This window comes from Macrobrachium rosenbergii, chromosome 14 (genome assembly GCF_040412425.1).
Source record: "Macrobrachium rosenbergii isolate ZJJX-2024 chromosome 14, ASM4041242v1, whole genome shotgun sequence".
In the NCBI taxonomy this organism is placed as follows: domain Eukaryota; kingdom Metazoa; phylum Arthropoda; class Malacostraca; order Decapoda; family Palaemonidae; genus Macrobrachium; species Macrobrachium rosenbergii.
In genome coordinates, this window is record NC_089754.1 from 41,296,344 (window position 1) to 41,368,432 (window position 72,089).

General features: G+C 36.4%; 2 protein-coding genes across 7 annotated transcripts in view; both read right to left on the reverse strand.

Annotated features, from left to right (window-relative positions):
• Positions 1 to 5,451: 5,451 nt before the first annotated feature.
• LOC136846019 (solute carrier family 35 member C2) lies at positions 5,452 to 41,975 on the reverse strand. Of its 5 annotated transcripts, none has more exons than XM_067116639.1 (10): positions 41,460 to 41,975; positions 29,105 to 29,176; positions 18,637 to 18,800; positions 16,024 to 16,238; positions 15,822 to 15,894; positions 13,408 to 13,526; positions 13,161 to 13,294; positions 12,840 to 12,949; positions 10,242 to 10,370; positions 5,452 to 8,936 (listed from the first exon to the last, which is right to left on the reverse strand). In XM_067116639.1, the coding sequence occupies exons 1-10, from the start codon at positions 41,593 to 41,595 to the stop codon at positions 8,757 to 8,759; spliced, it is 1,332 nt and encodes a 443-aa protein (XP_066972740.1). In that variant the 5' UTR covers positions 41,596 to 41,975; the 3' UTR covers positions 5,452 to 8,756. The 5 variants fall into 5 exon arrangements, with proteins under 5 accessions (XP_066972740.1, XP_066972743.1, XP_066972741.1 ...); XM_067116642.1 differs by lacking the exon at positions 41,460 to 41,975 and adding an exon at positions 32,761 to 32,932; XM_067116640.1 differs by lacking the exon at positions 29,105 to 29,176 and having other exon boundaries at positions 41,460 to 41,712.
• Positions 41,976 to 59,323: 17,348 nt separating this feature from the next.
• The window catches only part of LOC136846021 (nitric oxide synthase, salivary gland-like), a 133,940-nt gene continuing 121,174 nt past the window's right edge, over positions 59,324 to 72,089 (reverse strand). For both annotated transcript variants that reach the window (XM_067116647.1, XM_067116645.1), the window contains 20 exons: positions 71,368 to 71,507; positions 70,893 to 71,067; positions 70,215 to 70,316; positions 68,523 to 68,818; positions 68,078 to 68,222; positions 67,829 to 67,933; positions 67,274 to 67,338; positions 66,873 to 66,908; positions 66,334 to 66,597; positions 65,812 to 65,986; positions 65,229 to 65,349; positions 64,579 to 64,657; positions 64,164 to 64,342; positions 63,593 to 63,756; positions 63,136 to 63,346; positions 62,704 to 62,791; positions 62,270 to 62,397; positions 61,602 to 61,744; positions 61,142 to 61,333; positions 59,324 to 60,525 (listed from right to left, as the gene is read on the reverse strand). In XM_067116647.1, coding sequence (XP_066972748.1) covers positions 60,475 to 60,525; positions 61,142 to 61,333; positions 61,602 to 61,744; positions 62,270 to 62,397; positions 62,704 to 62,791; positions 63,136 to 63,346; positions 63,593 to 63,756; positions 64,164 to 64,342; positions 64,579 to 64,657; positions 65,229 to 65,349; positions 65,812 to 65,986; positions 66,334 to 66,597; positions 66,873 to 66,908; positions 67,274 to 67,338; positions 67,829 to 67,933; positions 68,078 to 68,222; positions 68,523 to 68,818; positions 70,215 to 70,316; positions 70,893 to 71,067; positions 71,368 to 71,507 — 2,859 coding nt within the window. In that variant the 3' untranslated portion in view covers positions 59,324 to 60,474. The remainder of the gene's footprint in view (positions 60,526 to 61,141; positions 61,334 to 61,601; positions 61,745 to 62,269; positions 62,398 to 62,703; positions 62,792 to 63,135; positions 63,347 to 63,592; positions 63,757 to 64,163; positions 64,343 to 64,578; positions 64,658 to 65,228; positions 65,350 to 65,811; positions 65,987 to 66,333; positions 66,598 to 66,872; positions 66,909 to 67,273; positions 67,339 to 67,828; positions 67,934 to 68,077; positions 68,223 to 68,522; positions 68,819 to 70,214; positions 70,317 to 70,892; positions 71,068 to 71,367; positions 71,508 to 72,089) is intronic.

A 72,089-nucleotide genomic window follows, 5' to 3' on the forward strand; every position in this document is an offset into this window, starting at 1 on the left:
CATATTCTCCTAATATCATAACCCTCTTAGATCTGTACTAATTCAGATTAAGGTGGCTCAAATTGTAGAAAAATCAGATGATGGGCAAAAAACTTAGCCTAGTCAAGCCTAACATCACATTCTACCTTTTGTAAGATTGTTTAACTACTTTCAATTTTTTTACTGCAGTATTCTTTGAAGTTGTAATTTAAAAAAAGTAACTGAAATCACTTTGCTTTTAATAGGCAACTTTGTCATATCAAAACTATAAAGTATGAATTGCATTTAAGGTTTGATACAAACAAGTCAAGGAAGAAAAATGCTAAAAAATCTGCTAAGAAATTTTTCTGCAATACCTTTTCTTGACTAGTCTTGAAAAAATAGTACATGCAGTATTTATACATGCATTCAGAAATATAACATTGCATTATGTACATATGGTGCAGGTACTTTAAAATACTTCTGTTAGTGACTAACTTCAGTATGTGGACTGTGATGACAGCCACATAATTATGAAACTTGAATAGCAATACAGAGATGCGGTTCATTTGTCATGAAATGTGATTGGAAAAACAATCATGTGTCTGCAATCTAACAAATAAAAGAAAATAACACAGGTAAATATAAACTTTTAGATATTCCTTGCTTTTGCTAGGTAAGTGAAAAATCACTTTGAAAAATGAATGCAAAAATGGAAGAATAAAAAGAATAAAAAAAGTGAATAAAAAGAGGAGATAACAGATTTGAACAGACAAAACACTAAAGATAAGTACACAAGCAAACAATAAAAGACCCATGTACAGTATGTCAGAAAACCATGCGAGAGGGGATAAATCACTTGTATTGCAAGATTGCGAATGTCAAAATGTTAAAATTATGAATGATAATAAATAGTTTACCCAGGGCATTGAGTTGAAATAAGCATGTTTCTCAGAATTAACACTGTTTTGTCAGTCTTTATATTTAACATACTTTTTTAAAAATTAATTATTAATGAATATATCGGTAGTGGCTCTAATCAAATTCTACATTTATTTTTCAATGTCCAGCTGTTCACCCATTTCTAATGGTGTCATTATAGTTACTTGCATATTGTTACCCATCGTGGGAGATGGGCTCTTTATTGACTACCATGAGCAGCACAAATGGGAAACAAAGGTTCTTTGTTTCCTGTCTTACTCTTTTCATCCACTACCCTCCCTCTTAGCTGCCTTACTTTTTCTACTTTACGTTATTTTATTTCCAATTCTCATTCAAGGAAAAACCTTTATGCTATGACTCAAGAGAGTCTAATAATGTAATGTAATTATGTGGTTTCATTTTGTTCCATGAAACAATAATAATAATAGTACTGTACATGTTACTTTCAGATTTGTCTTTAGACTTGAACTCCTAAGAAGGTATACTTTTCTCAAGCTTTACAGTAATCTCCTACATTAGTTTGTCTTCCTGGGGATATGAAACATACATTATCCACTTGAAATTCTCACATCCACCCTTGAGACAGAAAGATGTGTATCTCTCTCCACAAGTCTGCCCTAGGGATATTACTATACTATGTATATCTATAAATTTCCCATAGTAATCAACTGAGAATTCTTACCTTAAATATTGCGAATCTTGACATTTCAAGTCTGCTCCGAATTCTGTCCTTAATCATGCCATCTCACTAACTACTATCCAATGATGATGATGTGCAAAACCTTACCATTTCAGTCAAATAATAATAAAAACCAAATACAAAGCCATCTACTCACTACAAGATATTCACTCTTGCTGTTTGACACACCAACCACTTATATCAAAATATAGGGAGACAACATATCCAAGACCTGTTATAGATTTTACAACAGCCTGTTAAAGGAATGTCATTTAACTAAAACACCATCTGCATTACAGTTGTTCAACTTTGCAAAAATTCATGAACACAAGCACCCACAAATTATATAAAAAACTGAGAACAGTTTATAACTTGGAAAAATAAAAGTAAATCATCAGAAGTACACAAAAGTGACCTTCATTCTGACAGGTTCAGGATCATCTGAATAACCACTCCGACAATACTCAAGTATATATACAGGGGATGCAGTCCATGGTCCCCCTATAACTGAGATAAGTAACAAAACATGGTTCTAAAGAGAAGCTGTTCTACAGAGTTAAAATTTGTCACTTCATTGCTGTTCCAATTCAGATGCTAATTTACTCTTCAGGGCACAATTAACCATTTGAACAAAAGCTGCAAGCATTATAACTAAAGCACACAAAATTTCTGTCCTTTTTGGGACTTGAACATCTCCAAACTAAATTCTACAAAGAAACGTCAAGCCCAGTCACATTTAGTTAAAAAAACCTCTTCAGTGAACATGGTAAATCCTTGCCATACTCAATGTATTTTATCCTGTGAGTAATTATGGAAGATTTGAGCAAATGTTACTACTATGTATTCAAATAACCAAGTTTTTAACATATGTACTGTACTACCAAACACTTTCTATGGCATATTTAATTTTCCCTCACTAAAATAGAATGGCATATATAACATGAAAATATACATACAACTTAAGTATTTCACTCAAACAACTCACAACTCAACAAATTACAAGATTTTTTTCTAGCAAATCTGAATAAAATCTACAGCCTCATTTACTACTTTCACTCATAAAAGTTTTACACTTAATTCTTAAGAATATATTTTGTGCATACAATTTTCTATCACAATTTGTCCACAAGCATTATTATACTTTAATATGTTACACATTACAATTCTTGAGCACAAAACTTCAGCTTTTTGATTTTAGTGTTTTTCTCACTCCTATTGTTTGTGTTTCTAGATAGTTATTATTCCATGTACTATAGTCAATTACATGACAAGAGATAAAAGATCACTGAAATGTTCTGGGTAAAAATTACTCCCCAGTACTGTATATTATGTTATTTTTTACATTTAGAAACTTCAAGTGAAAACTTAAAACCCATAATACAAAATAAAAGTATCAATTAGGACTGAAATGACCATTATAGCCTAACCTTATTCTATTTACTTACATCCAATTAACATAGCCTGTATGAGTGTGTCAGTGTTCACTTCTAAACAATATAAATATGTCAGTCAGAAGCTACAAATCATTACAGTATTTTTTTTTTGAGGGAGGTAGATTACATGCAACACTCCTAAACCATACAAAGGTTTAACTATAATCACAGCTTCATTGCAACAGCTTAATTAATGGTCTTTAATGGTACACAATAATATCAATAAAAAAATCTTATGAAGCATTAATCATAAACATATGTACTTAATTAAGCATTACAATAATTTTAAAAATCATAGTGTTATGGAATAATAAACAATTTTATGCTTTATAAAGGAAAAATTACCATCTCAACCAACCGGTGTACAATCAAATGCAGTATAACATATATAAAGATTTATGCTACTTCTGTCAAAAACGAATCAACCAATACTTATACAACAATGAAAAAAATTCTCACTTATACAACTATTGTATATTTTTACAACTCCAAAGTCTTTCAAACCCATTAATATCATATAAACATACCTATGCCTGTACCACAGTCCCATGATGTTCATCTGACAGGCAGAAAAGGAAGTTCTCTACGAATGTACCGACATGTAGGTTCCAGTTAATAACCTTACTTTCTGGGTAGATTGTGTGTGAGGCAGTGAGACTCATGGGACAGTAATAGCTTTATATGAAAAACTTATTGTGTTTTAAAAACACAACCTCATTAATCATTTATATGCCTGAAACATGATGCTGAATACCCCAGAGACTACTTTGGGATTGCATAAGTAACAAGCCTTAAAGCAAAAAGTTTTTAGGTTGTATGGGTTTAAAAACCTATGCTGCATTAAGCAAGATTTTGTAAGAAATTATAGTCGTTCAGATTAGGAAAGGCAGTAAACTTACCATCAACCCCTCTCTAATTGTCTAATTTGACATTAAAATTAACATGAGACATAGAGGCCACTAACTCAAAAAGTCTATGTCTAGTGACAGTGTCAGGAACAAAGGATGAGGATATGATGAATCTCCAACTTCCTACACCACATGGCCGAGCAACTACTGGTCCTGACAAACGTGTATCTAACCATTTCATTGTACGTCTCTTTAATGTATATGTTTGATGATAGTAGACAACTGATCAAGAACATATAGTTTTGGTAGGCTAGGCTACTGTGAAAAGGCTCTTGAATGATGCATTTTGCTTGTTACAGTGTTGTATTTTTTAAGGTTTTGTATTTAACATGCACTTACTATAAAAAGACAACAAATAATTCTTATCTCTTTGGATTCTATATAAACTTGTTTAAGTTGCATGTTTTCATTACACTAGCCACAGTTATGGTGGGATTTTCAGGTAGCCTAGAGACATCAAAGCCTAAGCTAGCCTCATCCTTATTCCATTTTCTACACTTTAGATGTTTTTGCAATCCCCTCAGATGTATGGTACAAATAGTATGGTGGTTACCGTACTTATGGAGTTTGTCACAATGGATTCTCAAATAGGTGTTAAGTTTTACAACAGGTGGTGTTGATACAGCAAAAGGGCTTGGACCTCAGCCATAGCTTAATTAGCTTTGAAAAATACTCAGTAAAATTATTAAACTTTAAGTAATACCCAGTAAAATAGTCTTTACTTTAGTCACTTCGATGTTGTGTAAATTACCAAAAAAGTTTCTTGTAAGCTCTCATCTAATTCAGTGATCAATTTAGTGAACAAACCCTTGGTTGAATTACTTAACTAATTGAAGATTTGCTGAACTTACTAATACAAATAGTTGCGCCAATGAAGCCAGTGATCCAGTAAATGACTATAATGACTTCAAGGATCTACTAGTTGCACAGTTCCCTTTTTGAGCCCTTACCGAAATCACTACAGTGAAAAGAAAGCCAAAAGAAAACACTGGAATATGTAATGATCTCCATCACAGCAAACACTCAAGAGAATGAATAAAAAAGCTGCTAACAGAACCACAAGCTCATGAAAAGTGAGGTTACTAGACATAACACCACCTGATGTTTTACTTGATACATGTGTAGTGAGAACACCTTCTGTCTGTCAGACAAATGACTGGTGTACCTGGGAACATGGCATGATTGCAATATTGGATGCACAGAATTAATACGGTACTTGAAAATAATTAGTATTTTCTATTCAAGAACAACAAAAGAAAATGTAAACCAGCTTGAATTTGTGAAAGAATGCTCTCTTTCAAAATTTGAGGACCTACAACCTAGAATTGTTAAAGATGATCAATTATATGCAATGTATGCATAAAATCCAATATTAAACTTATTGCTATAAAAATTCAAGAAAAATACAACTTCAAAACATGATGATCATACTTCCACAAAAAAATAAATCTTTCATGACTATAATGACAAACCATATTACAACAAAGAAAAAAATTTACCAAAAAATAATCAGCCTACTTAATTCTTTTGATTTTTATACTTATTGTATGTGCACTGATGACCACATTATATAACCTGTGTTCTGGTATAAATTATGCACTCAAAAATTAGTATTCAATTTAACATTTACTGACAACCAATGACCAGTTACAGTAGTTATATGTAACTTGTGCTCAAAATGGCTACATTAACTTCAAAGCACAGGATAATTTTATAATTTGATAACTACTAGCAAGCATTTCCAGGAAAAATGGAATTCTAACCTATTAAATATCAAAGAAATTCTAAAAACTGAATTATATCAATAATGATTGAGATCCCCATTTTTTAAAAATCTAGTTCAAGCAATCATACAAAAATATAATTGAAACAACACATGCAACCTATACTTTAGATAAAATTAATTTCTTTGACTTCTGTACTGGCAGATAAACTTATATGCTACTGAAGCTTCCATGTACAGTTATTTTACTAATGAAATACTACAAAGGATTACAGTAGGTGGTATAACTGGCAGCTTTCTAAAAAAAGGAATACAGTTAACCTATATTCAACATATCAAAGTAAAAAATATTCTAGATCGAGGAGCAAGCTTTTCCTTCATTATAAATTCTACAACTGAAAAATACTCTTAAGTACAGTAGTAATAAATACAACAATAATACTGAATTAAATATTGATCCAATATTTACTTTAGAGCCATTTTACAGTTGTAACCTAAATTTGCACTTGTTACCAGCCATGTCGTCATGGGAGGAAGCACTTACATAACCATATTATAATTGGATGATAGTTAATAGATCAGACAACTGTCCACAGGAACAGCCAGTCAGCTACAAGTTTGCACATACCCTGAATGGGGCCCCAGTAAGTAATACAATTTCATAAATGGATCTTAACCCTGATATTTGTGTCAAGACCCTACTTGCTACTTAGAACAATATTTTTAATTCTTCAACAAGCACATATTCAAGCTCATTACTTCATGTGACCTTACTATTGGTTCTTGTTCAGAGTTACTGTGGAGTATTTTTTTTATTCTATGTAAAATACTGAAATTCATCTTAAAAGACACAGGGAGTCCCAGCATGCCCTTTGAAGTAGGTTTGTCATCTGCACTGGTTGTGAGAAATATTAAGAACTGTTGATCAGTCTTATGTTCTTATTCCTGACGGCCAAACCAATAGCTTAAGGTAGCCAGGCATCTGTGGGTGAACTGTTGTGACTGATGCTCAACAACCCTGGCTGCCTGTAAGCAAAGCCCTGGGCAACCAAGTCATGACGACTACGGTAACTTGGCGGTCATACATTTGAGGATGGATGTGAAGCAATTGTTGCATGTGCCAGATGGATGTTTGAAGTTAAATAGTACCACAAAAGCTAAGGAGCAAGTTCAGCACTCTACTGTGGATGACAGTGCATGTGGATGAATTCTTTATAGTTGAGGTTGAACCATCGTTGAAGACCAAGGATCAATGGAAAAACTGATGTAGTAACCTAAATGCTCTAAGGGTACAACATTTTGTTAATGACCAAGGTGGGATTCATTGCCTAAACTAATGAATATCTGGTTGTGAGCATGACTGAACATTAGTGGCTTTACTCAATTAACGTGTCCTCTCAATAAATCAAGAAAATAGAGCAAGCCACATAATGGCCACAGCTATGATGAGTTTCCAAGTTTCCTTCTGCATCACTCAATTACCCTTTTAATTTGGATAATATCCCATTCAGTAATTGCATATGGCACTACATCTTCAGCTGGGTGATTTACGGTATGAAATCACCCATGGCTTTAAACCTTATGAGGGTGCTTGGCAACAAACAACCTATCAAACAAAGATTCAAGTGTGCTAAACTTATCTCCGGCAAAGCCATAGAGGGTTTTCTTGGAATGCTAATTCTCATGTCTACATTAAACAAAAATAAGTTTTCATAAATGCTTATGATCCCAATGTATTGCGATGCTTTCTCCATGGATGATGGCCAATTTTCTTCTAAAAAATATTTCTCTTATTGTACTTGAAAAACTTTATGATAGAAAACTTTTCGTAATTATCTATACATTAGTCTATCTTTAACATGATTCTATAACTATGGAATAAATAAAAGCTCTGTTTGTATTGAACAATTCTAAATACCTACCTAACAAGAAAGTCTTTGCTACAATTCTAAATACCTATCTAACAAGAAAGTCTCTGCTAACAGCGAACATTTCTGTGAACTCGCTTTCATTTGTATCCCTCTTTGCAAAACCCAGCAGTTTAATAAAATACTACTGAACTCTGAATTGGCTTCACAGGTAATAAAGAAAATTACCAGAAAAATAAATAAGGTGATTTCTCTGTTGAATGTTCCAAAACATTTTATGGACTTGTTTATAGAGTAATATTTAGATCATAGATCTCCACCTTCACTTGACTACCTAAAATTGACATCTTATACATTAACAAATAATTCCAGTATGATCTGAAACCACCTTGGCTTCTTGAAGAAAATATAAAACACGTGAGGGGGTACTACTTTTCCCAAATGAGGGAATACTACTTTTCATACCTGAACTATGCAGGTTAATTTTTGGTGAAATTCAATCTTATAACTTCTGCAGAAAGTTGGTTTCTACATATCGTAAGTTATAAGCGATGAAGTATTTTTTGAAAACAATTTGCATGCACCAAGTTATCATTTTAAACCAATAAACTGGTAAGAACACTACAAGTAAAAACTGTATGCTTAAATATATCCCATCAACATTTGCTAATTTTTTTTCTAAAAAAATAGACTTCAAGAAATTTCATACAGAATAACACAATGTAAACTGTTTTTAAGAAACAGTATCTAACATAGTAAGTTCCTCTGAAAAATACTGTGCTTGGGGAAAATATTCTAATAGTAAAAGCCTTTTGAAACTACTTTTGGAGAATACAGGTAATTTAATACAGGTATTTAGAATTTCTAAGAACCCTAACCTTTCCTTTACATGTGTCAACTGAAATAATTTCCTTAACTCCTGACAAACTGTGGTAACGAAAGATGAAGAAGCTTCTGCAAGGAAATCTGCCAGAGATGGCAAAGCATACATGAGGAAATATAACGAAATGATTGAAATTGCTCGGAACATAGTAAACCTACAATGCAAAGAAACTTTTTCTGCATCTGTTACAACTGACTACATAATTAATTATGTAGGTAATTTAACCAGCTCACCATAATTGCAAACTGAAACTCCAATGACAAAAGACTGCAGAGGGTAGCAAAACACATCATACCACACATACAGCACAGCTACAACTGGCCAAATAAACTCACACAATATTTTCCTTTTCACACATTCGACTACCTTGAGTACACCTCCGTTTCCTCCTCCTCATCTTCTGAATCTGATAACAGTGGTACTTTGGAATAGTTTTCATTATGATGAGAGGTCATGCTCTGCTGAGGCACAGGTTTTGTTGGGTAAACTGCCTTTAAGACAACATGTAAAGTAATGCCTATGATGCATAACACCAACCCAGCCTGAAAAGATGGAAACACATATTTGTTATTACACTGAGATATAAAGGCCTTCATAACTAGACCAGTTACAGTACTAGCTAGAATAACACCATCTGCTACACTATCACCACCAGCTACACTAATATTTAAAGTTATTATTCAACTCCGATGAAAATAGAACAAAAACTCAAGAATAAGTCTCCAATGAGTAAATCATGTAAACATGGGGCAAACATAAAAATGAGACAGTCCAAAATGAACATGATAAGACTAGAGTGGAGACTTATTTTCAAATTTGCCAACCAAATTTCATTTGGCAATTCCTTTTTCAAAGCACTCTTATTAGTGTTTCTTCTCAAATAGGTTATAATTCTGGCTAATAGCCAATTATGATTTTCAGTCTCCTGTTTTCATAAAATCTCTATTAAGGAACATTTTCAATTACTCTCATATACACAATAAACTGTATTTTTTATATAACAGAATTACCTAAATACTGTACTTGTAATGTACTATGTAGAAACACCAAGTCATAAACCTTTCATACACACATGGTAAAGTACCTAAAAGCAAAGGGCAAAGTCTGTAACAAATAAATATTTACGATATTTACAAAACTGTATGTTAACACTTTGTCATAATTAAGGGGATAATCAAATTTACTAAAAATTAAGCTTTCTCATTAATCATGACTAGTATTTTCATACTTTTATAAAAATTTCAATAATTCATTTATTAAATATATGTTTATTTAATAAATCCTTGAGTATGTGTATATTAAGGATTTATAACCAAAAAGTGGTCCCATACTGTATTACATAATCTCAATAAGGTTGTATACAATTATTATTCCTACGTAAATGAGCTATGATACTGTAATGTGCACTTCCACTTATATCATGTTTACATAATTTTTATTTTCAGATGATTATATTGTCTTTATACATATGCCTGCACAAGCCTTGTTGGGTTTATTATGATCTTAATCTTATTTTGGCTATTAATCGTGAAAATAGGTACAACAGTGGATGTGTAAATGAGCCATTGTGTAACCTATCAAATAATTTTTATTTATGATACTGTACTGCTCTCTTCTACTCAAAAAATATTCTCTCATCCTCATAACTCTTTTTATATTATTCTTTGCTTTCCCATGTCTTATATCATGCACTGTACTTCATAATTTTATATTTCCTTCATAATTTACTCATATCTCTGACAGTCTATTGTTATAATTCACAGCTCTGATGTCCAAGTTACTCCATTCATTCCTCTTTTCCCTACTTTCATGTTTTTCCCTCCTGATATATTCATTATCATCCTTACCATATTAACACTAGAAAGATGCTCATCGTCTATGTAGACTGCCAACGAAAGAGTAATGATTTCTTTTGCTACGCCAGATATTGAAAACGTTAGTGATGATGTGTAACAGACTACCAAATACTCAGAAACCTGAAATATAAAAATGATACACATAAACCAAAGTTACTTCATTCCATCATACCCAAAAATAATTAGACATACAATTTCAAGGTTTATATTTACACATTTTTATGGATACCTGGTGTACCTCTGACATACTTTTAAGAACATGTTAACTATTCAAAAACCAAAAATCTTATACCCAAAACCCATGGAGACAGACACCAAGGGGGAGGATATTAACTTTGCTGTTTTGTCCACTCCCTATTACAGACTCAAAATACAACTCTCAAGGTGAGTCCTGACAATACCAGTTGCCTTGTGGTAAGAACAAGCCCTTTACAATAAAATAAATACATGAATTAAAACCCCCTTCTTAACAGACTGTTGAAAAAAAGGTTGGATAGAAGAATATCACCTTTATGTGTGATTTTTTATGCAATGGCCATACTGTACTTTATTTTCACTTTACAAGTATGTCATTGGAAGACTACTTGCTAATTGGAAAAATATTAAATGGAATATTCATAAAAAGAAAGCAGTTAGTGTTTTTAAAATTAGGCTCGGTATAATGCCATGTTATCTAGTCGCAAGAGAACTATGCTTTAGCATGATTCTTTGCTGGTTATCAAACAGAATAGTTCAGCCACAATCTCTAAGCCTTTGAGGGAAGTGATTTTTTTTATTAGTATTCAATCTCTTTGAAAACTGATTGTTTGAATACTAATGCATCATTTGAAATAACCTAATTCACAGTCTTCTTGAATTCTAGACACTCCATCCTTGAATACCAATTAGAAAATTGCACGCCTGAAGACCTTGGGTCTCAATTATGTTAAAACCTCATTTTTCTTGTAGTCCAGATTAGAGATGCAAAAAAAGGAGCAGGGTTGGGAGGTAGGACATAATTGTAAAAGAACCTCAAATAAGCCTATTGGAATGAAGAGGCTGTTTAAGAGCTCATGGACTTGAGATCAACAAAGAACACAATGCTTTAAAGGTCAGGATTAGTATATGTAGGCTCAAAACCAAGTACATTTGTAGGTCACAGAGACAGTAACTAGGAAAGCAGAGGGCTGTACTCAACAGAACCAGAGATTGCTAAATCTCAGCAGCTTGCAACTAAAAGGGAGAGAGCATGATCAAATGAATGAGTCTACTTATCTGAAGCTGCAGTGAGACATCCTTATTTCCATGCTCAAAGGATTTAAAATCAAATGTACAACACCACGAACTCCATAAGCAAAGGATGAACGTGTCGGGGAGAACTGATTGTGTGATGCTGCGAATCACTACCACTTAACATCTTCCCTGAAACTGAAGAGGATAAAGAAGAAAAACAATTTTCGAACTTCAGGGGGAAACCTTTAGAAAGGGTAAATTGTGCCTGCAACTTCAGCCACCTCTGTTGGCTCTCTGAAAGGGTTTCCTGATGGTGAGATCTGCAACTGTGGGACCCCTAATTCCAAAGAAGTGAGGAAGTGATCTTAACAGGGCTGCCAACAACATAGCTGCAAGGTTTACATGTCATATGCAAGCTGGATCACCTTCAATTGAAGAAGCAAACCTCTCTGGGCATCATGAAATCACTTAAGTCAAATATGGTGCAGAAACATCTCCTATGGAACAGTTTGTCGGTGGCTTTGCACCTATAAGCTACATGTCTGGCTTTGTCTTAGAGCAAAACAGATGGAAGCACTAGCACCATGGTTTGATTTATCAGCCAAACACACCAGTACTTTCCCTTTGAAGAATAGGATAGATCAACTAAGATGATGTGTCCCACGGTGGTGAGATATCTGAAGGCCACAGTCCTTCCTGTTTATTTATATGAAGATATGTTTGGAAGGTAGCCAGAACTTTTTAAGTTCCTATTCCAGAGGATACTTCTTGACTGGATAACCTCCTGTCCTGAACATTGACTATCTCAGCTATGAGGAAGGTTGAAGATATGCAGCTCTCATTTCATTCCTACACCCATTACTTATAATCAATAGCAGTCACGAAAAATGTACATAAAACATGCCTATGGTAGAATTATAATACAATATGTTCTTAATCAAATGATCAGACACCTAAAATTGATCAGAGATATGCAAAATTATAAATCCTAAGAAAGCTAATGCTTTGAGCTTTCTAATACAGTTTGAAACACTATTTTAAATGCAAATGGTCAATATGAGAAAGTGACAAAATCTTCCTAATTTAAGAGATAGCATCAAAGATCATGGGTGTTTACTGCCCATCTATACAAATAAATCAGTCAAATAAAAAAGAATAAATTTGTCAGGCAAAACCTTGTTTCCCTAATCACTTCAATCAGCAGTCTGCTAGCCACAAACTTACTCTGTTGACAATGTTTATTCTCACTACCTTGTATACAGTATAGCTATTTTCAATCAATGGTGTTATTTGTCAAGCGAGTAACTTGTTTCACATGATCTGGAAATAGACTTAATTGGCAAAAACACGAAATAACTACTTTAAAACAATAATTACCTCCATACAAAATGCCAAAACAGCTCCAAACATTACCCTGCCCCACATATACATTGCCTCTGAAGAAACTTTAAATCGGAATCCATATTCACTTGCTGCTATTGAAGTACCTGGAAGTTCAAGACAAATTATATTATATAATACTGTAGTCGCTTGCACAATAACACTGCAGCATTGAATTTTGGAAATACAATAACAGTATTCATAAGAAGCACTTGTGAACATTACTAAACGATAACTGGGTAACACTGATAATTTCTTGTAGGATTTTAAATCAATTAGAAAGGAGCTTATCTATTCAAAGTTCACCAGAATACTTACCTTCCATTATAATAGCTAAAGGGAGAAGAGAGACTGTCATCCATGGCTGAATATGATAAACCATGTCAATTGGATTACTCAGCCCCAGCTCAGACTTTTGCATAACAAGCTGTGATAACGTCCAACGAAGACCACTGCAAATTTATGAAAAAAGTTATGGCAATGAATGACTTTAGGTATCCAGTAATGCACATGTGCTTACAATATCAAGATACCATTTTCCCCAAAATATTTCAATCCAACTTACCTCAGTGAAGATGCTATAAGTACTAAGATGAATCCAAATAAATTGAATTGTGTATATTTATAGGTGAAAAGGAAGAGCCCACCAGCAATGAGTACAACCAATACAACAACACTCCATCTCTGAAAAAAAAAAATTTAATATTCATTAACTTCAATAAAATTCCTGCTTAAAAATCTCAGTAATATTAAAAATGTTAAAATCTGCAATACATAATGCTGTAAAAACAACTGCCTTCTGGAAGGATATAAAATGGTACTCTACAAAAGAGGCAATGGTCTGCATTACCAAAATACTGAAATGGACTTAAAATCAGGAGCCAAACATCTAGACATTGTTGACTCTCAATCCTGAAATGCCAGCTACTTTCTAAACACTAAAGATTTCAGCAGTTCATATCACTGCATAACAAACAACAGGATAAAACCAGCCAACCAGAATATTAGCTTGGTCAGCACCATGTGGCACACCCAAAAACAAGTGATGTATCATCTAATAGGACATTTTCACTCCTAACTTTACATAACCATCTTCTTTCAAGTCAAGACATGAGTTCATAAGCAAAAGATTTTGCAAGGTAGTCTCTCCACTCAGGATACATGTTCAAAGGCAGATACTTCATGAGGAAGAAGCAAAAACAATGTTTTATGTTAACTTCTTGTTTTTGGAATGAAGCACATTTTTTTACTACTTATTTTGTGTTTAGTGTGCTTTTGACCATTACTGCTGGTGCAGCCAACTTGTTTTTTTTGACTTCTCCTACCCCTATGACATTAAGGATGCAGTGTCCTACTCCAGATGGTGCCTCCTGGCTAATAAATTCTAACATAAGCTGCCCAATCTCAACTACAAAGCAATGTCCTGGCCTGGCCAAGGATAGGCCCTATCTCTGACTTAATTTTCTAATGTACCTGTACACGAAAATATTTCTTCTTTTGGCTCTACAGTACTTCACAACTGCACATCTTTAGTGTTAACTTTTTTACCAGTTTTAAACTGTAACAGTTTTCTTCATTCTCTACAAACTTATCTACATTCTTATTTCTTTTGGCTACTTAGTTTTTGGACAATATTACCACAAGAATTAAACATTCTGAATTAAACATGGTGATATTTTTTTTTATTCTTTTCCAGGTTTCACCAGTTAGTAAGTTGAAAGTTTAATCCAATATTATAACTGCTGCCCATTCAAGTTAGTAATACCTGTATTATTAAATTTTTCTAGAGGTAGTCAGAATACATCAGTAAACATACAGCCTAAAACTTTGATTTTTTTAGGATATCTGGTCATTAGAATTTATACTATTAAGGTTCTGCTGTTCTTCCACAATGGCAGAAAGTATAAATACAGTATCAGTCATACTGGATTTTACAAGTCACACCATCATATACCTTCAATTAAGAATTTTTAAAAGAAGATTGAAGGGAATCAGTGAATACAAGTAGTTCCACATACTAAATTCTGCCTTTTGTTACATATACTACACCTAAAACAAAAAATCATCATAAGTGTTTGGAATCAACTCTTCTTTATACAATCTGTTGATTATTAATAAAATCTTTTAGCATTATGCAAAATTACCACATTGTAGAACAAAAGTTTACTTTTCATAAAATTACCTATACAGTATGTTATTGTGTTAAACAATCCTCAACAGACTTATAAACGATCAGGAACTCAAATATCCATAATCTTCTTTATCAATATAGTAACCACCCTACTTATGAACATTCAAGTGCCAAACATTCACAGATATGAACAGACAATGTCACAAGTTCAAATTTTGCTCTGCGCAACTATTCTGCTGGTAAGAATTTTTCCAAACAACAGAACACGAGGAAAAAGAAGAACCCGTTACTTTAACTCCTTCCCTCTTTATCCAGAGTATTCTCATGATTAACTACCATGTATTCTTCTTACAATCACAAAATTACTCGTTCATGCTTGTAAAATATTCCTACTTATTTCTATCTTCCCAATTTAACTCGTTCTGCGATGAATTCCAAATTTCTATATTGCCTCTCCCGATAGGAAACTTTTAGTACGTATTTTTTTCAACAGATGGCAGTGCGAATTGTTTATTTATGAACTTCCAATGCCAGACACTGCTCCTGCAAAATTCTCTCCAAGTTCATAACCATCAAAGTGTAGAAAAAATACTAAATTTTGAATGTTGCATGAATCTAAATTTTACTTTTTTCTACCTTTGTAGCATCCAAAGTAATTCTTTATAATACTCCATGATTGAAAATGCAGTAACCATCTACAAAACTTATGCACTACATATTAAAAATCAACTTACAAACAATTCACGATATGAATGGCCATAGGGAACATAACTTGTTCAAAATTAGGGTGGTGACTGTACTATCTAAGATATTAAAATTAAACTTTATAGAAGAGAAAGCAACCTTACCATTTCTTCTAATTTGAAGGCAATAGCAAAAATAAGAATGAATAACAAAGCTGTCGACTTAGACATAGTGTACCTGTAGAGAAAAAAAAATTGTAAACAATAAAAAATTATCTTATGTTTGTTACAACAATTATTCTCAGGACCATTCACTCATATTACACAAATGCAGTATGTACCAGTAGTAATTGCTATTCATACTCACAGCGCTACTGTAACAAATTCTAGTGACCACTGAGAAAGACCAATATCAATTCCTGCTGCAGCCCCTGGGGGCAATACCCTTTTCCAGTATACATCCCAAGTGAGGGAAACTCTTGGAATACCAGTTATATAAGTATAGGTTAACCGACATAGTCCAGCTAATACAAATTTCATAAAAAGGTGTACTATCACAACAGTTAACGGGAACTTGAAAACCTGGAAAAAAAAGAACAATAAGTTTTATGCTTCATGATTAAGCTGAAAAATCTAAGATTTATAAAATCATTTTACAGGTTCAGGTCATTTGAAAAATGTTTTACATAAGCCCGAGCTGCTATCTAGCATAATTTGTAAGTCACTTTGATTATCAATTACAGTACTAAAGGGGTGAGTCCCACAACAAGGTATATGGAGATGAGCAAAAGATGAGAGAGGAAATTTAAAAAATGACTGAAGTTATTACACAGAGTAAGATGTTACTTATAGTAAATGAAACACTCTACAGGCACTGTAAAATAGCTGTCTTTTGAGTCCACAAGAGATCAAGAAGAGCCATTAAATAACCTAGTCATATTCAAGGCCATACAGAAGATCAACTGTAAGCAATTAACAGACATCACTTGCCTTGACTTTGGTGGAATACTAGAGATGGCTAGAACTTATCCTTAGATGTCTAAACACATCTAATTAAAGAATGTCCAATGAGGCAAATTAACTGATACTTGATTTAAAATTATAAATACATCAGACTTCTAAGCTTATTCAATTCTCTACAACAATGGAAACCATGATCAGTTATCAAATGTCTCATTATCTACAAACTCCAATGTCCTAATGATCACCTTGCTTTTGATAATTAATATTACAAATTAATTCAACGAGGCTACTGAGTTACTTTTCTATACCCATAGGGCTTGTCTAAAGGATTTGATCTTAGGTACAATAAAAAAGTTAGACAGTTGAGAAAGAAGAGACAAAAGAAAAAAAATGGATGACAAGTAAGACATACACTATAAAACTTGGACTTAAAGAAATCTCTCGTCTGGGACTTACGAGCTTTCTGTTGAGGCCACAACTTTAAGAATACAGGATAAGCAAAGATCTCCTTTCTCCAATAAGCTATACTAAGGAAAAGAGGTTGTGAAGCTTGCATACTATGTTGATGTTAAAGTTAGCAGGAAGATGGCCTTGAGTGTGCCACTCCTGTCTGAAGCGTCCCTCAGGGGCTCATATGGTACCAGAACGAGGCTACTACAGAGCACAAGGGTCACTTCTCTCTCATTGGACATGCTATATGATCTTCAGCTGTGAAGTGCAAGTGACGCCAGAGACTGGGGGTACCTCAACATATGGGGCTGTGGAAGCAGTGTGGCCCATAAGGGTATCTCTAACAGTCCCTCAACAAGAAGATTCAACAAATTAAGATACTGCTCAGCTTGTGACAATTGAGGAGCCACCAGGAACATCATGCAACAGGGCATGACCAATTTATGGTTGACTATTGGGGAATGGAATGGAATATAAAATTTAGGCCAAGGGCCAAGTGCTGGGACCTATGGTTGACTACTCAACAAATTAGACTGAATGGGAATGGAATGGAATATAAAATTTAGGCCAAAGGCCAAGTGCTGGGACCTATTAGGTCACCCAGCACTGAAAGTGAAATTGAGAGTAAAAAAGTTTTAAAGGTGTAACAGGAAGAAAACCTCACAGTTGCACTGTGAAACAATTGTTAGGTAAGGGTGGAAAGCAAGATAGAAGAAAGAGAATATGAACAAAGGTACAGTAAAAGGAATGAAAAGGGTTGCAGGTAGGGGTCAAAGGGATACTGCAAAGAACTTTAAGTAATGCCAACAGTGCACGGCACGAGGTGCACTGATAGCACTAACCCCCCTATCAGACAGACTGAATGAGGAAAGGTGTACCCATGGGAGCAGAAAGGCATACTCCATCACAGTTCATGGGTCCAGCATGAGAAAGAACAGCACCAGGAACTTTCTATTAAGCAATGTTGCATGCAGGGATCAGAGATGAAGGGGATCTTTGGAAGTGGGTCACAAAGAATGGGGGGATATTACCCTCAAAAGATACTGAAGCCAATTTCTTAAATTGCTTCCACTTCAACCCATACTTCTTCCATCGAAAAGATGAAAAAATAAAAAACTCAATGAAATGTGGAGGTGGCTTCCATTCCTGACCTTTGCAAAACAGATAAAAAGAATGAGAATCTATGTTCATGGGTGGCATAAACGGTCCATACAGTCACACCCTAAACACCTTGGCTAATCATACTTCCTACAATGAGAATCAGCCATTATCATGCACACAATTACAAACATGGTCAAGATGAAAATCACACTTGTCCAAAAAAAAAGTCAGAAAATGGAAGCAATACAATCTCTTCCACAGAAGCCATTACAGAGTCCAGCAGCAGCAGAGGCTTTACAGCAGTGCAACCCAAGAAAAAGCAAGTACCAACAACCTACTGAGTGGGTGATATCCCCACCACCTCGCTTGCTTCCTGTTAGTTAACTTCTGGTTTGTATTTCATAAGAAAAAACAAAGGTTTGTAAATAATTATGAGCATAATATACTATTCTTACAGATATCTTACCTTAAATAATTGTTTCTGGTAAAATGTGAGTTCTATAGAACATGTGTAGTAAACAAGAATAAGAACCAAAGTTCTGCAAAGATTAAGTAGAACTTGGCATAGTCTTTTGCCACCACGACGGCGACCCAATCGTCCCTCCGACACCTCCAGCCCACTCATAACACCTGAAATGAAAAGAATATACATATAATTAAGCTTTCTTAAGATGAATTTTAAAAATGCTGTTTTTCATGACATGAAATGTGGAAATTATTTAAAAGTTTGCAAACTTATGGAAATGCACCCAATGGACAACTTCAGTCCTATGGCAAGCCATTTTCTTGGAACCAGGTAATGCTACTTGGCTATAATCATATTCTACCTCCACTAAGGCTAAGTTGTAGTCAATTCATTATTTTTTATACCCATATGACAGGTTAGGTTATGGCATCCCAGTAAATAGTTAAGCTACACTACAGTGAATATAAGCCTACAGTATTAACTTTAGGCTATATTAGGTGAGTTATAGGCTATATTAGGTGAGTTATGAGCAGTACCCAACACATCATGCCCAGCTAACTAAGCTAACAGCTTAAACTATAGAACAACTCCGCATGGCTTATTACCTTGGATACTGAGACTTCCTATACTTTTAGTGTTGCTGACAAAGGTGGTGGTGTTTATTGGAGGTCAATTATTATTAGCTTCACTTCTTTACTGGGGACCCTTTGGGAACAGGGGGTTTTGGGTGGGGTAAAACACAGGTCGAGGGAATGGACAATGCCATTGTCATCATGGCCACCCTGGAATGGTTCTGTGCACATGCAAGGCATATGGGAGCCACATGTTCTAGAAGGGATTGGCTAAGGAAGCTTATTATAAAAGGTCCTTACTAACCTAACCGTGTTACTTAGCTGGGGGGCTTCTGGTGAAGGAAACATCACTTTTTACCAAAAGTTCCCCTATAACACTGAGCATGGGCGATAGTGCTCCAGGATGGCCAGCATACAATAACATATCAGTTCTGAGGTTAATTACAGTCGACCACCAAAAAATAACAGTAAATTCTTGATAAGCAACCAAAATACTATAGAGAAACTCAATTTTCAAGGTAATAAGCCCTGCAGAATTATACTATAGTTATACCGGTTAAAAATCTAATAAAGCAAAGAACTAAAGTAAAATCAATAACATGAAGCTAGTCTATAAAATTTAGAATCAATAATCTTCTCTCATCTATAGTCTACTAGGCTAAGTCAAGACTTCATGGAAATAAGCACAGGGTATAAAAGGCTTGCCTAGAGCATGCCATTATTATTCTAGCAACTTTCCCAGTTTAAGCTGGCCTGTACCAGCCTAATGAGAGTTAATATTCACAGAAGCAATATCCGAGTCGTTAAGAAACCGAGGTTGGTTAGGCTAAATGAGGCATTAGCCTACCTGTAAAAGTGCAGAAGAGGTTTGCAAGTTATTTTCATTTGCCATAGCCACCTTAAATGCAGACTGAATACATTTCAACACGGGTACATCCTATCCTAACTTTCCCTTAACCTAACATTAGAGTGCTAGCCTATGCCTTGACTGGCACAGGGGGCTTGGACGCCACAGAAACCCCAACGTGACATCGAGTATAGCAGAATGATGGGTCCGTAACTATTTCGCAATATTATAAGGCACAGTCTTGAGATAGGATAGTTAGCCAACCGTAGACTTGGCTACATCCTGTCAACCGTAGGACACCGACAGCCTGCATGTGATTTTGCTCTCCTTCCTGATAGGAAAGTTATACTTCATGCTTTCCCCTTTTTACAGAAAGCGACAGTATTCATGAAATTCCCTAACGGCCTTAATAAATGTCATTTGCGAACCCAGACCTTACCGTCAATGATGTTCGATTTGAATGACAACCTACAGATGGGGAAAATTGAAGATGTTGACACTTGTCTTGTTTACATTGACTGAACAGCGGGAGCGTTCTCTATGATCTCGGTTACCAGGATTTCCCTGCGTAGAGGCTGTCCTACTCATCAGTGTACGCCATTAAATTTTCGAGGATTTTTTAAAAAACAATACTAAAACTGACAGATATATATATTTAGTACTGCAATATTCTGTTACAGAGTAATTAAAACTGATCGACATGAGTTGTACCCAAATATATCTATGCATAAGAAAACAGCTACAATAAATGTCACCATTTCCTGTTACACTTCTTGGGATAGGAACATTTGACTGACAATTCTCTATCATCACAGCGTTTTGTCATTGTATTGTCTGTCTGTATTTTCTACTGGGTGTAGTGCTTTGTGTATTGTCATGTGACTAGTTCCTAAAAATAAGTAAGACAACAGAGAACTAAATTGTTAAATCGTTATAATTATGACAAAAATGTTTAAAATCTTGAAAAAGCCCCAACAGGCAACGAGTAGCTTACGTGGTGCACAGGTGTGAAGTTCATTACACATCTGGTTAACTTGGGTTTTGTTGCCCTCTCATGATCACATGCAGCTTTTTATTTTGTAGTCAGAAAGTTTATTCTAGAGATAGAACGATAATATACTTCTCATACTTCATCCCCTTTCTACAACTAATACTAATACTGTACTAATATCCGTTTCCACTGCATTAAAATAATGAATAAAGGAATAGCCTCTCCGTTGGTTTTTAGAATATGCTGAAACTATTAAACGCATTTTGTGCTTAAATGATAACAGGGCAATACCTGGCATTATTCTTTTATACTGTACAGTATCAGAATTCTGCTCTTGAGCTCGCGTGTACAGACATGCGCGCACACAAACATACACACAAACATACACACACACATATATACAGTATATATATATATATATATATATATATATATATATATATATATATATATATATATATATATATATATATATATATATATATATATATATATATATATATATATATATATATATATATATATATATATTTTTACAGGTGTCCATGAAGTCTCTTTACAAATTAAAAATATTTTACAAAAGCCATTGATGAGATATCTTGATCAGATGTGTTCTATGTACTCAGCAGTTATCAAAGTTTTTAATCATATTGCACTTGTGTATTTCAGGTACCCCTTTGATGAAAGAGGTACTGTTAAATGAACCCCTAAAATTTGGCTACTCCTCAAGAAAACGTACAAGGTGTGTCCTGGTTTACTGAAACAAAATCGGATACGCAGACTCGGCAAAATTACAGAACTAAGTATGGAAGAGATCCACCGTCGCGTCCGTCAGTTCGTGCATGGCACAAGAAATTTATGAAGACAGGGACAGTATCGGATAAAGGGAGGAGTGGACGACCAAGAACATCTGAGGAAAACATCGATTGTGTAAGACAAGCCTTTGATCATTCTCCTACAAAGTCCATTTGTACTGCTGCCAAGTTCAACAGTGCACAAAGTCCTACACAAGAACTTGTACGCTTACAAAGTGCAACTCATACAGACACCCGAACCAAATTATAAATTAAGACAAAAGGAGTTTGCAGTTAACATGCAAAAAGGAATTTCTGGGGATGAAACATTCCTCAACCGAGTTTGTTTTAGTGTTGAGGCAACCTTTTATGTTTCAGGGAAACTGAACACACATAATGTGAGAATCTGGGGATCAGATCAACACCATGTGACTAGGGAACTTTACTGAGACAGTCCAAAGGTGAATGTGTGGTGTGGGATCATGTGCAATCGAATCACTAGTCGATTCTTCTTCAACAAGACATCAACTACTGCAGATGTTTATCTTGACCTTTTGGCTGAATATGTGGCACCACAACTAGAGGACCTTCAACCAACTATCATTTTCCCGCAAGATGGTGCACCAAAAAATTGGGGACTGCATGTTCGTGGGTTCAAACATTTCCAGACCGGTGGATTGGAAGGGATGGCCCAATTCCAGGGCCAACTCGTTCACCAGATATCACTCCCCTTTCTATGGGGTTATGTTAAAGGAATCGTGTATCGAACAAAGATACATGACATCACTGATCTCAAGCAAAAGATCACTGATGCCATTGCCACCACTGATGAGGCTATGCTACAGAGAACATGGCAAGAAATTGAGTACCATCTTGATGTTCTTCATATGTGTCCATATAAAGGTGTATTAAACGAGGCATAAAAACTTCAATATCTACTCCTCATTTTGTAATAATTTCCACATATTTGTCTGTTCAATTGCTTTTGTAATATTTTTTTAAATTTTAAAGAGACTTTATGGAGACCCTGTATATATATATATATATATATATATATATATATATATATATATATATATATATATATATATATATATATGTGTGTGTGTGTGTGTGTGTGTGTGTGAATTTATGTCACTTATACACGAGTGACATTTTTCATATTCACAAATATTACGCCACAAATATCGCTGACATCCAGTTTGTTACACCTTGGGTATAACTTAAACCCAAGGGGAATTATAAATGATAATTGATTCGTCCCTGGCAGGATTTCAACCGACGCCTGACTTAGAAACAACATAGACAGTGACTTAGACCACCTAGTTAGCCTCTCGTGATGGCTGGGTGGTGTAAGTCAGTGTCTATCGTTGTTTCTGAACTATAGGCATCGGTTAGAATCCTAACGTCGGGTGGGGGGAGCATTTATCAACTGTAATTCCTCTTGGTTGTAAGTTATTCTAAGGTTTAGCGAACTGGATATTAAACGATGCTTGGGGCGTGATATTTTATATTTATATATATTATATATATATATATATATATATATATATATATATATATATATATATATATATATATATATATATATAAATATAATAAGGAAATATTGCTCTGACTTCTGTTTATTACAATAGCTGTGATTTATTTTCTTGGCTGTACTAATGAGTTCTTATTTTCATATATTTCACAGATATAACCACTCGAAATTCAATCACGCAAGGCCGTTTCTATGATCTCCTCATGAATATCACACGTATCTGAATGTTTTCCATTGTAATCTGACAGTGATCTATGAAGTGCTCTTCATGGGCCTTTTAAACTTTTAAAGTGTGTTTGTTTCAGTGTTCTGAATTTAGATTTCGCATTAATCATTAAACATAACACATCAGACACTTGATGACTAGACTCACTGACCTTTATTCCTTCACATATCTTTAATGAGTGGCTGTAATTTAGTTAGAACTTTCCTCATTTTTAGGGGCATGAGATTAACAAGCATTAAATACTCTACCATTTGTAATACTTTTGATTATGATTTCGTCAACACGCTTATGGCTTTCGCTTGTTCTACTCACACACACACACACACACACACAGAAACATGAGAATATCAAAAGAGCACTGTTCTTTACAAGAGCAAATTATGGAATGAGCAACCTAATCACGTAGCTGATTAGCTGGAACTTCGAAATTTCAAACTTGGTGCAAATATTTTTTTTTTTTTTTTGTTAAGCAGGCAAACATGAGTTTCACTTCATGGTTTACGTATTATTTGATTTATTTCCCTCTTTATTTTCCTCAATTATTTTAATTTGTTATATTTCTTTTATAGTTTACTCTTTACTTTTCAAATTCATTTCCAGTTTAGTAGGCCATTAGGCTTAAAGCATTCTGCTTTTCCACCTTGTGTTACAGCCCAGCAGAGTATCTGTAACAGTTTTAAACGCTCAGCTAGCTCCCTTTTTAATACCCCATTTCAGTCTCGCCCAGAGCAATCAATTAGGACATTTATCTGATCACTCAGGTAGCAGTTGACTTTCAATCTCTTATATGCCTTTCACAAAGAGTTGCCAAAGCTTGCAAGATCCACGTCTGACGGTATCTTAGCTAACTCATTTATCCAGCGGGTGACTCACTCTTGGAGAATCTGGACGATAACTCCATGTAGCCTCGACTGCCAGGTTGGCAGGATGGCTGGACAGGCAAGACGTACGTCGCAACAATTCGAGTTCCGCAGAGGTGCAGTTTACTTCTCCTTGGAATCAAAAGATAAATAGCAGGTCACTGCTACCTCACAGGTCACCGGTGAAATTAATGACTGGCATCCCAGCTAAGCTCGTTAGTTACGTTATAAAAATTAACATGCCCCAAAATCTAACTAAGAAAAATACTTAAAAAGGCAACAGGTCTGGAACAAATGATAATTTTTGTTATATTCTGACTGTATCAAATTCTTTTTGAATAACAGAGACGAAAAAGATTTATACGTGGTATTTCATGAGTTTGAACTTGGCACCTTAATCTCTGGGGAAAGCCGAGGTCATTCTTTCCTGGGTCGAACAAAATACAGATGATAAGCGTCCAGGAGGGGAGGAAGGGACCGAGAGGAGACTGATAGGTACTGACGTCTGTCCAACATCACAAATGATTCTTTACGTAAGCCTCTCCGTTGCATCGCAGAGAAAAATATAATGTTTTAGGCTGCTATTCGCTGGAAGGTGTCTCGGGAGGAGAATCTCAAATGCTGTTACCTGCCGCAAGTGCTGCCTAAATTTTTGGAAGGTCGGTTAAGGAGATTCGCGCTCGCAGGTATGAATCAGGTCGTTGATAGTGCATGCAGCCCAGGCTATAGTTAACGGCCATTATTGATTCTATGCCGACAGTTCAAAACTAACGAACAAACTAAAGATATTATCACTGGATGTTAATTATCTGGCGTGACAATAACAGTCACTGACAACAAAGTCCTCGAAGGGAGTTAGGGCCTTGCTGGAGTGTTGCATCAATAAATGGAGGTAAAGATTTTGGTAAAGAGATGATGACAGACAGCTTTCTTGAAAACAAACCGGGAAAGATTCAAGCAACACAGTAATTCGTTACTGTTAGACTTAGGGACAATCTAACAAGCAAGCATTAGAAATGCTATTTGGACTTAAAAGAAATAAAGTGTAAGTACAGGAAAGAAAGTAGGGCATACGTCAAAGTGTCACACTTGGCTCCAAGATATTATCGCCAAGTTTTCCTTGACGAATATTCTTTGCTCGAGTGATTTTTCAAATCGAAAAGATAAAAAAAATTATTTAGTATTTTTCCGTGCTTTGTGCAATATCCATGAAACATGAATAATGTTTTCATAAAGTAGTTTAGGATGGAGAGACAGAGTGAGAGGAATGCTGCATTATCTTCTAAAACTGCAGTTACAGTAGATGAAGCTAAAGACTAGCCAAGTTTTTAAATGCACTTAGTTTGTAAACAGACATTAATAATTTTTTTTAAGAATGTTTGATTACTGAAGCGAAAAGATGAATGCCACAAAGTTTAAGCAGACCTGAAGAATCATACCAAACAAGTCTTTACACTACAAAGCTCTGTTGCCAAAAGAATTATATTTATGCATGCATACATACACACATGAATATGCCATTAAAATCTATCACACGCTCTCTGTTCACAGCTCTCAAACGGGATTTTCTGGTTAGTAATACTGATATTAAGGGCCAAACCGAAGAGTTTAAATTCTACTGGCGACCTGAGCTTGCGTCTGTAAGCAGAGACTTCTCCGGAACTTAAAAATAGAAAAAAAAATAATAAGAAAAGGCCATGGGCCATAACACCAGTAAACTAAAGTTTGTTGCAGATCCGGATTTGGTGGGAGAACACTAATGTTATTGAATTGATAGGCACTCGACAGAGCACTCGCTAGTTAAAGGAAACTTTGATGCCCAAGGAGGAACCATTGCTGACGCGGAAGTCGGCGTGAAAATTTCTGCGGTTCCTATTTTCGCTTTATCTGTTTATCGAGTCATTTTATGTCGCTCAGGATCATAATAGTAATCATTATAGTAAATAGTGGAGACTATTGATTTTAGTTCTCTTGAATCAGCCATTGAGGACAGAACGATGACTCCGCAACCACTGGGTGGCGGTTCCCTTGTAAAGTCACCACATCGGCGCCAGCGTAGTGTTTAGGCGGCGCCATTAATTGGGATGGTAAACTTCTACAGGCGGTTCATCGCCGGGATCGCGCACACCACGGCCCCCCTGACGGAAGTCCTAAAAGGCCAACCGAAGTCCCTGTCTTGGGGACCCAGCCAGCAGCAGGCCTTTTCCTTGACGAAGGCTGCCCTCGCCAAGGCAACCGCCTTGGCACACCAGGATCCCAAGGCCCCCCTCCAGCTGGCGACAGACGCCAGTAACGTCGCCTGCGGTGCTGTTCTGGAGCAAATCATCAACGGCGCCCACCAGCCCATCGCCTTCTTCAGCAAGAAGTTCAATCCCGCAGAGACCCGCTACAGCACCTTCGACAGGGAACTCTGAGCGATGTACCGCGCAGTTCGGCACTTCAAGTTCCTCCTGGAGGGGACGCCCTTCACAATCTTCACAGACCATCAGCCACTGGTTCACGCCTTCACGAAGCAGGGGACGCATGGTCTTCAGACAACAGCGCCACCTCTCAGCCATAGCCGAATTTACTTGTTCCGTCAGGTACCTCCCGGCAAGAAAAATCCCGTAGCAGACGCCCTCCAGAGTCGAGTTGAACGCAGTGCAGCTTGGTGTAGATTACCAGGACCTTGCCAGAGAACAGGCCGCTGACCCAGAAACCCCAGCATTACCGCCATCACGTCCCTCAAGTGGCGGGACGTGACCCTCGCCCCCGAAGGCCCCAGCCTGCTCTGCGACATCAGCACAGGTCAGCCCCGCCCTTTGGTTCCAGCCTCATGCCGCCGCCAGGTATTCGACATAATTCACGGCCTCTCACCCCTCCGGCAGGACCACGCCAAACTGCTTTCAAAAAGTTCGTCTGGCACGGGTGCAAAAGGACGCCACGGCCTGGGTAAAACAGTGCCTGCAGTGCCAGACCAGTAAGGTGGGTCGTCACGCGCAGTCGGGGTAGGCGAGTTCCCACAGCCAGGGCGCCGCTTCGGCCACATCCACATCGACGTCGTCGGGCCCCTTCCCCATCAGGCGGATCCAGATACCTCCTGACGGTGGTAGACCGTTCGACGAGGTGGCCCAGCCACATCCATGCAAGAAGCCACCGCCAGCGGCGTGCGCGAGGCCCTGCTCTCCAGTTGGGTTAGCCTCTTGGCGTCCCGGACCACATCACAACTGACAGGGCCCCGCCTTCCTCTCCGAGTTGTGGTCTGCCCTGGCTCAACTGCTGGGAACCACGCACCACACCACCACAGCGTACAACCCAGCGGCCAACGGCCTGGTCGAACAGTTCCACAGGTCCCTAAAGTCATCCCTCATGGCCGCTGCACCGCCGAGGACTGGAAATATCAGCTGCCGCGGGTCCTCCTTGGGTTGAGAACCGCCCCAGAGCCAAAGGCACCCCATCTGCAGCCGAACAAACCTGGGAACCCCTCGTGGTGCGGGAGAGCTCGTGACGGATGAACGCCACTCCCCATCACTGCAGAGGCTCCGCGACATGGCCGGCAAGTTAAGCCCCTTGCAGGCGCTCATACATCGACAAAGCAACCACCTTCATGCCGCCACAGCTGTCATCCGCCACCCACGTCTTCGTCAGAGTCGACGCCGTCCGTCCACCACTAACCAAGCCCTACAGGGGACCCTTCCGCGTGCTGGAACGAAACAGCAAGGCGTTCCAGCTGGCACTCCCTGGCAAGGACGACTGGGTTTCAATAGACCGCTTAAAGCCCGTCTTTCTGTCGGAGAGTCCCGACAGCGACGCAGCACCCCTTCCGCCCAACCGCACTCCAGCACGCCCTCACCCCCGCAGGCGCGGCTGCCTCAGGAAGGGACCGCCCAACCAGCAGCCTCACAGGTGGGAGACCCCTCCGTTATCTTCAAGGAGCCGCTGCACCCTTCAGCGTCCCAGCAGATACAGGGATTAGTCAGACGCGTCCCTCGTCTTGGGGGGGGAGTATTTGTAAAGTCACCACATCGGCGCCAGCGTAGTGTTTCGGCGGCGCCATTAATTAAGTCTCCGCTGAGCATGTTTTCTTTGGTGACTTCCCATTTTCTGCAAACTCAATTAGTCACGCCTAAAACGTGCCAGGTCACGCATTTTTAACCATTTTTACTTTATGCGTATTTATACAAATGTCACACATTGTGTATCACATGTTTCTTCATTCACAGGCATCAAGACTGTATCCATATTGTAGTTCTGTATGTTTTGTATTGTAATTTGTACTCGTTCACTGCATATTATTGTTTATTGTTTCGACCTCAGGTCACAGTCAATTCCATTGTCTCTCGCGGGCCGGCGTCAGTCGGCCGCTATATAAACTGCCTGGATCTGTAATAAAGTAGCAGTAACTTTTACCTGCTCGTTTCTTTAACACCTTACACCCTCACCCTTCGGTGAAGTCGAACTCGAATTGTTCACGAGCCCATTGGTCCTAACACAACCCATCAGGGTGCATTGTCCTAACCTATCCTAGCCTAAAGACACGTGACCCTAGACGAGGGCTTTGCTCCCTAGACCAACCAGTACTTGCCATCAATGAATCTTGAAAGTGTGACTACACAATTCTCGTCCTTTAATCTTAATGGGTACTTGTTATTGAGTTACCTGGGGCGTAGTTGAGGTAGTACTGGCCGAGAAAATTTCCGATGTTCCGGAGAGAGTGCTTGTGCACTAAACCTGGGGAAAAAACAAAGATGATCAGTTCTTTCTGTTTGCAGGTATATATATATATATATATATATATATATATATATATATATATATATATATATATATATATATATATGTGTGTGTGTGTGTGTGTGTGTGTGTGTGTGTTTGGATGTATGCAATGTTGTGTAATTTTACAGTGTTAAGTTCTTATAGTCCATGCTTTACAAGTTAATCATCTTTTAAGCTTGTTCGATATACGAGTATATATATATATATATGTGCACATTCTGAATAGTAGTAATCATAACGAAAATTCTAGCAACGCTAACATAAATCAAAACCTTGATGTGTGGAGCAAGATTCTCCGAATCCTTTATGCAACGTTGAATTATTCGATTAGTGTTTTCCATTAAGACATCCCGCCTCGAGGTCTTGTTTTCAAACCAATCTCTTCAACGTAAGTTTGAATAAAATCTTCAAAATCCGATACGTACATTTCAGCTTCCAGTTTACATCGTTATTTCCTCAAAGAAGACTTTCTGTACGCTTGATTATTTTGACCCACTTGTTATAAAACATTTGTATTTTGTTCCATTTCGATACTTTTGCTTTTTACCATTTTTTTATCACATACTGGGTATGTTTATCCTTTTTGTGAAGTCTGGCTCTGCAAGTTTAGAATTATAGCCTATCAAAGAATTACCAATGCGAGCGAGAAGTCAAGTATATGGCTTCTGTCGCTATTCGTTGTAGATTTTTTTTTTTTTTTTTTGAGCTGATGGCAGACAAATACAATAATGAGTTCAATGTCAATACTGAAGCCACTAATCGTAAATCTTTTAACTTTTCGATATTTTATTTTCTTTATTCATGAAACAGACAATCGGTGATTTTCATTATTTATCGGTTGTTAACAAAATCATGCGAGATAGTGATGCTGGGAGGATATTTTTAAGTATTCATCACAATGAGGTGTTGTGCCTGCTTTCAAATGGCCACGTAATCCATTGGTTAATCAGAAGCAAGATAACGACTTAAATGATATTGGTTGTGTACATTTGCAGTCAAGGTTACTCTCCCAACCACTTGCCAACAGATTAGTTTATATATATGTATATGTATATGTGTATATATATACACATATATATATATATATATATATATACACATACATATATATATATATATATATATATATATATATATATATATATATATATATAATATATAAACATATATACACGCATACGCATATACATTTTGACTACAAATCCTTGGAATGTGTAACGTCTCATATTTCAATTTGGCACACTTTAATATACAGGTGAATACAGGCAAACTATTTTTGTTTTTGTTTTTTTTTTAGAAAATATTTTTTAAATTAAAAATCTGAAATAACTTTGTGCCAACCCCTACAGCTGTTTATACAGACCAAAACTGAACCAAGTTCTGAGTACAGTTTTCATTAGTAAGGCATAAACAATCACTTTCTATGATTTGGTGTCATACATTCTTATATTGGAACTGATACACAGAGGACTGTATCAACAACAGGCCGAATACGCAAAAGAAGTTTTAGAAATCCTTTGAATTACACCTCCGTCCCTCGAAATGTTTAACCACCACTCGAGCCTCTTGATGAGATCAACACATTCTATTCTATATCACACAGACGGCCAATCAGTATCTACAGAACCCATGATCTTTGTTATCTCTGAGTGTGATGAGATAAGGGTCTGGTGTTATTACCACCGTCGTAAGTGTTTAAATCCTAGACATGCGAAGTTGGTGATTTTGTCTTGTCACGTCAGGCTTGGCGGGGACTACGTGATTTCCTTCATTTTCCCATCTCCTGAAGACACATTAATCTCAGTTTTCTAGTCATCATCCACATCCGTTGCTTTAGACAGTACAAGGAAGAAGCAGCCACTAAAAATGTGAAAACTGTGGCTTTTGTGACTGACATCCCCTTCCAGGTTCTAGTTTTACTACCTTCGAAATTGCTGTTTAGAATTAATATTCATGATTCATCTTTACCCGTACCTCCATGGACATGTTACCCTCTAATTTCTACGGTCACAACCTACTGCCCCAGCCCTAATGTCTCACATTTGCTTCTCTATCTATTGCTCATACGTATGCATACAAAGATCACGATGAAAACAGACTATCTAAATTTGACATTACAAGAACTTACGAGAGTTAAGAGAGCATTCTAACATATAATTGAGCGTGAAAATTTGCTGGACATACGTCCAGCCAGTACACATAATGATCACCAACTGGTTTAACAGCACGTGTATGCAAATGTAGTGCGGATGCAGGTGTTTATTTTTCACAAATTTTCCGATTACTGTTCTAGAGTAAATTATCTTTACTGCTGTTTATTGCTGCTCTGCTTTTTTCTTGCATTACGACTCATTTCTTTTCTTAAAATTCATTTCAAACAGTTCATAGGTTTTTCTTAGGTGACAGAGTACATCGTGGCTTTTTCTAAGAACTCATTTAAGGCTGATAACATGACCAACATAATTCCATTACATGTGCAATTTTGTAAGCCTGCACAAGGACAATTAACCTACTATCCCTGAGGACGCTTTTATTCCACAATCAAGACATATTCTCGAGCAATAGCAACCCTTCACGCAGTGTTGGGTTTAAGGCGTACTATGTTTTAAAGACAAGAACACTTGACGTGTGCACTGAAGTCATGGAAGACATAAAACACATAGTGCATCAAGGATAGCTTTGCTGTAGTCAAAGAAGTTTGGGATGGGACTCTGCAGCCAGTCTCCCGCTCACTCTGTTGGGTTCTTGGCTTTTTTGTGAACCATTGGTGCTTTTACGAGATTCCTTAGAACTTTAGCAAAAGTCGTAATATCGGTAAGAAGCTTGAAAGACAATGTAAGGTGCCATTGCTCTATATACCATGGCCTTGCCTACTTTTTTATTTTTTATTTTACCAATGGGCCCTCTGTACTAAAGACGTTCCTTTTCTTCTGTTGGCGATGACCCGCCCAAGGACAAGTAAGAGGCTATTTGCTTTATATTTTCGCTGATAAAGGGAAGCAGATGCACCTGCCTCCTGGATATGTAATCATAAAGAGAGGAAGGATAGAATCTGATCTGTCCTCATTACGGTCACAGCTCTGACTTCTTCCTCATAGTGATAATTCACAGCTGTAGCAAAGGCTTGTCAGTACTCTGTTTACTTCATCACACACTGGCACGGAAACACAAGTCACACACGCACACATACACACGCACACACACATATATATAAACATCTTTTTGAGTGTGTATCAAATTCTTGATGTGCTTTATCTGTTGATAGCAAGCAACACGCGACTTCCTGTTTACATTTTCAGTCTGACACAATACGTTCTGTTTCCTACCAGGCAAGGCGATTGTTAGCTTGGAAACTTTTCTAATCCAATTGCAAAGAAACACTAATCTCCAGAGACATTTTTTCTATTACTTTTCCTTTATCTCTTTACATCTAAGAATTACCAAGTTGCTTCGTCAAGTCTCCATAACAACACGACGTGTGCACAGTGGCACTCCTAATCTGTTTTGGTTAATGATAGACTACCTATGGCTATGCTTACCTGGCCATTTCCATATGAAGTTAAGTGGTGTGCTTATAAGCTTCATTTAAGTCCGTATTTAAATGCCTGACGGACCAAATTGGCATTACTTATACACTGACTCAACACAGAGCGTAAACAAAAACGCCGCGGCTCGATACGTTACGAAACCGATACTAGCTGTACTTATCTTACTCATTTTTGTGTCACACACTGATATAGCAACGTGGGTAGCCAGATTTGAGAAAACTTAGCTTATTCACTTGAAAGTCTGGCGAAATCGCGCCATATTCAGTGAGTGTCAGCCCAGTGTTTACTGCTTCAATTTGAAGTCATTAATATAACGCATAATTTTGCTGAATATGGTATAAAATCTTTTCACTTAATTATTAATTATTTACTGTTTTATTTATCTACACCAATTTACATTAGCTGTATATGCACGTTCCATGTGTTCATTAGAGATCAGCATTTTTGTCCAAGACGGACAGATATGCTTCCATTAGCTTTGCTACTTTTAGATAGTTCAAATTTTCCTTTGAAGTGATACATTGCGATTTGGTTTACCCACCACATATAGCCTAGCCCGAAAAGAACGAGAGATGCTTTTTTTATAGTAACAAGTGTTCAAAACTCTTGTGAAAACAACCCGTGTACCAAGAGTTATTTTTATCCAAGTCATACATTTCGAATAACATTAGTTGTGAAAATATTTTTTAAACATTCTTTTGCTGAATTCAATCAGAAAGAATTTACCATACATAACTACCGTCCCCCTAACGTTAACAGGAAAAGGACGAGGTATACATTTCCTTTGAATAGCTAAAACTGTAATCACACACCACATTTTATCTTCTACGTGCACACTTGTTCACTTGCACGTGTCTATTAGCGCGCGCGCGCGCGGATGACATCAATTAAAAAAAAAAAACAGCTGCAACGAAACCATTTTACAATCGCATCTGCTTTGTTTTCGAGCAGGTTCCTTAATTAAGTCTTTTATCTTTCAAAGGACTGGGGAAAATAGCTTGTTTTAAGTAAATGCTATCTTCTCTTGCACTGTATTTTTGGAGTGACATAACCAACAAGTAAACCCAAGTATCCGTAGCGTGCATCAGTAGATCGGTATTCCTTTTTCGCGCCAGATGTCATGTCTGAATAGAATCGTTATTTTTTTAGAGCTATATTTATACGGTTATATGCTTCGATCACTGTCTTTATGCCTAAATATAAATGCATATCGGAATAAGTATATCCTGGTTGAGCGTGTCACTGCAAAATATCGTTTTGAATCGGGCTTTAGTCTGTGTTCCGAGACTTTTTTTTTTTTGTAATAATTACAGTTATCTTGATTTTTCTTTATCTTGCCTGAACGTTCCTGAAATACTTTGTAAATATTGCCTTTAATAAACATTTTTCAGGCCTTCACTCTCGTAGAACCTAAATCTCATAAACACAAAATATATCAACTTTCCTCGAAGTATTATATATATATATATATATATATATATATATATATATATATATATATATATATATAATACATATATATATACATACATACATACATACAAATAGGCCTACATACAAAACAAGCCAAGACAAAAAGGTGAAACAAGTGTTGCCCTAGTGTTTTCGTGTTTAATGAGGAGGTGCATTAAAGACGAAGTTGCTTGGGTAACACTTGGCTTCACCTTTTCTTCCTGGCCTGTTTTTTGTGTGTGTGTGTAACAATGTGTGTATGTATATATATATATATATATATATATATATATATATATATATATATATATATATATATATATTATATAAATATTCTGCTGTTCGCCCTCTATGCAGTTTATTGTAGGAAAAAGGACGCAAACAAAGACAAGAAGGAGTCTTTGTATATGCAGGGGTAGGCTGGGCATTTTAAAAAAAATAACGTCTTTAGCAGGACTAGTTAGCATTAGGGTCCTAAACCCATAGGGAGGGTTTCACCAAGTAACCTCTATTAAAGGTGGTCTTAAGCTTCCTTCTACTTTGTCCTATTCTATGTATCGGCAATGTTTGTCCAAATTTCAGACTGCCCCAAGGCATAAAGACATACTAATGTGAAAACAGCCGCCCTGTTTTGACCGAAAGAGGTCAGAGAGAGAGACCTGCCGTCGCAGAATGCGCACACGTGAGGTGTAACTAACTTCTTTGTACTTGCCCTCTTACTGTTTCATTGATATTAGTGTGCTCAGACGACGGCTCTTTTCAAGACTTCTGATCGTCCGTTGTATGCGCAAACAACCCACGTCAACGGTAAGTTTGAAATTTGCCAAATTTTCGTCGACTTGCTAGTATCTCTTTCTGTATTTCCAGTTCCTTTGTTTTCCCCTCTTCGCCACCATCTACGGTATTGGTATAAACAATTTACTTTTATGAAGTCTAATGTAAGAATAATTAATATTGCTTAACAACTGTGTAAACTATTCCCATGCAGTAAATAGGAATTAGGGAAGGTTAAGTAAGTAATTTTCAGCATTTTCAGGCAGCCTGCTGTCTCAGTCCCATTGTTCGGAAGAGATATAGCCTTTACCAGTGCTAAATTGCGTATGATATATAGTAGTACAGACATCCATTGTGTTAAAACTTTACGTGAAACAAAGGGAAAATTGACTGTGTCCGACGTGGACGATAGTTCATGTAATTCCCTCGCTAACTGCACATTCTTTCTTTGTCAGCACCAATTGGGAAGTAAGGGGGGTTTAACGTAACCCATGTGTTGCAGGGTAACCCTTTATCCCTTGTATTGTGGTTCCCGGCTGGTGGCCTTATTCCATTAAGTAATTGTCTGTCTTTGTGGTTAACTTTTAGCTTTAATGACAAGTTATGTGTGTCCTTGGCAACTCAGGGCCTCATAAATTACATACTTAATTAATAAACTCATCAGCCAGCCCACACATAACAATATATATATATATATATATATATATATATATATATATATATATATATATATATATATATATATATGAATGTGTTTGTATGTTCGACACGTTTAAGAGGAGAGTGTTGAAAGTAATTATTAGCAATAAGGGTATACGATAGGCTAAAGGTATGATAAATGGAAGCCAACAAAACGAAGCAACGAATGCTAGTACCAGTGACGAAAGAACAGTTGATTTCATTGATTTGTATACGTATTTGAGAGTGAACGTGGCAAGTAATTGTAGGACGAGAGAAGCGACGAACCACAGCATGACTGCAGGGGAGGAGTTATATACTGTAGGTCTATTGAGGGAACTGTTGAAAAGATTCTGGCATGGAAACTGGAGGGGAGGCGTCAAATAGGTCTATTGAGGGAATTTTTGAGCCAACGCTCTGTTATGGAAAGTGACCTGCGAATGACAAAAGTCAATAAGGTAAAAAAGATGGAAGCTACTGAGACGAATTGTTTTCAAAATATATTAACCGTGAGAAGGGTTAAAGGGGTAAATGAGGTAGTTATAAAAAGATGGAATCAGGGCACTTCGAGGTAGTTACGACACACGGACGAAAGGATGATGAAAGTTGAATTAAAACGATGTATAATTCAGAAGGTTTTGGAGAGGAGAGGAGAGGACAGCAGGGGGACCGAGAAGATATTGACTAATATATAGTAAGAGAGGCACTGGAACGTGAAGGACTCAATAATCAGGAAGCGAGAGACCTCATGGAAAACAGAGGTGACTAATAAAATGTGTATTGGTTGAGTGCACGGCTGATGAGCTGTTTGTGTAGAACCTTGTATATAATGGCTGATGCTGCAGAAGTGTTTACTGTGGAGAAACTTCATGAGTTATTTATCAAGGATGAATAAGTCTACATACATTCACACAGGCATACAAATACACACACACACACACACACACACACACACACACACACACATATATATATATATATACATATACCTATATATATATATATATAGATAGATAGACATAGATATATGTATACATACATATAAATATATGTATATATATATATATATATATATATATATATATATATATATATATATATATATATATATATATATATATATATATATATATATATATATATATATATATACATATATTATTTATAAGCAAAACTTGATTGCAAAGAAATATATATTAACATCAGAAGAGGCAATCACAAGTGAAGAAATTCCTATTTATTAAATAAATGAACCTTATTCTTCGAAATAACAGAGACTATTATATGATCTTAATTCGGTATTCCAGATCGATTCACTGATACCGAGGTGTCAGAGACAATTAGAGGGCATTTTCAGTAAATGCTAAGTGTTAGAATATTTTCAAAGGGAGGTTCTGACTTTTGGAGGAAGATAGAACGCCACAGATTAGTCATCAAATTTGGCAGGTGGCAACACAAAACGGGCTGTTCCGCCTCCCCAGCTGAGAAACCAAGTGTTTTTATATGTTTCTGCTACTGTCAAGCCGCCGAGGTAGCCTACTTGGTGAGTGAAACCAAACATGCGGGTATATTACTACTGCGTTATTATTCAATAGCACAACGTTCCTACCATTGCCAAATACTTTTAACCATAAGAACTGTGCCACCTTAAAATAAGACAGAGATACAAGCAGAGTAAGTCTTCAGGTTTATGTTAACTTTGCATATATCAACGAACAATCGGCAACTTACTGTTTCCTCTTTGTTCGGAACCGATGCTCTTTGCAAGGTTGTTCTGAAGTCGGGAGGGCAAAAAAACAATTCGCCTTGTGTAATGTTCATAAAGTGCCCCACTTTGTCAAGTAGGTTGGCTTTCCCTTAAGTTTCAACCTCAGATCTTTGAAATCCTAGAGATTTATTTTAACTATGCTTTTCAGTCCCGTGGAAGTTTACATTTTCCCAGTATACAGCGTCAGTTCTCAGCCATTTCAATAACAGAATTAGCAAATTTCTTGCAGTGTTCGTTTTGTCATATGCTGATTCATATGTTGAATAAGCGAATCACAGCACGGTCAATACATTAGTTTGTTATGCAATGTTATTAGCTAGATAAGTCTTGCGTGTGAAGGATTTTTCAGCAATATTTAAAACATAGGCCTACATGTAAATCAATAGTCTATCTTACGTTCTTTTCTGGATCCTGCTAGAGACAAAGGGTGACGTATGATTAAGGAAAGTCGGAGCAGATGCGATGAAAAGATGGTATAAGGTAATCACGTACCATGAGCAGTAATATTCGACGAAGACTTTGCTGTATTCTCAGAAATATGCTTCATATCCGTATCATTTCTATTTTATACTTTATTCAGCCCCATGTTTTTAATAACGAATACACAGAATCTCGCCACCTCTGCATTCTTCCGTTTGTCTGACGGAAGGTTTCCAAAGATGGTTACTCAAAAACTAAAGGGTGGATCTTTTAAACAAAAAATTACGAAAGTTTACTTCGACTAAAACAGAATTCATTACCAAAAAGGGTTAGCATTTGAGCTATTGATCACTGCCATGAACCTTCCACGGTCACTCAGCGTATGGGTTTAATTATTATGCTAATATCTACATAATGAAAGGCATTGTGTTCGACCATACACTTGTTTTCCTACCAAACTTGACGTCTGAAAAAAAAAAAAATTATTCCTGGTACAACGTACATAATTTTTTGTTGTGGTGGATGACAAAGATGTGTTCATATATATACATACATACGTGTATATATATCGACTACTTTCTCCATTTGAGTAATGTCGTGCAGTACCTATTAATTTGCACGGCATCTTGGTTATAAAGGAATAAATATTATTTACAAGTAAAAAAAGTCCTTTTTGGTAATTAAATAACTTTATTCTTCGAAATAATAAAGACTATCATATGAATCTGCTCAGTATTTCGAATCGATCCACTGATACCGAGATATAGTAATGAATTACCTATGCGTCAAAGAAAAATAAATGACATTTTACGTATGAAGAATATTCATTAATTGTATTCATGCATCAGAGAGTGTCTGAATGACATTTCAACGGTCAGAATATTTTCAAAGAAGAAAGGTATCTGCCATCTGGAGGGAGATAGCACGCCACAAAAAGTCACTGGTATAGCAGTTGATAAGAAAGAACGGATGTTCCGCTTTCCCAGGTGAGGAAACGAGTGCCTTTTTTGGAGTTCACATAAGCAAGGTTAACATACACTATCAGAGTTACTGCGCTCGTATATTTATCCGAATTTAAATTGGCATAGTTCCCTACGATTAAAAGCATTTGCCAAGGGTAGGGACCATAGTCTTTCTTAGACCATGTATGGTAGGGACGTGCTCTATAGAATAACAACGCAGTAGTATTTGTTCCTGATAATTTTGGTTCCACTTACCAACTATCTCAGTGGCCTGACAGAGGCAGAACCATATAAAAACACATGGTTTATCACCTGGGAAATCTGGACATCCCACTCTTTGTTACCACTTGCTGAACTGATGACTAAACAGCGGCGTTCTGTCCCTCCAAACGGCTGGTACTTTTCTTCTTTGAAAGTATTCTGACAATTACGATCTTTTTCAGGTGATGCATAAACATTGATAAATGAATATGCTACTTGAACTTGAAATGTCATTTAATTTTTCTTTGATGCATAAATAATTTATAACGATATCTTGGTATCAGTGAATCTGTTTTGAAAGTTCCAGTTTCCCTATGTTGACAACGCCTAGTTTCAAGATATGTCGTTGACAGAATCAACAACTTTCTTGCATGGTTCATTTTGTTGTTGTATAGTAATTTATAGGCCTATTCTGAATCCACGACTCACAACACATTGACGGTATTAGTAAGCTACGTGGTTAAAATGATTGTCTGAAAAGAGTTCTGACCGAAGTGTTTACAAAGGGTGAGTATAATGGATGAAAGATGCTCATGTGTCCTAAGCAGTAATACTCGGTAGAGCGATAGTTGTATTTTACCGATAATATGTATTATGAACCAAACAAAAACTTCTTTCAGTTTTCTTCTGAAGATGGAAAGAGAAACCCACAAGATTCTGGTGTATAACTTGTTGACTGGTAAATATTTACATATTACTTTGATCTCGAGCACTTTCAGGTCCTAACTGTGACCCTTTTTTCAAGAGATGAGGTAGTCAGGCTGGTTCAAGGCCCAGCAATCTTCTGGCCAGAAGATTGCTGGGCCTTGAACCAGCCTGATTACCTCATCTCTGAAAAAAAGGTCACAGTTAGGACCTGAAAGTGCTCGAGATCAAAGTAATATGTAAATATTTACCAGTAAACAAGTTATACACAAGAATCTTGTGGGTTTCTCTTTCCAATATGTATTTTATTTGTTTCACTACTAGTTTACACATTATTCAAACGTACATTTTTAATAGGCTATGTGTGCGAACCTAAATAAGCTGCGCATAACGAATACAGGGTACATATAATCTCGCCACTTTTGCTTTCTTCGTTTGTCTGTTTTCCTACGTAGTTTCTCAAAAACTAAAGGGTGACTGTTTTAAAAACAAAATAACGAAAGTTTTACCTCAACATAACGATTCCGAATAAAACATAATTCATTTCCAAACTGGATTAGCATTTCAACAACTAATCAGTTCCATATACTTTCTATGGACACTTAGCGTAGGGGTTTAATTATTGTGCTAATATTGATAACGAGAAGATATGTTCGACCACTCCAGTTAAACTTGTTTTCCTATTGAACTTGGCGTCTGAAATAAACATTATCGCTGGTACAACATAATTTTTGTTTTATGATGAACGGCACCAATGAATTCTGACTCTCACACACATACTGTATATGTATGTATATTAGAAAAACGTGACTTTATGATAATCTAACTCGTTTGTCCTATACTTTCCATACAGTCCCTATCATTTGAATGTACACATGATCCTTGAGATTGTCAGAATACCAACGCACATTTATTTGGACTAAATCTCCCACATCATCTTAACAGAGGTTCATCGCCACAGGTACGATTACACTGTGACAGATTTGTGTAACATAGAGGAATTTGCATCAGCATAGCGTAGCTAATAACTATTACCTGTGAACATGGACCGTGACTAATGTCGAAGAGTAACTTCGTTTGTAAGAAAGACTGTTACAAACTCGAATGAATGTAATGAAAGCACAAGTTCAAGGACTCGGTTCCAATTCACATACTGCTTCGAAACATTTCGTTTTCTGCGTATTATCTAATCTGTAGTGTAGCGAAGACAAGATGTCTCGAATCTGTGTGTGAATAACACCCGAGCTTGTGCGCTCAAACCACAAAATAATAACAATCATAAAAAAAAAAAAAAATACGACAGCGACGTACGCATCCAGTTATCAAAATGCCACAAACTTCAGCGTAAGTGATTTAACGTAGAATTTTCTTACGCATTTACACAGTCTTATCTTATATAAAAATCCTTCGGATTAGATGTATTAAAATTACGAACACGAATAATTCTGTCATAAAATATTCGATGTTCACAGACCAGTTTAATAAGCAACTAATTCTCTGCATCTCCTTGAAATAAATACTTTAATCTAATTCAAAGAGATGCTGATGAACTCTTTGCTTATAACGTACAGATTTAGTCAGAACTGGATAATTTATTTCTATGCCTTGACCTCAAAACATCCAGCTCATTATTTGCTGATAGCCATTCACAAGTTGACATTCATCCTTTCTCTCATCTTCATAAATAAAATTATGGCACCCTATGAACACCTTCAAGTTCGCTGACTTACCGCAGAAGCTGCTTGACTTTCTCCTGAGAATGATGTTGTCTTGCATCTGGATGGCGTCGTATGCCCTTCTCTTGCAATGAGTCCTGTTCATCTTGATATTCTCGCTATGGTCGGCGCCATCGCAGTCTTGGTTCATATTGTGCTACTCTGTCCTTCCTTCCTTTTCCTTTTCCTTTTTTTCCTCGTGTCTGTCCTAGAAAAGTGCATTAGATTGTCCGTCTCATTGGCGTTTGCTCTTTAAAAAAAAAAAACACTTCGTAAAGTATTATTTTTCAGTTCGAAACTGTTTCACCTCTGTTAATCATCTTTAGTTGCGACACTGCTTTCAGGACAAAGTTGATATTCTTGTCATGTCTGCACGGATCCTCGTGAGTTTCCCTAGCTGATCTCTGTATCCAAATAACAAAACGCTCACCATTAAACGGTTTTCTGTAAGTAAACACCATTAGAGTTTTTGCGTTAAGAATGGGTTGACAGTTTTATAGCCAGTAATTCACATCTCAACTTGGTTTCTCTGAAAATAAACATTCTTGTCAACTGATTTCCCCAGATTCTTATTCATCCTTTCATTAACGAATTCAGACAGTTGTTTTTGTTATTGTTCACCTTAGTGTTTTTTATTGTTGTTACTAATACCATTTTATTAAGCGCAAAATCAAACCAAATGCTTTCAGACATGACGGAAAGAACGCCATTTGTAAAAACAGAAAAAAGCCCTGTAAATAGAAAACAGCTCAAAACGAAAAACAAAAAGTAGACTGATACAAATCTGCTCTGTTGAAGAGTATTGGCTTCTTTCCAGAATCCTTCTGAAAACGACAACTCCACAAAACAAGGAAAATCATCCATAAGTTGGCAGTGGCTAGACGCTAGTATCGGAAGAAATGAAAGCCTTGAAAATGAATTAGGAATAGCAGGCACGTGGCTTGAATTTTTTCAAGTTGAAGTTCGAAGTGGTATCATTTGTATAAGAATGGTGGATCGTTCGTCTATTTGAGCAGTACACCTTTTCAAAGGTTAATGTCATATGACTGCAGTAGTTATAACACCATACTGCGATATAAATCAGTCAATGTAACACGCGTCGTAAGGAAATACTGGTACGGTTGCAGCACGTTACGCCACAGATAAATGTATATCCATTGTTTTTCCAAGCGTGTGCTCATGTTCATTCGGTTCCTTTACCCCCTTTGTCCACCGATTGCATTTAGCCACACTTGGCCTTCATGAAAACAAGGTTCTCGGAAAATAGCATAGGCAAGGTTATGGTCTCTGTGTAGTTGAACATGAGCACTCCAATAGGTTTTGGGGACAGCCCCATAGCAAGGTTATTGATAATCTTGATAACTGTGTAAGTGTAGCCTATATCCTTACGTGTATACAAATATGCACACACGCACACGTGTTTCTATGGGAGTACAGACTACAGAAATGTCTACAGTGCCTCTATTATTTGAATTCTCTTTAAAGACCAAATTAGAATGTTGTTAACTTCATGTATTACAGTATACACAAAAATCCATAATAAGCATTGAAGGTAGCCTATCGGTAATTTAAACTGCTAGGAGACCAACACGCACAACACAACGGATAGCACTACGTTACTTTGAAATACAGTTCACTTGGCTGTCTTCGATATATCCTTAACCTGGTAGATCAGACTTATTCATATGTGATAGACACGGTACCACAAAGGAGGGAGACAGATCAGCACTCTGTACAACTATACCGAACGGAACAATCAATATAACAATCTAAGCAGAACCTCTCGTCTCCACCTGTATACACCACAGTGGCCCGTCACGGAACACTTGTGGAGTAGACCGAGTGGTGGATATCTGCCTTAGCTTCACCTCAGCGGTGCAGGTGCTTGTGCTTTTTTTTTTCAGATCGCTGTCCACACGCACTGACATAGCATGAGGGTGCTCAAAAGAGTAAGAGCCCTTGCTGGCATAAGGCCAGCCTACTCTAATAACTATCATACAAAACCCCCTCAAAGATATTGCGCATAGCCGTTCCGACTTCAAGACTATTTATAGAATCGTCAAGAGAATCATGATTTACACAGTTTCAAGTTTTCGAAAGTGCAACCCAAATTTCACATTCTGTTAATCTATTTTTCTTCACAATTCCTTTATCAATGGCGTTACTGATTCACTGACTTTCCTTATGGTATTCCATTTTGTATCATAATGAATACCATTTTCTATTTTGTTTCATCTAATCTCTTGGTTCCTCAGTGGCATGGTTATTACGACTCTCTCTCTCTCTCTCAGATCAATGGAAATACAATGGTCGTGTAATGTACACTTAACTCATCGAGCTCCTAGCATTCTGAATACGATTCCCCACTAAAATCCACTATAAACCAAGTACGTAGTAAAATAGATAATTTCAGCTTCCCTACCCTGTATTTCAATAAACTATTGAGCTTGATGCAAATTGAAATTTTTATTGTATTTTTTAGTACAATATGTCATCCTTTCTTCCAGATCTCCCAATTAGAAGCACTCAATATCTGTTTTAACACATTTCTCTACTGCTGATACGTACTTCATCACCTTCATTCTCTCCGTAACGCGTGATACATCGCAGCACGAAAACGTGAATCACCTACCTAGTGTCTAACAAAAGTCAACCGGTTATTACTGCAGCATCTACAATCCACCACAGAAATGGACTTATAAATACCCTGTCTCACACCAGTTTTTTCACATTTGCTTCGCTCTTTACAGTACTTTTAAAGTCCACTCACACATCACAGCCAAATATTTCATTTAACATACTCTCAACCACCTGTCATAACTTGAGGAGTTAAATAAGAATTTTACACACAGCTTTGACGGGACGTGAGGATCTATGCCGTAGCCGTTAAAAGTCGAGTCTATAAGTTTTTTCTTCGTCATTTTATTTTAAAGATCTTTTGTACGAGAATTACCAATACTGTGAATCAGCCTCACCATTGGATAATTTATCAATCAAGAAATTTATTTTTCTTGCTTCCATCAGACAATACCTAACATGATGTTGGTGCACGGTGCGACGAACTCTTAAACAAAAATAGGTTAGTACTGGACCCGAACTCGGCTGTTCCCCTTTCGTCTTCCTCTACAACTTCCTCCACTCTTGATTGCTGAACGCACATAGACAAGTGTAGGAAGTAAAAATGAATGTAGAAGTAAAGCAGTAGATAAAATAAGCGATCAAAAAGGAAACAAAAGATGTGATTTCCAGAAAATTGAAAAGGATATAGCAGGTGAAATGGAGATGGTTAGGCTGAGGTTCACCGATAGAAGTAGAAAGAAATGTAGGCCTATAGATGAATTAAGCCCAAGAGAGTCGACAACAATGATGAAGGCCAAACTAAATATGCAGGAACTAAAATGTAACTATAAAAGGAAAATCAAGGTTTGAAATGAGAATAATAGCCTATGCGGGAGAAGAGAAAATAATAGATCATGACTGAGTGCAAAAGTTCTCAGGGACTGATCATTAACAAGTAAGTAAAATCTATCTCTCTGTCTACCGATAGATAGATAGATTTTACTTACTTGTTAATGTTCAGTCCCAAGGACTTTTGCACTCAGTTATGATGTTATTTCCTCTTCTCCCTCATATAATTCACACACACACACACACACACACACACACACACACACACACACACACACACACATATATATATATATATATATATATATATATATATATATATATATATATATATGTGTGTGTGTGTGTGTGTGTGTGTGTGTGGTAAAAAGTTAGATTATGACTAACAAGGATGAACTTACCGTTGGTACCAAGGCTTCCTTCCTGCTCAAGCAGTGTCCTCAGGTTTGGTGAGGTGGAGAGAACATCTAAAAACCAGGAGGTAGCTGTTCGCTTTGAATTTGAATTCGATGTAAAAAAAATACGTGTTTAATTCAGCGGCGGACATTTTTCAGGGTTGCCTTTTAGAAAGTGTAGCTTACACGGGAGGAAAGAAAGCATAAGTTTTATTTAGAGTAATTACGTTTTTTTTGTAGATTCCATGTGTATTTACATCAGAAAACCTTCTCAGTTACAGTAATGAAACCCTTATATATCTGAAACATGAATCCGAACGGTAACACACAGGTGAGGGACAGATGGTGAATAGCCGCGTAGGTGGGAAGAAGTGGACGAAAGTGATTTGAAGTTATACGAATAAAATGAGTGTTAAATATATGAGTTACGAAATGAAGGGAGAAAGATTGAGAAAAAGGAGAACAAATAAATGACTCGTGAAAGAATCGACGAAGTGAATATTCCTGTTGCTATTCACAGGATATACTTAAGGAAAGAGAAGAACGTTCTCACCTACAATGAAAAAGAAACTTGAGGATACTTAGAAACGAGGAACAGGAGCTAGGGGTATTGTATTAAGGAAAATTAGCATAGTATTTGTCTAGTGTATCAGAGGCTAGGAACGTGTAGGCAAATTTGCACGACTAAAAATAAAATAAAAAAAAATACGTTGACATCAAAGAAATTATATCCCACCTTTAAAGAGCTCAGTATTATACTAAAAGTTATGGGGATCATAAAGACAAAGGGTGGCGTGATAGATACGGTGAAAACATTAATTAGAATCCGGTTTCACGGAACAAAGAAAGGGCATAGAGAACTTTCTATATACTAGATTATTGTGATCAAGAGAAGTATAGAAGGTGGACCCTTTATTTTCTATATCGAGATTAAAAAGGATAATTTGACTTCGAGAATAGAAGAACTACTGAAATTCACGGAGAAATACAGATTACATGTTGAAGTAATAAATGTTGTAACTAAGATCTGTAAGAACTTTACAATCACTTAAAAATATCTAAGGGCTACTGTCAAAAATACTTTGAAAGAACTTAATTAACGCAAGTTCTGTCACGAGTACAAGACATAGCAAGGTAATGATAGCAAGGTTGCACTGGGGAGGATTAATAATACCAATTTTTATGTGTAAACGGAGTTGACAAAATTAACCTAACACATAATAGGAAAAGTTATAAAATTTAGCCAACTTAGCATGTAAAACAATACTGACAGCATCCGTGTACACTGCAGACTTTCTTCGGTTACTCTTTGGATGTGAAAAACTTGCAAATTTATTTGAAACTACTCTTAACAGCAACTGGAATAACCTCCTCTATAAGCTTGCCGTGGATCGATAGAGCACGTTGGATTGTATAAATGAAAGAATACCTGAAAGAGAAATGAATTTAAGTAAGACTCAGTAACTCAAAAAAGAACATTAAAAGGAACCATGAACACTTGGAAAAAAGTATGTGAGATATCAATCTCAAATGTCCATAGGAAATTCAAAATGATTATAGAATTTGGAAATTTATGATAACAAGAAAAAACACAGTGTTAATTGCATACTACACAATACTATGTGTAGTAAATCAATTTAGTTTCTTACAACAAACATATCAAGAGGATCAGGAAGAATGAAAGCCAACAATCTGAGTTTAACAGATCTGTGTAAAGGCAAAAATGGAAATAGAGGAAATAACTAATCAAAATTATATGGTAGCACAGAGGAGTTTAACAACCACTGGTAGACTAGACGGAGACCAGGAGCCGTTACAGAGAAGACACTATTCACTACTATTACATCTATTACTACCTTCAGAAAAATTCAAGAAAGAAAGTTAAACATGTAACGTGCTAGGCCATGATCAAAGCTTCAGGTTGCTAATAAACTACAGGGTCTACAGAATAGTTTGCTGTATGTCAGATCTTTGACGCGAAACGCATCGATATCTGCAAGACTGCTAAGCTTTGGCCGTTTGCACTGAAGATATCAAAATAGCCTACTGTAACTAGCCCTAGCCTAGTACTAGGTAAGCCGAGACCATGTCAAAAGTAGCGTAGATCTTGTCTAGCCTACCCTATTATAAGAGTAAAGAATGCCGGTTAAAAGTTAACTAACCTAGTACAAGGATTTGGTTAAAAGGGCTTTGCCCTGGAAAATCCACGTGAAATAGGACCAGGACGGGTATCAAAAGTAATTATAAAAGACAGACCTAGCGTAGGTGTGGTTTTAGCCTAAGACTTGTTAGCGTAGGCCTACCTTTTCTAGGCCTATATTTTTGTGGGGTAGTTAATATACGTAATACCTTTACATAAATTTTTAGCGTGTGGAATTGTGAATGTCTACAGTATAAGACAGATACCTCACTGCATCCAAGAATGTAGGGGAACACAGTTTTGGGTGGAGAACAAGAAAAGGTGCGAATGGATGCATAAGAACCTAACATACCCAAGGGCACTTTGTCCTGTGTGACCAGGAATGGCCCCCCTCCACCCACCAACCCCTAACCCTAACCTGACCCAGGTGTTGTAACTTGTAGAGTGAGATAAAGGGAAGCATCCTAAGGTAACCTTTTCTAACCTGACCTAATCGAACCCAAAATACGGCATCCTACATGAATATGGGGAGGGGGACAAAGCCCTGAGATGCCTCTTAATCTAACTGACCTGGAGTGCTGTAAAATATATTAGATGGCTGTGGTATTTACAGGGATACAGCCCAACCCAACCTAACCTTGATTACCAGGACCCATATGGCAAGGCTCCTAAGCAGCATAATTGTACTCTAGAAGTACCAAGCCTGTATTTGTCATGGTTCCAGGGGTAGAGTTTTAGATGTAGAGGTGGTATGGCATGGAGTTAACAAAGCCTTTCTGACAAATTTTTAGTCAGAATCATGTGACAAACAGCAAGAACCATCATTTGCCAAAATTCAGAATTAAAATTCCATTTAAACTACTTCAGTGACAATTCTTACCTTTATGGTACGTTAAATAAAGAAATAAACTAGTTCTTGATAAAATTTGCTTTATGAAAAACAGTAAAATAGAAGTACCAAAGTTTGCTACATTGATTAAGCATTTCAGACTGCCATAATTATATCTTCCGCATAGTAACCCCAATAATTTTTATTATCAACTTTTACTATTCAAGGATTGTTAAACCATAAGGACAAAATACCATGAGAGCTCTTGTTGAGCATCACCCATGTTTTTTAGTGTGATGTGTATAACGCTATCTATTTTGGTCAGTCTAAGCGGTATTTTTAGCATTATGGTATTTCTCGTCTTACTGGTTACTTTCTGGTCAAGCCAACCATATCACCAGTACAACATACAGAGTTATGGGTAGAAAGATCCATTTTGAAAATCCTGAGTTAGCTGAAATACAGTATATTTATTAATTCTTCATATCAGTTTTTCCTGAATTTTCATAATGGTTCTCAATAATTTCATCTACCTACTCAGTACTTTAATATTTGATTGAAAATAACATTTAAACTTTTATCAGTATCCTTTGTTATTAGATATTTATTTGTTAACCTGACCAGTAATGAGTGCACCTTTTTTTTATTTTAACTACGAATTTTTTTTATGTGTTTGAGAGGTTTGTTATGAAGGGACAATAAAAGTGCTGTACAGTAAACAGTGTGTTTTGTCTTTACCAAAACTCCACTTCCTTATAAGAATTTGATGCATAAATTTAATTTTGTACAATGCTAGTCATTGCCATAAGTTGATGTTCCTACTCTCTCAATTCCAGTTGGATGTAGAGCTATAGTTAAACTGCAGTAGTTAGAAAATTGAGGAAACATTGTTATGCCTTATTTGGGAAGCATTCATCACTTCTAAAATTACTTTCCTCACATTTTATGTAACTACTTATTCTAGTTTTCCCCCAATGGCAAGCTTGTATTTTTGTAATTTTTTTAGCATTAATTTTTAGCAATTACATGTTAAAAACATTTGGTTTCCTATAACTGTATAGTGTAAAAGGGTAATTATATTACTTTTTTGACTTAGCCTCTTTCCTGCAGGAATGTAGCCAGATGCCGTACTTGGACATTGACAAGCCAGATGACGTACTTGGGCATTGACAAGTTCAGGATGCTCTATGGTTAATTAATATGGTTGAAACATGCTGCATGGTACACTTCAAGATTTTTGAATTGTAAGTACTTGTATGATGGAACTGTTTTAAGTAGAAAAATTACCAGAGCTGGTTTTGAAATTGCTATTAGCAATATACCTGTTATTTTTGTAGAACTTGAATGACATTCATTGTTATGTAATTAAATAAAGTGGTCACTTCCTATGTGAACCAGTAATACAGGATATTAAATGGGTTAATATAGCAAGAATAGTATAACCTGCCTTTTACTGACAATGATAAGAAAGAAAATTAATGAATGCCCAAAATGCGGCAAAATTTATATGTTACCAGGTTGCCTTAAAACTCATTTGCTTAGCCATGTAAATGATGATAAGCACACCTGCCCTGAATGTCTTGAGGTGTTCAAAACAGAAGTGCAGCTAAAAGAACACACTTCGTCCCACCAGAAAACTAGTGCTAACTTTGTTGGCAAAGTACACAATGGGCATAAGTTGTCAAAGAAGATCAGTGACCAAACTCTTTTGAAGGGTGATAGTTTTAGGTCTTCTGCAGATGATCAGACAGGTGCATGTTTAAAAGAGTTAGTGAGAATATACCGGAGACTTCTCAAGTGTCCAAGATGTCCCATGACATTCTTTGACAAGGCAGACTTAGAGAATCATTTGGCCAGCCACTCCTATGATAACAGGGTGTGTGTTGGATTTTCTGCAGAGTTTTCTGGTATCCACGAGTCTGTGGCGACAAAACCTGGAAATAGTTCTGTCCATAAATCAGTGCCCAGTGATATTCTTTTACAAGAATCAAAAACAGATACAAATAATACAAGTCATACACTTCATTGTGATTCCCTACAAATTGTGAATAGCAAGGAAAGTGAGGTTATTGTCTTTGAAAGTCCAAAAACTGGGGAAACAAATAATCAGGCTGTAGTCTGTAAAGAATTGAGGACAGTAGCTCAGAGTGATGAAACTTCCAAGAATGACAAGACATTGATATTAAACAGTGAATCAGAAATATCATCAAATGAGAAAGATTTAATTTTTCGGGACATTACCTTTAAAGTAGAAAATAGTAACAGAGGTGAAGAGTACAATGTTGAAAATGGCTCTCTGGATACTTCCTGCAATATCTCAGGTAATATAACTCCTACAAAAGATTTCAACTCAGATTGTCTTAGTGTGTTTTCAGAAACAGAACTGAAAAATTGCAAAAGCGTAGTGTCCCAGGTGAGCTTAGACAGTGAAAGTCTAAGTAAGTCTGTTGAAGGTGGTAATTTTTTTGTGACAGACACTTTTCTGAATAAATTTCCTTGCCTCATTGAAAGTAAGGTAACAATAGGAAGTGGTGATAGGTATGGAGTAGTAGAGGCAACTATATCTGAAGATTACTGCACACTTTTCAAGTGTATTATGTGTCCTATGATTTTCCTAGGTAAAAAAGAGATAGAATTTCATGTACAGTCACATACTAAGGAAATCAAGGTTAATGAGAACTGTACAAGAAGAAGAGAAAATTCAAAAAGAGTCAGACCTTTAGACAATTCATCTGACAGCAGTTATGAAAAGGGTCACAAATATCTAGTAGTGAAAACAGTGGGAGGTGCTTTTAAGTTATGTTTGAAAAAGGTTTACCAAAAATATTATAAGTGTATGAAGTGCCCAATGGTATTTTTGACCAAATCAGAAGTACTGAATCACAAAGTTGTTCATGTACTAGATAAAAAGCTGTATCATGATGCTTGTTTTCAGAATGGTGTTTCAGTCCAAAATGATAAGAAAGGATTGGATGCTGTAGGAAAAGTGGGTGTAAATAATGAAACTCAAAGGTGTGACTTGAACTCAGCTGTTTACTATCCTGTTTTCCAATGTTCTGTGTGTGAAGCGATGTTCTTGAGTAGAGCAGAACTCAATAGTCATTTTGTAATGACAGGACATAAGCTGGAAAATTGTTTAGATGTTGAATTAAAAGTGGCTTGTACAGAATTGAAAAATGTTGAAAAAGTTAATAGCACAAGTAGAGGCTCTGAGAAGAGCAAGTCCCAGGTTTCTAGTCTGTTTTGTATTCCATGTAACAAGAACTTTGATAAACGGAAAAAGTATTTTGACCATATGAGACTCCATCGCAGTAAGAAATATAAATGCAAAGTGTGTGCTAAGAAATTCAGGGCAAATTCTTATCTAAAAAAGCACATGCAAGTTCATTCACGGCCATTCAGTTGTGTCACGTGCGATAAATCTTTTAAAAGTGATTATGTTTTAGAATTACACGAAGCACTTCATTCTGAAGCCCGTCCCTATAAGTGTAGCAAATGTGGAAGTGCATTTAGGAGTAAAATTTCTTTAAATTTGCACAATTTTGATCATGTGACAAATAGCACTTTTACCTGTGAAGTTTGTAAAAATACTTTTGAAAATTCACATTTACTTAAATTGCATATGAAAACACATCAAGATTTTTGTGAGGGAGAGATACATAAATGCTCCAAGTGTGACCAAAGGTTTTCAGACAGAAATGAGTTTGAGTATCATTTGCAGTCCCATTTAGTTAAAGAGCCTTATAAGTGCAATTGCAATAAGAGTTTTAATGAGAAAAAGCAATTTACTTGTCATCAAGAACTTCAAACAAGGGATAGTAAAAAAAGGTTTTCCTCAAGATATGCTCTTACCACTCACCCAAGTGACAAACAATATCTTTGTTATATTTGCGGAGCTAGTCTAGTCCATCGATCATCATACTACTCTCATATGAAAAAACACACAGGTGTTAAAGAGCATCACTGTGAACTTTGTGAAAAGAAGTTTTATCATAAAGGATCATTTAAAAGGCACATGAGTATGCATTTTGGAAGAAAACCTTATCATTGTGAGCTATGCAATAAAAGTTTCAAACAGAGTGCCCACCTCAAGAGTCATCTGATTGTTCATAGTGGTGAAAAACCTCATCAGTGTACAATCTGTGATAAAAGTTTTACCCAGAAAAGTTCCTTGAAAGTACACCAACTGACCCACAGCGGTGGGCCGTATAGGTGTACAGAGTGTAGTCGAACATTTACTCAGAAGATTGCACTTCTGAATCACTTGAAGAATGGTGTTTATGGAAAGTCATATCCTTGTAATATTTGCCTGAAAACTTTTACACGAAGATCATGTTTTGTCTACCACAAGAAGGGTCATCTTCTGGGAACATGTGTCATCAATTTTGATGGCCATGAGGACATTATTGAAACTTTTATTGATGTTGTTGATGAACATAAAGAGATTATTATAAGTCAAGCTGGAGAGGAAATTGTAGATGCTCACTCTGTTAACATTGACATAACTGAATCTGAAGAAGTGATTATTGAATCACTTGAAAGTGAAGCTGCAGGTACTCTTGACTCCCACAAGTCTCAGTCCCTTACATTCTCTTGTCAGGAGACTCAAGTTCTTGAATTTAATCCTCAGCCACATCAAGGGTTTGACTTGAATAATTTAAGTCAAACGTATGTTTTCAGCTCTCCTGAGGATCATATAGTTGACCCTAGTTCCATTGTAAGTCAAGCATTTGATGCTGGCTCTGATACTACTCAAGAAGTTCATTTTAATTCTGATGGAAGTAATGTAATTACTGTAGATACCTGTGAAAGTGAAGCCCTGTCTCTAAGTTCTCTTGATCCTCATGCTTTCACTTTTGACATAAAGTGTGGTCAAGAACTTTGCTTTTTACCTGAAAGTGAGTCTAGTTATGTTACTGATCAGGGAGAGGTCATTGTAAGTTCCAGTAATGAGATTGAAGAGGATATATGAATTTCTTTACAGTACTGTGTTCAGGATAAATTTTTTTCAAATAGCCAGTATTACTGTTTTGTCAAGCATTCATTACAGGCACATAGATAATCATGACTTGTTTGTAGTTAATATACTTAATGTTGAATTAAATTATGTATATTAACAATGTTGTTATTACTCAACATCTACAGTATTTTCATTATCAAACATGTCCTATGTCATAGTTAGTATGTTAAATATGTTTTTTCATCACACATATGCAAATATGACTAGGGTATTTTTTTTCGTGAAATTTCTTAAATAATTGTCCACTGTATTGCCCAGCAGTCAGGTAATATTTCTGGCTCTCTCTTTTTTTTTTTTTTTTTTTTTTTTTAAGCAATAATCATCATTCATAAGGACACATGTATCATTGATACAGTAAAACCCTCATTAAGGGGAGTATGCTTAAGAAATATAGAAAAAATGTTAATTAAAACTTACATTCCATTTTCTGTATGAGGTATCTTCTCATTTAGAAATTCTCTGTTAGTGTGCTGCATGGGAATAACTGACATGAAAGCTTTCACTTGCTTTTTTACAAGAAGAGGTAATCTCACAGCAGAATGCATTTTGTTTTCAATAGGCTAGCAGTAAGTCATTGTGTACATTACTACTGTACTCTGATTTGATTTTTGAAAAGTTTCAAAAGAAAAGTTTTCATGATGATTATTGCTCCACACAGTATAACATGAATGTAGTACACTGTAATATAAATTTTGGGATGTGGACTAGATATCACTACCAGAAATGCTTAGATGAATTTATACTTCAAACTATTTTGAAACTGAATTGTATCATGTATTATTTGTTTATGTATAGCTAACAGAGGTCGTATTGTACTTAATGCTTTTAACTCCCAGTAAGATCAGATGAACAGTGCTGTATTTAAAGTTAACAAAAAGCAAAGCAAAGCAAAGTCTTGGCTTAGGTGAGACCAACCATCAGTAGGAGGGTCTATCATCTCACCTGATGTCCATTTTTCATTCACTGCTCAACTCATCATGTTGAAGGAAGTTCAGCCAGTTCTCTTTTCTTTCTTCATTTCCTACTTATAAAGGTAAAGTTGCTGAGATTTTACTGCATTTTATTGAATGTCCTAATTGATTGCTGAAATTAATCACCTATATATATTTTTTTTGGTGTTTGTAACTGGCATAGTAAGAATTATTTAGAAATGCTTAAGCTCATTACTTTTAATTAGGAGGCTGGTGCATTTTGTGTTGTTTTATATGTGTATTACAAATACTGTACTTTCTATCTCCCCCAGAGCAGGAACAGTACAGTATGTTGTATTATGTATTTTCATTACAGTGCACGATATTATTTTCTGTTATGCTATTGGTAATTTGTTTTTTGTTAAAAACAAAGAGATATAAAATACAAATATAACCCTTTTTAGATGTGGATGCAAATGGCAACATAATTTCCTTAACTAGCTCAGGCCAAAGAAGAAAAGGATTGATGCCTAACCTCAAAGGAAGCAACAAATAAGGTTCTTGAAGAATGGAAGATTGTAAGATTCAGGGAAAACTGAACCAGGAAAAGAGTTCCATTGTTCAGCAGTAGAGGGAAGGGAAAAGTCATTAAGCCATGTAGTCCATGGTTAATAATTTCCTCAGAAAGAAGTGGGAAGAAGTTGGCTCTTGACTGTTTCAAAATTACATAACAGGAGGGAAGAACTTTTACGGGAAAAGCAGTTGAAAATCCCTTCATGGCAAAGAGAAAGATGGTTAGAAGAGGTAAGGATAAGATTTTTGATCAAATGAAATATCTTTAATGTTATCCAATGGAGAATGGAGATTAGATCAAATATCCAACATAGATAGAGGCCAACATTGGTTTTCAATAATCATGGTGAAGAAAAGAACTTAAAGCACGTATATAAAAAGCCTATTTTTTTTTCTTATAAGAAATAGATATTTGAGGTACACAAACTTTCCCTGACAAATTTGAAGTAATTTGAACATTAGAGTATGGATGGAAGTAAGAGGCCCATTTGATTTTAATTTTTAATGAAAATTTGTATAGGAGAGAAGAAAGAGAGATGATAACTGTCCTGGGGACTGAAATAAATTACAGGATAACCTGTTGGTTAGTTAGTAGTTATAAATGATTTGTTTAACCAGACCTCTGAACTCCGTTGGAAATTGCTCAGATCAAAATCAGTAGCTGAAGGTGAAAGAAGAAAAATGATAGGCTTAATCAACAGCAGATATGTGGATGTTAGAGGGTGTACACAATAGGAAGGCCACTAACAAAAAGAAAGAGGAGCTGAGAGGATAGAACCCTGTAGAACACTGCCTGAGAAGAGGAAGGTTGCATTTGTTGTGCTATCAGCAACCAATATAAGGCCATTAGGTATAAGACTAGAAATAGTTTTTCAGGAAGAATGAGTAAAGCCATAAGTAATCCTGTTTCCCCATTTTTTTTATAAATAGTTTTTTCTGTTAGTAAATTAAGCCTCTTTCTATGTATACTGAACTATCACATTGATGTGTGATGAATGTGTGTTTATTCTGACACAGATTCCATCTGTTTTCTTATGTCTAATGCTGAGGCCCTGCAGCTCCAGACACACATCAGAGAAACAGATGTATACTCCTTCATTGGCCATACATCTAGGTACCATAGTGCACTTGGTGAGCAAGTTATACCCCTATGTGTTTTAATAAGTACTCAGCATTTCAAATAATGCCAGGCATTTTAATGTATGATGTTTTGTTAGGTTAAGAGATTGGGTTGCTGGATGTCAGGCTAGACTTGTTAAGTTTAGTGTATTTGCTATAATGCTGTGAGTTTCAAGTTTTATCTCAGGTCAATATATTATCTTTGCATTCTATTGAAGGCATTCAGAGTTTGTAGAATTATTATTATTTTATTATCATTTTAATGATTTTCATTGTGATACATAAATATTCAGTGCGGCTCAAGACATTGTAGTAGTGCATATGGTAAAGTGTCATTTTATGGTGGGCATAGAGAAAACCTCCCATTTATTGTGCAATGCTTGTAGGGGCCAAGTATGCTTTCCAAAACTAACTTTTGAAGTGTGTATGGATTGGCCACAGTCAGTGGAATTTGTGCAGCAGTAGCTGAAGGTATAAAAGTTGTACAAAAGGTAGTGAAAGGGAAGTGTCATCAGAATCCTCTAAAACTAGCTCTGCTTCAACAGAATCAGTTAATTTGGTAAGACAGGTCTACTTGAAAGACCCATCCAGATATTTCTGAGCTTGGCAAACTAAAAAGTTATCCATTTTACTCTGTTTACAAACAGGTAAGCATGGATCATGTGAATAATGAGGATGTAATTTCACCACCCCTGTGAAAGAGATTATCACTCTAGATAGACTGCTACTATTTGCAATGGTGGCAGAAATACATGCCCGTCCCACCAAGACTGTTGGCAGAGCCAGTTGTTGATTCTTCTACCTGCACTGCCACTTCACACAATGCTAGTATTAATTCTGCTGCTTTGGAGTAAGCTGCCTCTCTTCCCCTTCAATTATTGTTCAGGTTCCAGTAGTTTGTATAAGTAGTTCCACAATTCTGCCCTTGCAGGTATTGTAGGGTAAGAAGATCTTGCTCTGTGCCCTGTCAGACAAAATGTTACTGGAGCAGAGGCTTGCAATTGTTTTTATCTGCCGGTGCCACATCATCTAATGTTAAGCAAAACACTATTTCCTTTAGGCTGAGAACTCTGATAATGGAGGCTTACAAGACACTCAGAAGGCACAAGCATCCAAATTGAGAATTTAAAAGTCATTATGTTCAGTTATCATAGTAAGCAGTACTAGATCTCAACATATTTGCCATTCAGTATTATGTACATGATGTGTCAGTTATATGTGACTTTTTAGTTCAGCATAAGTATAATAAACATTTATCATGTATGAATACAACAGTATTTGAAGTACTCTACACTTCATTTTTATAATCTTTTCTCTCCAACTCATCAATAGGATGATTGTAAGCTTATTACTTCAAACTCAGTGAGTCAGTGAATGAAAATGAATAACAGGTGAAACTGGGGCTAGTCTTAATGGCAGGTCTTCCACCATGATTCAGTTTTAAGACATATGTAACCTGAGATATTTATTTGTGAAATATTGAAAATATCTTTTTGACTATTTGGTGGGCTCATGAGGGTATGATCTAATGTCCAATTTATTGGTACCTATTCGTAATTCCAGTACTGTAACAACAAGTTCTCAGTGTTTTGTCATGCTTAACACACACTGAGCTTCTTTCCAGGAAGTCTTTCATGTAAGTTTTTTGTATTTACTGTGATAACTGTGATAATGGTACAACGTGAATGGCTAAAGATTTACTTTTCCATAATAAAAGTTTGTGTATCCTGCTATTCAGTAAATATTTTTGTTTCAGTAACTCAATTTCTTTTATTTCTTTCTGATAAAAGTATTTTGCAAATGCTGATTTGGTTAATCAATACTGTATTTGCTAAATATGTTATTTGCATGCAGTAGGAATGGGTTGAAGAAGAGTGATTCACATTCTGTGATGTGACTGTGATAGGCATTTTTTCATGTCATTACTTTGGAAAATTTCATGTTTACAGTGAACCTTGGGTGTTATGATCGAATAGTGGTTTTAACTGGATCATACCACATTACATTATCTCACCGGTATATTAAGCTGATATTACATATAAGTTTATTTCCAACTCAACCAAAGTGTGACGTCCCACTACAAGGTTTGACTGCTGTAATACTGAAGTAAAGATCTAAAAGCTATTGAATATCTGAAGTCCAAGTCATTGTGCAAGAGAACTTGTGCAAGACCTGTCTTTTCTTTTTGGTTAAATGAAAAGGGCAAGAAATATGTGAAGGGCCTTAATTCATTGGGCTTGGAGGCTGAATTACTGTGGGAGTTTAAATTGATCAGGGTGAGGTTCCTGGCCCACACAACTCATCTCATCCAGCTTGTGGACCAGCAGATCATCTAAAATTTCAAGAAACCACACCAAAGCACTATTCCAAAGGTGCTTTGAAGTGACTTCTGATACAGAGGTGACAGAGAATTCTGGAAAAACCACTTAAATATCCTTCATTGCATAAGTCTCATAGACAAAGCCAGGAGGATGTCTGTTACAGGACCATGAAACTGCCTGGAGGAAATTGTGGTAGATGTAGCAGAAGGGGATTTGGAAAGTTTTGAGGCTGAGTCTGTTAAGGAGGATATTCTGTCTCTCGGTAAATCCATGGGCCCAGATGTGAGTGATGATGATGTGGCGGAGCACAAAGAAGAGCTCAACACAGGACCTTCAGAGGGAGCAGCAAACAGCAGCTGCAGAATTTTCTTCAGAGGAAAAGGAGGGAAGCAGGGATGTTCCTAGTTTTTTAATAAAAGAAATGAGCACACTTGGGGACTTGTGGAAAATGTAATGTTTCCTTGAAAAATATCAGTGACAAAATGGGAACAAACCATGTTGTGAACCTGCTGCATGACAATGCCACCTCTCACTCTAGGGAAATTTTAAAATGCCAGCAAAAACAAACAACATTGGACAGGTTTTTAGTTAGAAGGAAACACCAAGTCTCATGAAAAAAGCGGGTTTTATAGAAGGAACCTTCCTCTCTAAACAACATAATTTCTCCTCTTTACCTGTCACATAGACCATCAATTACAGGTGAAGTGAGAAAAGATTTGCATTTATTTCACCTTTTTTCTTTGGTTGATTTTTAAATTTTTGCAAGCTAGGCTTCTTAAATGTGAATTAAAATCTTTATTTGTTGTACTTTTGGAGGTCTGGAATAGACAAATCCAATTCTAATTTATCTCTTTTATGGGAAAAATTTGCTCGGGTTTACGGACAGTTCAGTCAAAAGCCACCCTTCTGGAATGAGTCAAACCAAGGTATGACTGTTATCAGGCGAGAACTTTTAAGTCACAGAAATCACAAGGGGCTTTTGATCCAATGAAATCTAAAGGCAAAGATGAGTACAAAGATCATATTATGGGACTGTCCAAGCTGATTGGCCCATAAATATGTGAAAATCCATTTCCATCAGCTCAGGTGATAGAAATAATACTATCATTATGAGTTACTATCATGATGAGTTTCATTATAAGAGAACAGGATATAAAAATGCCTTTATATAAAAAAAATATTTATTTACATGTCAGAATTACAGCCAGAATTATTATTTGTGTGAAGATTACAAAAGTTAGAATTTGATTCCCTATGTACATAAGATCTCTAAGAACATATTCAAATACTGTACTAAGCCTACAAATACAGACTGACCAAGATTTTCTCTCATATCACAGATAATGTTGATAACTAAGAAAGTTCTAGTTCAGTGGAAGAATGAGTTCCATGCCAAGAAGTAAATATAGTCATTTGTATATTTTTAGCTTCTTAGCGTTTTGCCATTAACTTTATATTCTTTCCGTGTGGTTTTTTCTCATATAACTGTCCAACTTCTTTAGCTCTATCTTCCCTCCTGTTCATCTTTCATTAAAACCATTCCTTCAGGGGATCCCTGAGAATGTAGAATAATGATTGGTCTCACTGATCCACTCTATATTGGTGATCATAATGTAGACAAAGCCATTTGAGTGCCAGTCTGAGTAGAAATAAGAGTAAAAAGTCTTCTTTCTAGTTCCCTTGTTTAACAGTACGTTCAAGCAAACTTTCCTTAATCTATTTATTCAGTTTTTTTTTCTTTTTTGTATTATCATCAGTGATATATATTCTATTATTATTTTAAATATATACTTACATGGAGTCTTATCATCTTTGCTCTCTTTTTGTAATTGGGCATTTTATTCGGTGGGAACTTGTCAAGCAAGTTCATGGCCATTTGGTTGTTCCACAAGAATTACTCAGGTTATTGTTCCTTTAACTATTAATCTAGCCAAATTCAAGGCTTTTTTTCCTTTGCCTTCTTCAGATGATTCCAAATTAACAACAGAAGTGGTGGTTCTTCCTCTTCTTCACAGTGTTTCTTTGACACAAAATTCGCGAGTTCCCATTCTGTTGCCTTACAATCATGCAGTGTTACCTGCACAGCTAAAGACAAACATAAGCTTTTATTAACGCTATGAATACATGTCATTTGGGAATGGAGAGCTAAGACCACAAAGGATTTCCTCCCAGGTAATGGTCCTTTTGTCAGTATCCCATCTCTGTTACTCCATTGTGCTATACTGTTGACCCATTACCAGAGCAAAGACCACGAAGGATTTGCTCCCAGGTAATGTTCCTTTTGTCAAAATCCTGTCACTGTTACTCCGTTGTGCTAGACTGTTGACCCATTACCAAAAACCTCTTCATGGTAGCGATGCTCATCCTGTGATAGATATTTGTTAGTTAAATATTGTGCATTCTATAAATAGGGTTGATGTATGTCAAACTACTGACTAAACATAAAAGCTTTTGTTTTCTTTGTTAGTTTTAGTTTTATGTAAAAGAAAACTATTGTGATGGCTTTATCTGTCTGTCTGCACTTTTCCTGTCTGCCCTCAGATCTTAAAACTACTGAGGCTAGAGGGCTGCAAATTGGTGTGTTGATCATCCACCCTCCAATCATCAAACATACCAAATTGCAGCCCTGTAGCCTCAGTAGTTTTTACTTTATTCAAGGCTAAAGTTAGCCATGATCATGTGTCTGGCAACACTATAGGATGGGCCACCACTAGGCAGTGGCTGAAAGTTTCATAGGCTGCAGCCCATACAACATTATACGCTGTACAGAAAACTCGATTATGCTGAAGAAACTTCGGCGCATTTTTTACTTGTTTATATTTTGCAATAATTTGTCAAGGTTACTGGACTAAACTGACTAACACAAAATTCATGTTTTTGCCATGTGTCAAAGTTATATCTTTTTATAACATAATTAATATTTCACGGTACTCCAAAGAATTACTTTTGCTTAGAAAGTAACAGTAATATTTAATACTTACCTTCATTTTCTGAATAACATTTCTTGCTTGCATGAGAGTCTTCTTCCCATGATCTTGGATGATAGATAGGAGTGTTGTGGAGACACCATCTGCCATGCTTTCACTACCACATATGTAGACATGTCCTTCTTTCACCACCAGCTGTTTGTAGACTTCCTTTCCGTTCACAAGCAACAGATCCTGAACGTAGGTCTGAAAATGAGACACACAATTGGTTATACTATCCTGGAATCTCAGGCTCATAAGCATGACCACAATAACTACATAACACATGGAAGTGAATATGCAATATAATCATAAGATTTCAAAAATATAGCAAAAAATATGTAGCACTTTATTTTGGTATTTGCTACAATAAGCCACATTCAGTGAAGCCCTGGGGTCATTTGGGTTATCTCTCTCTCTCTCTCTCTCTCTCTCTCTGTCATTAACTGTCAGACTAGTCAGATGCTCTCCTTACCTTAGGCATCTTAGGATCCCTGGATAGTGCCAGATAGGCTTCCTTCAATACTTTGGCTCGACACATGGCAGCCTTTTCTTCTGCATAAAGGTCAGTGGCTCGGGTTTGGCATCCATAGTAGAGTGTTATTTTGCGCCGCTGACCTATGTTAAAGAAAAAACATGATTGTCAACCTTTTGACCTTAAAAACCATTGAAAAACAAAGGTTATTTCATTTATGTAATTTACAAATAACAATACTGAAGGTTGAATGTAAATATGTATTAGTCTCTGAAAATGACCATATTCTGTGTTGATGCTTGAAGACCAATTTGTTGGAAACCAGTTTTAAAATTTCTAGCAGATTTTGTTATATTTGTATGGGGAGCAATTTTGCATCGCAGGGTTCTTAATACAGTATATTTCTCAGAAGAAATATACACAATACTGTGTAGAACCCTATACTTGCTGGACGAGAAAGAGAAGGAGGGGGGTGGGTAGAAGGCAACAGGGGAGTGAAAGGAAGAGATGATATTTAACTGTAATTCATTATAAAGTTTTATGCATTGTTTCAAGGTGTAATGAAGTCAGAAGTAGCATAAAGGATGGTGTTTAGGAAAAAGCTGTCCCTCATCACTTTACTAACTAATAAATACTCTTTTTACCAACATCTGAAAATGTAAACATACCTGTATGATTAATGTTGTACTGGTAGTGATAGTGCTGCCAAATCCCACGCAGAGGTGCAACACCACTTCCAGCCCCAATGAGAATGATTGGTGAACTCCCTTCATCCGGCAGGTGGAACTCAGGAGCACTAAGATTTAAAATAAAGTTGTTTAAGCATGCATTTTTTTTTTTTTTTTGGTAAGAAGGAAGTGATTTACCAGCTAATAGTTGATGCCCTACTCTGATGAATATTGTTTAATTGCATGTGAGTACAGTATAATCATCAGATGATTTGTGAAATGTATATATAGTGTTTGTGTATATGCACACACTAATATACAGTATATGCATATCCACAGGTTATATATTTATAGTATCATGCTTAAAAATATATTTTCACGATTCATTACTCTCCTAGGTAAATGGCAAATCTAGGAGTTGGTTTTCAGCTTACCTTTTGTGGAACAACTCAATTCTGTCTCTAGGTTTCAATGTCCTGATGTAGGAGGTGCTGACACCCTCGTGCAACGCCCCTTTACCATCTGGGAGAGGTCATCAAGATGATGTTAATAAAATGCAGAAAAGCTTTAGACTATTATTAAAGAGTTATATCTCTTTTGTTTTGTTCTTAGAAAATGTACTTTCTTATATAACTTATAGACTGTACCTTTTTAGGGATCTTGTATTTTTCAAACTGCACTCACTCACAAGCGTATTTATTATGGAACTTTTATGCATTCAAATTTGTCAATTTGATATTATTATTCCAAATGTACAAACATTCAAAAGAAACTAGGCAAAAATGGCCATTAAATTAAAAAATAAACTAATGCATTTTCGAGTAAAACTGAGAAAGGAACATTAAACTTATGCAAACTCATCTCACCTCGTGTTCTGTAGTTGAAGCTGGATACTGTAAGAGTCAGCTCTCCCTCTTCTAAATCTGGTGAGGAACTGACAGAGTAGAAACGTGGCTGCAAGAGAGGAAGGCGGCACAGCAGGAGTCCTGCATCTATCCTCACACTGGAGAACTCATTCAGAACCTCCAGCAGGTTAGGATAATTCTCTTTCCTCCAGGTACGATACTCACCAATGTCCTGAACAGATAAATTGGTGATGTTAATTACTGTAGTACTTTACATACGATTTTACTGGTTGTTAATTAGTACTTTACATATGATCTTATTGGTTGAAAAGCATTGAGAGTAATGACCTGTCAATTATATCAGCTTGTGACTACGAATATGTTGACTTAATGTTTTGTCAGCTGCTGGCCTTCTATAATCCCAGTCATTCTATATATATACATGTAAGCGTGGGTAAATCGCAAAGAGTCAACATACTGTGGCTAAAAGGTTTAACTGAGAGCGATGCTTGTTGTTGGTTGCCAGTGAAGCCATCAGCTTCAATAACTCTTGGGATGGAGGCGTTGTAATGTCTAGATATCTCTTCAGAAGGGTTCGGATGCTGGCCACAGGCAGGTTTGGATGAGGTAACCACGAGTCTCCTGGGGGGGGAGGGGAAGGGGAGAAGGCTATGAAAATTTTAAGTTTTTCAGAGGTCCTCTGTCTACATTTATTGCTGTACAATTTGATTTTGGCTCAATGATCAATGCTGTAATGAAGAGTGAGTTGTCATCTTTACATTTATATTTGGTTAAAGGTCATAGCAGTTAGCAATATTGTAAAATATCATATAAAACTGTTAACAAAAAATTAATCCATAAAATCTGACTACTAGGTAAGTTCCCTATTTCAAAAGGCTGTCAGGTTAAAATTACTGCTAAGGGCTCAGTAAACAAATGACAATAAAAAGAATTTGCCACCTCTGTTGGCCCAAAAATCTGGGCAGGCTCATTGATTAAAGCCCTTGTTGTTTGATGTCTTAACTGGTATAGGTCTTATTAAGGCCTACCTTCTTGTCTGCGTACAAGAATTTCCACATTCATATCACGATCCTTGCAGTTGTTCAGCTTCTCCAGAATACCATGAACCAAGGATGAATTGTTTGAGGGAAAGATGCCAATGTTGTCTCCTACTTCATATTGCAACGAAGGATTGTTTCCTGTGTCAATTGTCAGTTTGTGATACCACCTGCAATACGAAGAGTAACGTTTCAGTTATGGAAAGATTGCACTATGGCTGAATCAGCTCTTACTAAAATGACAAGACTACTGTATTTACTAAAATGACAAGACTACTGTATAAGATTACATATAGATTATACTGTATATGTGTATATAATATATATCAAGCAAGTAGGATTTCTAATTGCAAGAGAGAGATAAAACGATACAAATCATTTGCAAGCATGTTAAAAAGCTACTCACTTGTGTCCATCTTGAAACAAAGGCTGACTTCCCGTCACCATATATGATTCAACCTTCTTCTTATGTAGTCCCGAAAAGCCTGAAATACATAAGCATAAAAGAATTCCATTATTCGTAAGCAGTTTCTCTTAACTTTTCCTTATTACAGAAAGGGTACATTCTGCAGAAGGAGGGGATGGATGACCGTAGCAATTATAATTAAAGTCTCAACTCAGTCTGGATCACAGTGAATCCCAAGAAGCTAAAAATAGTCTTAAAGCTGTGAATGTCTTTATTTGTGTGAATTTATGTATTTCATCTGCAAAATGTTTTAGGAAGCTCTTAAATTTTTGTGTGAAATGTTTGAGTGATTACCTGGACTTATGTCCAGAAATGATAAAACATACAGGTTATTTCAAAATATGCAAGGAAGTATATTTCCTATAGTTATCTGAAAAAGAGCAAGGGAATGTGACAGGACTAGTATATTTTTCTAATATGTTTAAGAGTATCTTGAACAGCAATGTCTCAGCATGTTACCATGCCAGAGGCAAGGCATTACTATATACAGTACAGTAATACCTGTTAATTATAGTTATTGTTAAAATGACGGTTTGTGTGTCCATTATTCACTACCATGTTCATCAGGTTTTGGAGGAACATTTGCTTACCATTAGTTAATTTGACTGGATTGTTGCTTTCAACAAACTTGACATGTTTGCTGCTGGACACCTGACCTGCTAAATAGCCCTCTTGGGCACAATGCTCTACCTGGAAGCGGTCACAGCAAACCTGGAAATAAAGATGACTTGTTAGTTATTCTTTTCTCATTTCTTCCTCTCATGCACCATTTTACACTCATTCTCATTGTTCCATCTGTCGGGACAAAGGCATAGGGTAATCAGCCTTGAAAAAATCAATAATTAGAAATTTACAACAGACTTCGTGAGTAGTATGAGCAGTCATAAGTCACAATACTGGTTACATCTCTACAATATACATTACTTGTTAACAGATTCTCATTTTTGTTGGTTTTCAAAAGCATTGTAAGAGTACTGAATAATACTCATATAGTGCAGGGAAGCAAAAGAGTAACAAAGGACATAGTACAGGGCGTCCAAAATATCTGCAACTGATGCTGGAAATTTTAATTATTTCTCAAATGCCTTGTAAGCAGAAAAAAACACATTTATGAAGACATATGATGAGTTTCTGTAATGACTGATAAAAAACATAAAATTGAATGATGTTTACCTGCAAAAGCTGGTTAGCCCATGAATTGAAGGTGTCTTGCTGATTTTCAGTTTCATCTCCACATGTAACGTCCATGATCCTGTCTCCTCCAAGAGTGAACATGAGGTTGTCAACGTATTTGCCGAAGGCACAGAAGTGCTTGTAGTTAGTAGATCCAAGAGCGAAAACAGCATAGCTGTTAGAGGAAAGAGAATTGGTACAACTTAGATTGACATGTGTGAATGACACCACTAGGGAACATTCTTTATTTTTCCATTTTAATGAAATGTTCCACCAGGTTAGTGGAATAATGCTTGGCAATGTATTATGAACAAGCTCCATCAGCATTACTGTAATGCTAACTGTATGCAATATGGGTGCCTCAGCTGTATGAAATGGGTGTTATTTTTCCTCTTATAAACCAATGGCCATTACATTAAAGTCTTTGGCATTCACAATTTGGCAAGCTCTTTGGAACACTTTGATAAGAAATAAGCAAGGTGAGGCATCATGGAGCTACTCTGCACAACAAAGAACACTCACGTGACATCACTAGCTTGGTCGAGGTTTCTAAAGAGGCTGTTTGTGCTTTTGGCCAAACTATAGTTGCTCTTGTAGAGGTTGGTGGTGCTCAGGTAATAGTTAGATTCGTACCCATCCATGCGGTGGCCATCCATGATGTCACGGCTTTTCCTTCGGCGTAACTTCCTGACAAGGCGAGAGAAGAAGCCCCTGTTCTTCTTAGAAAGGAGCTTTTCCTCGCTTGAGATGCCACTGTCTGATCTTGCTTCTGCACCTATGCCATTGCTGTGGAAGCAAGGGCTATTATTATTATTGACTTGTTTCCCATGAGCAGCTTTACTACAATACTTTAATTCTGAATCATAGTTGAACCCCCATTTTCATATTCTAGTGCAAAGAAAATCACACAAAATAAGCTGCAAAGACCATTAATTTTCTGAGAAAGCTCCCAGAGAATGACACCTTGTGTGAAAAAAAAGAGAAGTTGAACATTAATTTGTCTGATGTATTGAAAGAGGACTTTTGAAATACACAAAAAAAAAAACAGACTTTTCACTTACACTTTGATTTCATTGTAATCGTCCCAAAACGACACACTGCAAAAAAAATTAAATCATCAAATAACACTTGTGATAATACAGTATTTTGTATCTCAAAATTCATAACAATTGATACATGTACGATAAATTCAACCAATTCATGCCAAAAGTTTTTTTTTTTTTTTTTTTTTTGTCCCAATTCCTGACCTAATGAGTTGAGCATAACTGTAGCTATGTAACTCTAGTATGGTTTTTTTTTTATTTTAATGCATGACTTCACTAAGTGAGCCAGCATTACTCAGAAGTGCAGTGTGAGTAAAGAAACTGGTAGTGGGAGGAAAGAACCAGCTCCTGAATCATCTACTCCTAGGAGGTCTATTGACTTTTCACAGAGAATTTGTGAGAACTAGTACAGTACTTACATATTCTCATCTGATCCGATGGTGCTGCCCCGTTCTCTCAGCTCGTAGAGTTTCCTTGTGAATTCCTGTCAAAAGAGGTCAATGAAATTGTATTCCTTTGTGAATATTGTCACTGTATTAATGCATAATGCATCCCTTGAAGAGACCATTATTGTCCTTAATGTTGTAAAGTTAGATATTCCTTTTGGGGGCAGGACATGAAATGAGTTTCTCTCTCTCTCTCTCTCTCTCTCTCTCTCTCTCTCTCTCTCTCTCTCTCTCTCTCTCTCTCTCTCTCTCCACTTGCCTTTGGAGCCAAAACCACCTTAATCTTTGAAATCACAGTATATTTTCCTTAAGAAATAAAAAAACATTTATTCCTTTGTTATGCTCACATCATCCGTAATAATAATGATGATGATTATATTAAAATAAATAAAAATAAAATAAAAATTAATAATTAATAATTAATAATAACAATAATGATGATAATAACTTATTTTAAAAGGTAAAAACACACATTCCTGTTTACTACACAAAAAATTATTCAGAGAAAAATCAAAGAACTGGGGATACCTTTCCATTCTGAGGAGGTTCTCCAACACCAGTTGTAGAAGCCAACATGACCACCATGGTTTCACTGCTCAGTCTGCTGATGTCATAGTTGTCCATGCAGATGACCTGAAAGGGGATACGAATTACTCAGTGATGCTTATCAGAATAGAATTTATAAACACGTTTCATAAAAATACTTACGGCAAATTCAATTTATATGCTAGTCATGAAAATTATTTTATTTCCTTCTCTTCTCCTTCTGTAACTCACCTCAGGATTGAATCTAAGGCTGAAGGATTCATAGAGACTGTTGGCATATCCTTGAGCTTTTCCTGTTTCTGAGGCGTAGATGATGGCGATCCGAATTCTCTTGGCTAGGGCACCAGCGTACAGGGTCGTAGCGAAGTAGACACATCTGTTGAAGATGGTGATGATTAGACATTTGTGTCTGCCTAAACCTAACCTTCATAAGCATTTGCATCTTTCTCTGTCTTAACCTTTCCTCTGTAAGCATGAGGCACGTTTCTGATGCTTTGCCCTAGCTTATTAAAAAAAGGACTGAGCAAAAACTTGAGGTAAAATTTATATACAAAATAACAAAAAACCGAAAAAGTATGAAAGCACTGACAGTTCAGGCAATTCCCCCACGAATTGCTGTATGAATAAAAAAAATATTAAAGGACTGAAACTTGAGGTTATATGATCTGTAACTTACAGAGCTGCTCTCCTGAATTTCTGGATAGGGCTGTTTCCCTTTTTGGTGGCCTCGCCACTCAGCATCTTGTCCTGGCGTTCGAGGGCCACCCATGCAGGAATCTGGTATTCGTAGGAGGGCTTCAGGTAGTAAAGCGTCATCTCCTGGTGAAACACGGGCGTTAGAGAGCCTGAAATTGGAGGCACGATCCACACCCAGTCAGCTGGACAGCCTCCCCTTTGACGATGTTCATTACTGTGGAACTGCATGAAGGTCTCCGCAGCTGTGTGGTGGTCGACGATGGTCACCTCCTGCTCCTGTTGGCGAAATTGAAACAGAATGGTGAGTGATCTTCTGAATGAAAGGACCTGTTGCTATCTTTTCCCAGATTGCTGTTCTTTGAACTCTTTTCCTGTTCCCGGTTTTCTGTTCTTAAAATCTTCCTTCCATTACAAGGTAGTTCTGTGGCTTTGTTCGTGGTTAAGCCCCAGCGCTTTTCTATTTCCCCCCCTTTTTTGTGCTGTTTTAGTAGTGAAAAAATGTTAAACTTTGTTGTTAAAAAATTTATTCTTTTTTGATATATGAAATATCTTATTCAGTATGAACAACTCCTTCTTCGGTAATAAAAACTGTTAACTATTTTTGCTATTAATAAAATTAACACTTTTCGAAATTGAAGTGTTAACCTTTTTTACATTACGCAAAAATGTTTTCTTGTATCGTTATTAAAAACGATTGCCTGTTTTCGGTAAAATAATAAAAAGTTATCCATTTTCAGTATTAAAAAATTCTAGCCTTTCTAACTATTAAAAGGGTATCCTTTTTCGGTATTTAGTTATTAAAAAGGTATCATTTTTTAGGTATGTAAAAAAGTAACAGGCATCACGAGTCGTCTCGGTTGGTTATTCAGAGTTCAAAGGTCTAACCACATATAAGGAAAATAAAAAAAAAAGAATAAATAAATAAATAAAATAAAATACTTTTACACGTGTACGCATCTTTTTCCAGCGTCTAAACCAGACTCGAGCAGTTTAAGATGTCTTGGTCCATTCAAGAGAAAAGGTAATTATCTTCTAATTACCTTAACATTTGTAACGTTGTTATTAACTCTGACTCGCGCGCGTCCGTGTTTTAGAGTGAGTAGGAATGTCTTGATCTTTTTAACACGTTCTCTTAGTTAATGGGTGTTCCGTTATTTTTCATAGTTAATGCGTGTTCTGTTATTTATTTATTTATTTTTTTTTTTAGCTTGGGGAAGTTCCCGTTGTCATTACTATGTAACGTTTACTCCTTTTAATTCAACTGTTTATGATTTTGTTTCTTCCATTTTGATCGCCTGATCATCTGGAAAGCGTTTTATAATTTCACTTTTTTAGTAAAATATATCTAAGGATTCATTTAAATAGTCTGACTGGCAGAAAATAATTATTTTCAAATGGACTTGATGATATTACATTAAAGTGTGACTCTATGTGGGAAATCAAATCATAATAATTAAGGATCAGTGGACTCAAAAGGCTTTTAAAAATTCTAATCATTTTTGAGTGAAAAGTGAAGCAAAGCAGCAGTCGCTCCAATGGTCACGGAAAAGTGACTGTATTTATTGAGTTCTCTGAATTCAATTTTATTCGGTGTCCGATATTTTCCGTGTACCATTTTATCTTGAATGATTTATTCATGAATAGAGTCGTCGTTTTTTTTTTTTTTTCTTACCTTGAAAGAGTGCAAGACAGCTACGTTCAGCTCCAGGGTCGCCTTGTCCTTCCAGAGGCTGGCTGGAGATTTTGTGTCGAGGCCGAGCTTCTCTCCAAACATCTGTGGACGACAGAGTTTCCTTTCTAATTACTGCCACCACAGAGAGTTCAGGGAAAGCACGAATTTATCCATGAAGAAAATAATACTAATCCTTCCTCCAACAGAAAATGTTAAGAGCGACAAAACGTGGGTGGGCAGATCATGATAGACATGGAAGAGGTACATCAAAAGAATGTATACAGGATGTAATTCCTAAAAACATTAAGATTTATTAATCATTATATCTAAAATTTAAACCTTGGGTTCGAATGAGGTGCTTAAGAAGATTACTCCGGGATGAATAAAACTTTTAAAGACCTAACTTATCTCGATGATTATTTTAAAATGCGAAGCTCATGATATAAGGCAGATTTAACGACCGCAACCTGTATGGAGAAGCTGACAACCAGCAGGAACTCGTGAAGACAAAACACTTGATTGCCTGGTATCACAGCACTATTAATCTAAATAAAAATCAAACAAGGATGGAACACTGCCAAAACTGCTCCCAATCTCAAAATACTTATATTCACAAATACGGTCCATTTTGACTTCTGGAAAGAAGTAATGAGAAACTTAGGGCATTTCCATTATTACCGGAAGTAAGTTGTACCGCTGGACATCGCAGAGGTCCCGTGTGGCGATCTCGGAAGCCATGTACCACCCGTTGAAGGGCGCCGCTGGGAACTGGAGACCTCCGCAGTCCAGCATCATTGAAGAAACAGCAGGAACACAGAACCATTTTATATTCAGCTCCTCGAACCATTCGTGCCTGGAACAGAAGAGATGATCAAATTGTTAATGATTTTAATATATACAGTACATACGATGACGCCCATGCACACTTACCATGTGCAGATAGAGCTTTATACTTTCCTCTTGTAGGGAAAGTCTCCGGAATGTGTTACCCTTCCAGTTTTCGGCTGTTGTTCTTGGGTGAGGTTGCTAGCCCCACGGCCTTCACTCTGTGCAATTTGAGGTATATCTCAACACTTCGCATTCAAGATATCTATTTAAACCGATATTTTGTACTTTTCCAACCAGCAAACAACGATGGCATTACTCTACTCACTCTGGATGTTTGAGATGAACCATGAGAAGACTTTCTTCGGGGATTTCGAACCATTCCGGTTGGCCTGTGGGCGTCGACACCACCCAGGGCAGGACGTCGAATTGACCGCCTTTGCCCTTCCAACCCAACTCTTGGCAAATCTGAATTAAAAAAAAAAAGCAACAATTAAGAAGGACTGAAGGAAAGAATGAATGGGTCTCTCCAGCAATTACTGCTCGTGGTATGTACGTACCTTGGTGGTCCCAGGAGGATCGAATCATTTTCATTGTTCTTCTATTCTCAGGCAACAACCATCACACAGAGGCCTTTGGCTTGCAAGCGTCAGCAAGGTTAAAAAAGACTAGAAGTTTCCCTGGGTTATGGATAGCTTAATACCGGAATTTATAATCTAAATTAACGTGAAATGCAAACATTAAAATGACGCACTTTTAGTATCATGCAATGGAGCATAATGTTATGAGCTTACAATAATACTAGCAATAATCCATATTTAGTTATTTCACGTTGCCCATACTATTTCCAGTTTAAATTTCGGGTTAAAACTTTCATATAAAAAAGAAATTATATAAAACGAGAAAATAAACTGGCTAATTATAAGGTAATTCGCACGACAAGACCACAGAAAATTAATACTTCATAAGAAAACAACATTTACTGAAACAAATGAAGATACGAAAGACAGTAATTACCAGGGCACATGTTCTCGTTAACGCAAGCGCCTC

Coding starts and splice junctions, on each gene's coding strand:
- LOC136846019 (XM_067116639.1), bottom strand. CDS start 41,595: ATGAACCAAGACTGCGATGGCGCCGACCATAGCGAGAATATCAAGATG. Junction 29,177..41,459: donor AAAGTCAAGCAGCTTCTGCG/GTAAGTCAGCGA, acceptor TTTTTTCCCCAG/GTTTAGTGCACAAGCACTCT. Junction 15,895..16,023: donor GAATTTGTTACAGTAGCGCT/GTGAGTATGAAT, acceptor TTTTCTCTACAG/GTACACTATGTCTAAGTCGA.